The sequence below is a fragment of the Macaca nemestrina genome, chromosome 15 (genome assembly GCF_043159975.1).
Source record: "Macaca nemestrina isolate mMacNem1 chromosome 15, mMacNem.hap1, whole genome shotgun sequence".
Taxonomy (NCBI): domain Eukaryota; kingdom Metazoa; phylum Chordata; class Mammalia; order Primates; family Cercopithecidae; genus Macaca; species Macaca nemestrina.
In genome coordinates this window covers 86,745,957-86,813,697 of record NC_092139.1, presented here as the reverse complement: position 1 = coordinate 86,813,697, position 67,741 = coordinate 86,745,957, and the positions used below count along the sequence as shown (strand labels likewise).

The 67,741-nt window shown below is 60.0% G+C and overlaps 1 protein-coding gene and 1 long non-coding RNA gene across 2 annotated transcripts; one reads left to right on the top strand and one right to left on the bottom strand.

Moving 5' to 3' along the window:
- Window positions 1-15,929: 15,929 nt before the first annotated feature.
- On the top strand, window positions 15,930-43,647 carry LOC105480702 (reticulon 4 receptor). Its single transcript, XM_011739809.2, has 2 exons — window positions 15,930-16,175; window positions 41,953-43,647. Exons 1-2 carry the CDS (start codon window positions 16,154-16,156, stop codon window positions 43,350-43,352), a joined length of 1,422 nt encoding a protein of 473 aa, XP_011738111.1. The 5' UTR covers window positions 15,930-16,153; the 3' UTR covers window positions 43,353-43,647.
- Window positions 43,648-63,748: 20,101 nt separating this feature from the next.
- On the bottom strand, window positions 63,749-64,974 carry LOC139358940 (uncharacterized). Its single transcript, XR_011614421.1, has 3 exons — window positions 64,808-64,974; window positions 64,668-64,716; window positions 63,749-64,174 (listed from the first exon to the last, which is right to left on the bottom strand). It is a non-coding gene; the product is annotated as an uncharacterized lncRNA (long non-coding RNA).
- Between the last annotated feature and the right edge of the window lie 2,767 nt (window positions 64,975-67,741).

Below are 67,741 nucleotides of genomic sequence, written 5' to 3'. Positions count from 1 at the left end.
GAGCTGGCAGAACCACAAGCTCTCTCCTAAGACCTAGCATCAATTCAAAAGCTTGCCTTCCTCTCCAGGGCTCAGGACTGACACCTGCCCAGGGCATCCATGCACGAAAGGGCCCCTGCGCCAAGCACCTGTCTAGCAAATGACAGCCCAACTCAGCAAATGCCCACACCTGCCCGAGGGTCCCCAGGACATGGGCTGCCTGGTCCTGCTGACTGAAGGCTCCGGCACCCGCATGAGGGTGGGGTTGTCTGACTCCGGCACCTGCCCCAGGAGCAACCCCTGCGGATGAGGGCTGCTGGCCAGGCAGACACCCCACTGAACTGGCTTCGTCTCACTCTTCCCTGAAGCAGTGTTTTCAAGGACAGAGGCAATGTGAAACAAAAGAGTTGACTGATTAAAGAAGCACCCTCCTACCACTAACAAAAGATGGGCCAGAGCCAGCACTGTATGCCACAGCACGCAGAACAAAGGCGTTGTGCCCTGTCCCAGGCTGGCCGTGTGTCCCCTCCAGGCCCGTCACTGGGCTTCCTGACTGCCTCATCTCCACTGTCCCTGGTAGCTGCCCTCATTGCACCCTCTTCCATGGTGCCCTCTGAATGAGGCCACCGAGGGGACATGGATGACTCCAGCTGGCATGGCCTTGCCCATCCCTCAAGGCTGCAGCACAGTGGCCACCCTCTCCTCACTGCTGGGAATGTTCTGGAGCTGAGTTGGTGAAGGGAGGGTGGAGAAGAGGCCCCAAGCCCTCCGCACACCCACCCCTGGCAGCAGTTAGCAGCGGCTGGGGAGAGAAGGGTGTGAGCTCTTGCAGATATGGCACCCCAGGGTATCCTGTGCCAGGGGACACTGGGCATGCAGGGGCTGTCGGGGCACAGCAGGCTCTGTGGAGCATTGAGGGTGCCCTGACAGCACGTGTAGGGGAGCAGGGTCCCAGTCTCGGCACCATCCGGTCAGATGGGCCTGGCCTGAGTTCCGACTGCCTCTCCCAGCTCTTTGACCCCAGACGTCACGGCTTTCTGGCCTCTGGAATGGAGTTGGGGAGGGATGAAAGCCTCACCAGGGGTGGAGCAGGACCCACAGAGTCCCGTGGAAGTGCATGGCAGCTGTGAGCCTTTCATTCTGAGTATCTGAGACCCCAGGAGGGGCTGGGCGCTCGTCTGGGCTGAAGTCCCGCAGGGAGGGGCGGCGGCCGCAGCCAGGATGCACCATTCATTGCCGTTGACGAGGTCTGGGAAGAGAGGTGGTTTGGGGGCCATTATCTGGGGTCCCTGGGCTGGAGGGTCCCGTCTTTGGAACGGAGGGGCCGAGAGAATGGGCTCTAAGCCGGCTGCCCAGGCCCCTCCTGCTGTGTGCGGCTCTGTGCTGAGTGCATGGCCCCCAACCCCCCGGCATGTTTGGTGGCTTCTCCCCTCCCCTCTCTGCTGCACGGTCCCCTGGAGCTCTCCCTTCCCCACTGTGGGGCTGAGTTAAAGAAAAAACTGATTCCAGCAGACGAGGGGAGGAACAGGCCTGCTGGAGGCAAGGTGGGCGTGGGGGGAGTTTGTCTCCCCCGATGCGCAGGCAGTGGCTGGGGGACCGTCTTTGGTGGGGGGATGAAAGCTCAGACTCTGGCCTGTGGGTCCCAGCTCTAGGCTTCCCAACCCCCAGGCTCCCCAAAAGGTCTGTAGTGTCCTGGGCACCCAGGCCCTGATCTCGGGTGGAGGGGGCACAGTGCCTCCCACAAGCGGCTCTGCCCAGCCTCAGGGCTCCTCACACACACCCAGGGCCTCTGGAGTGGGCAACTCCTGCATCCTCCGCTTCCCTCAGCTCAAAACCAGGGCAGGTTTGAAATGCGTGTGCAGCTCCTCGTAGACGCGGGTTTGGAATTTCCAACGCGGTGCCTCCAATTTCACAAAATATTGCCCCACGTTAGACACTCTCAAGGAAAGGAAATGGGGGCTGGGAGAGACCAGGGCCTGTGGGAGGTGGGGCTGGGGGCAGCAACCTTGGGACCCTTTCCCCGCTCCTTTCAGTCTGGCTCAGATATTTTTTAGATGAAATAAAATCGGATTCAGTGGTGGTTTCTGCACTGCCCCCAGGGCCTGGGGTCAGAATTCCCCCGCTAGGGCACAATAGGTGCCATTTCCCGTGTTTGGGGGCTCAGGGAACAGGGTGTGAGCCATGAGGGGAGGGGCTTGGGAAGGTGGGGATGGGCCGCTGGAGGCTGTGGGCCAGCATCCTGGTGTGGCAGCCTCCACCACGGCAGGCGGGTCCCTTGATGCCCAAGGCCCAGGACCCCAGTCCAAGGTGAGGAGCTGGGTCTCTGGGGAGGCCAGGCTACCTATAGTGGACCAGCTGTACCCTGGAGCCCTGTGCTAATGCCCATCCTCAGATGCTCCCAGCTCCAGCTTGCCTCAGGGCCTTGGCACTTGGGGCCCCTCCCGGCCTCCTGTCCCGTGAGGCCTTCAGAGCCTGTGGAAGCAGCGCCACCTGAGTTCCAGCTCTGCGGAGTCTGCTTTGGGCCGCATTTCCTCACTGCAGGCCCAGCTGGCTTTCAGCTGGTATCTGCCCGGGTGCCTGCGTCACAGAGACTGGGGTATGGAGGATGGCAGGCTCCCAGGGACCCTCTGGGGCCGCTCTCCAGGTTGGGTGCATGCTGGACACTCACTCCATTCTGCCCTCCATTTGCCCATGCTCCGTCCACCCAGCCAGGCCCGGAGGGTCAGGGGTGTGTGGGTGGGTGCTGCTCAGAAGCCCTGGCTATGGGGCAGGGGGCCCAGCCTTAAGACTGCGGCCTGGCCCTGAGCGTGGGCGCAGCCTGGCTCCCCGACTCTCCCTCCCCATAAATAAAAGATTCCCTCCTTCCAGCTTGCGCAGCCGCCGCCTGCTCGCCGGCCCGGCCCTTTGTGCCCACGCGTTGCCATGGAGATGGGCGATTCAAAGGCCTGGCACTTCAAGGCTTCCCTCCTCTCCTGGCGGGCCGGGGCGGGGGTAGCCGGGATGGTTGCCCGAGCCCCAGTGGGTGCCGCCTCCTCTCTCCGTCCAGCAAAATGCCAGATCCTGCCAGGGCTAGGGCAGCCACCAATTCTTACTCTGGTGTGGGTGGCTGACTCTGGCCCCTACCCTGAAAACAGATGCGCTTTTACAGGGACCTTCTTCAAAGTTTGATAGAATAAGGGAAACTGAGGCACAGCTGGTCCCTTGCCCACCGTAGGGAACACAGAGCCGACTCCCTGTCTCATGCACCATTCTCACAGTGGGCTGCTTCCGGCTGTGGCCAGGGTCACCAGGCTCCAGGACGTGGCCCTGGGGAGAGGCTGCCCTTCCTCCATCCCAGCACGGACGGCCCGGGGCTGGAAGCCGGGATTTGGGGTGAGCTGCATGGGAATGACTAATCCATCCACAAAGCCGTCCCCTCCGCACTCTGCACGCCATGTGGGTTGGAGCTATCTCTGAGTCACCGTCGAGATGATGAGAATGTCGCAGGGTCTTTGAGGCTCTTCCGCTCCCCCCAATCCTGTTTCCCATTCACTTTCTATCTCCCCACAATCTGCCCTTTAATCATCTCCTGAGACTCATGCAACTAGCAGAATCGACGGCAGCACTTTCTGGTTCAGCCACTGCCTCCCACCTACCCCACTGTGACAGCCACTTGGCATTTGTTGCCTGCTCGCTGTGGCAGTCAGGCAAGTCTGGGACCCCTTCCAGCCTCAGTTTCCTCTCCTGTGTAATGGAAGCAGTCGTCCACTCTTAACAAATGTCCAGAGATGTCTGGGGGCCAGGTCTCTGTGCTGGGCCTGGGAACAAGACACCTGATTTTGGGCAGAGATTCTGTCCCCCTTGCTCCACCCCATGAACTCTGGTGAGGTGACCGCTCACAGAGTTACTTCCCGGCCCCAAGTGGCTGGCCCATCAGGGACTTCCCGGGAGTCACAGGTTGCAGGGAAGGAAGCCAGGGAGAGGTGGCAGAGCCAGCTGCACCCCAAGGCTGTCTCCAAGGGGCCCACCCTTGGCCTCCATCCACCCCTCCCTGGCCCGGACCCCTGTCCTGCCTCAGCAGCCCAGCCCACAGCAGCTGTCCCCTCACAGGCTGCAGAGATGGTGGCCCTGGTCCCAGCCATGGAGCAGGCAAGGCACGTGGACATAAAGAAATATGGTTGTGCTGTGGCCAGGCCATGGAGGAAGCTCGGGGGACCTTGATGTCTAGCATTAAGACCTCCTGGGAGTGGGTTGTCCCTTCTGGAAGGGTGCTGGGGACAGCCGTGTGGCCCTTTTCAGTGGAAGGATCCCACGTCCCCAGGCAGTGCCATCACATCCCCTGATAAGCCCTGAAGCCCAGGCATGAGGATGCAGCTGGCCCGGTCCCGGTGGGGAAGGGAGAAGTGCAGCAGCTGGGTTCTGGCTCGCCAAGCGCTGATCGCCAGTGTCCTGGGTCAGAAAGCAGGAGGCTTTTGTGCACACGTGGGCCTCGGGACTGGGTCAGGGCTCAGGCTCCCCAGACAGGAGAAAGTGCACGCAGGCCCACCGGCTCCCCAGCTGAGGCCGAGTCCTTGCCTTCCGTGCTCGGAGCCCTGTCTTAGGTGCTTGGTGCTCTTCTCTGCGTCCTGGGTTTCCCGCCGGCCTGCCCCGCCCCAGGACTTTGGGGAGGCTGGGACTGACCACGATCCCCCAGGAACAAGGCAGAAGATTGATAGAACTGGGCCCTGCCTGCTCTCTCAGCCCCCAGCGCCCCCAGAGGTGAGCTCCAGATGTCACCAGGGCTAATTTGGGAGCCCCTGCCCCGTAGAGGAAACCCCCTGCGCCAGGCAGAGCCCCGCTTGGCCCCTGCTTCAGTTGAGGGCTGTGACCCACGCTGCCACCTCCCCTGCCCTGCAGCGGAGCTAGATGATGGCTGCTCTGTCAAGGGGGCCACTCGGCCAGGACTAGTTCAGGGGATAGTTCCGGGCTTTGACCCTGGCCTGTCTGACCTGCAGGCTGAGCATCCCCCACCACACTGTTTTCTACAGGGTGGACGGGAAAGGAGGCCAGAGACCGGGAGACCCAGCCACAGCCATGCAGGAGAGGGCTGGTCAGGGCTGAGGCTGCTGCCCCTGGCCTGAGAGCAACAGCGCCATGCCCCTCCATCTGCCATCTGCACCCAGGGTCACCTCCAGCCCACAGGGCAAGGGGGCCAGGGCCGGGTCCTGAGTGCAGGGGTGTCCTTGGCAGGGTGAGAGTCAGCCTAACTCAGACTCCACTGCCACACTTGCAGTGAGACTGACAGGTGGAATAAACCCACCAGGCCCCCCGCCACCAGGAAGAGCGCTTCAGAGTGGCCCAGGCCCGGCCCTGTCCCTGAGAGAGGGGTGCTGCTGGTGTGCCCTGAGCAGGGGCTGGGCTGGGCCCTACTGCTTGGTTCTGTCTATCTCGGATTTTTGCTAACAAGCCCGTCTTTTTTCTTTTTTTTAATAAACTTTTTAACTTTAGAACAGTTTTATTTTTGCTGAAAAATTGAGAAGACGGTACCGAGAGATCCCATCGACCACACACCAGTTTCGCCGTTGTGAGCCTCTCGCATTGGTAGGTTATTGCTGCTGAGCCAAAAGCGGCCACTGTTACCAGCCATCGTCCTGCACTGCGCATGTTTCCTTCGTCCTTACCCATGTCCTTTTCTCCATACCAGGATCTGACTTTGGTCATCGAAATTGCCAAAAACAAGGGGACACAGGAGTGTGTTTGGCCAGGTGGGCCACCTGTTGCTTCTGCCACCAGACGTTCATCCCAGCTCCCCACGCACTCGGGGGACTTCTCAAAGGGTCTCACGTGTTGGGTGCCAGAGACACCCTCGTGGGCCTCGGATTCCTCCTCTGTGATGAAGGCCGGGGCTGCTGGTTCCTCCACACCATGCTCGGCCCCCAGCAGACAGGCAACAGGGCCTTGTCCCACTGTAGCTGTGGTCAGGTGGTCCGGGCCTGGACGGTCCTACAGGGAGCCAAGGCCCCCACCTCGAGGTCTCCCTGCCCAAGACACCAGTGGGGTTGGGGTGGGCCAAAGGCCCGTTCCTCCAGGGGCCATAGGAGGGGCTTCTTAATCTGAGGGTGAGAGGGTTTGGGAAGTGACACCCCAACTCCCACCCCGATTCTCACCCTCCACTTCTTGCCCCATAAACTATTACCATGACTGCCCACCTCCACTTCTCACCCCCACCTCTCACCCCTACCTCTCACCCCCACCTCTCACCCCTACCTCTCACCCCCACCTCTCACCCCTACCTCTCACCCCTACCTCTCACCCCTACCTCTCACCCTCACCTCTCACCCCTACCTCTCACCCCCACCTCTCACCCCTACCTCTCACCCCCACCTCTCACCCCTACTTCTCACCCCCACCTCTCACCCCTACCTCTCACCCCCAGCACTCACCTCTACCTCTCACCCCCACCCCTCACTCTTACCTCTCAGCCCCACCTCTCACCCCTACCTCTCACCCACACCTCTCACCCCTACCTCTCACCCACACCTCTCACCCCCACCTCTCACCCATACCTCTCACCTCTACCTCTCACCCCCACCTCTCACTCTTACCTCTCACCCCCACCTCTCACCCATACCTCTCACCCCCACCTCTCACCCATACCTCTCACCCCCACCTCTCACCCACCCCTCTCACCTTCCAGCTCTCACCCACCCCTCTCACCTTCCAGCTCTCACTGGCCTCTATTTCTCCCCTGTCAACCTCTTCCTGCCCCGTGCTCAGCCTCCACTGAAAAGGTGGCCTTTTCCCCAGATAGCTGGGCAGGGGCTGGGCCGGACAGATTGCTGGCAGGGGAGGCACACTTGCTCTTCTTTGGTGAGAGTGGCTCTTGCCTCCTATGATCCTGGAGCTCAGGCCTGTCCAGCGCCCCTCCTGGGAGGCAGCAGGGTGGGTGTGTTCTTGCAGATGTGGACAGCCCACCTTGGCACTCAGGGACCAGCGATCCAGCCCCTCCTCCACGCAGCCATCCTGGATCACTCCCCGCAGCTCTGGCCGACTGGCATCTCAGCACCTCCCCAGTGAATGTCCCCAGGCCCTGCAAACTCAGTCCTGTCAGTCCCCAGCCCACTCTGGAACCCCTCAGGGATGCTCCTTTCCTTGAGTCCTCCTCCTCCCATGGTCTCCATTCCCGTGGATTCTCCCTGCTGGGAAGTAGATCTCACCCCATTTCACCATCAGGGAGACTGAGGATGGGAAGGTAAAGGGACTGCCCAGAGCCATGCCTGTGGGAGGCCTGGGACTTGCTGGTGGCCTGTGATGGTTGGGCAGGGGGGTGGGGATGACTGGAGTCCCCAAGACCCCGAGGACCACACCTGGCAGTGGAGGCCTAGGGTGAGGGGCTGGGGCCGAGCAGAGCCTCTGTGCTGCCACTGTTGAATGTGACACTGCTCCTGAGAAGCAAGACAAGAGACAAGCAGGCCTCTGCTAACGGGGCGCTAACAAAGACAAGAAGGGTGAGCAGGCATCAGGAGCGCGTGGGGACTCGCGGCGGGACGGCCATGAGAACTCGGCCCACGGCCATGTCAGTGGTGGCAAGGAGAGGATGGATGCCAGCTGTTTTTTATTTTATTTTATATTTTATTATTTTGTTTTATTTTATTATTTTTCTAGAGGGTCTTGCTCTGTTGCCCAGGCTGAAGTGCAGTGGCACAATCATGGCTCACTGCAGCCTCGAACTCCTGGGCTAACGTGATCCTCCCGCCTCAGCCTCCCAAGTAGCCGAGACTACAGGCCTGCACCACCACAGCCAGATAATTTTGTTTTAATTTTTGTAGAGACTGGGACTCACTCTATCCCCCAGGCTAGTCCCGAACTTCTAGCCTCAAGGGATTCTCCCCGCTCCGCCTCCCAAAATGCTGGGATCACAGGTGTGAGTCACTACACTCAGCCTGTTTTATTTTAAAATAATTTTTAAATTTTATTTTAATTTTTATTTTAAAAATGGGTATCCTCTCCGTCCACCCCATCTCCAGCGACCTGATACCCCCCAGCTGTACCTGCAGGTGGTCCCCCTCCTTGCCCCCACTAGATATACCTGTGAGTACCTCACCCTGGCCCCACCAGACCTGCAGGCATCTCCCTGCCCTCCAACAGCCAGACCTCTGGGAGCCCCTAAGCAGCCCCCATAGGGAATCCCCACCCTGATGACGGCTGCCGTCCCTGTGGGTGAGGGGGCAGCATCTCCCTGCAGCTTAGATCTGCATGTTTCTCATTCTGAGTGAAGGTCAGCAGGGGTGATGGGAGTTTCCTTTTATGCCTTTGCCCATTTTTCTCTTGGGCTGCTGCTCTTTTTCTTACTGATTCGTGTTGAGAACCAAAAACGGCCCTTTGTGAGCTGAGTTGCCGATATTTTTACACTTTGTTGGTTTTCATTTTATGGTGGTTTTTCTCTCCGTGCATCTGCCTTTTATTTTCATGAGGCTGAATATACCCGTCTTTTACTTTATGGCTTCTGGGTTTTGTATAATTCTTAGAGTGACTCAAGATTGATTTTTTGCATTCCATGCTTTCTTCTAGGAGTTTTATGGTTTCATTTTTACTTTTTAAATCTTAGTTCCACTTGGAACTTGTTTTAGCGTCGAGGAGTGAGGTAGGAACCCAAATGTTTCCTCCATATGTCAATTCCGTTGTCTGAAGGCCAAGTGTTGATTATATATGTGGGATTATTTGTTGAGGATTCCATCTCTCCTCTTGGATTTGACCTGCCTCTTCTCATATTTGCATTTGAGCCTCTTTCTGGACTCTTTCCCATCACGTGACTGTCCAGGGTCTGTGTTAATTATCATGGTCTTAGAATATGAGGTATTTCAGGATGCGACATGGCCCGTCTCTCTCCGTATGCTCATTCTTTCTTTTTTTTTTTTTTTTTTTTTTTTTTTTTTTTTTTTTTTGAGACGGAGTCTTGCTTTGTCGCCCAGGCTGGAGCGCAGTGACCAGATCTCGGCTCACTGCAAGCTCCGCCTCCCGGGTTCCCGCCATTCTCCTGCCTCAGCCTCCCGAGTAGCTGGGACTACAGGCGCCCGCCACCTCGCCCGGCTAGTTTTTTGTATTTTTTAGTAGAGACGGGGTTTCACCGTGTTAGCCAGGATGGTCTCGATCTCCTGACCTCGTGATCCACCCGTCTCGGCCTCCCAAAGTGCTGGGATTACAGGCTTGAGCCACCGCGCCCGGCCTATGCTCATTCTTTCATGTGAACTTCAGAATTGCTCTGCATGGGCCTCCTGATTCATTCAAGGAACAAGCAGTCAGGCTTCGACCAGGCCAGAGAATGGGCTGCGGGTCCCAGCAGGGGGCTTTCATCTGGGTTCCATCCCCTTGGCCTGTGCCCCGGGGCCTGGCTCCTCGGGACTCAGCCAGTCCTGCTGGTGGAGTGCGCAGGCATGACGCTGAGTGCTGGACTCTGTTTCCAGGCGAGGCCTTGGGGTGGAGGGGTGTCCCAAGGGAGTGGCTGAGGCAGAGGACCCTCTTTCTGGACGTCCTCACTTGCCCATGGGAAGGGAGGTGGTCCTGGCTGAGCCACAAGGCCCTGCACACATGCACCTTGGCAGAGCCAGTCAGAGGTCTGATGACCAGAGCACCTAGGTGGCAAGGGCAGGCAGGAGTGTCCAGGAGGGAGCCAAGCTGTGGCTGCTCTGCTGAGCCATCCGTTCCAGCAGGCAGCAGGCAGCAGGCAGCGGACTGAGAATGCTCAGCTGAGAACTCGAGCCTGGGCATGAACTGAAACCTACCCCTTAAGCGGGCCTGCTAAGAGTGGCAGCTGGGAGCTGGAGACCGAGGACCCAGGCAGCGCCCAGCAACCCATGTGGCCTGTTCTCAGCCACACCCCCAGGGCCCCAGGCTTGGCTCCCACCATGGCCGGCCTCCAGGGAGCCCCTCACCTGGCTGGTGGGCCAGTGGGGTGGGGGCATTGAGTAGAGGGTGGGTGGGGCCGGCAGACCCCAGATGTCCAGACACAGGCTAGGAGAAGCGCCTCCGAGGCTGGCAGCAAACCCCGGCCAGCCTGGACCGTCAGCAGGAATCCTGGCTAAAAATACCCCAGTCTCAGAGGCCCGCCGGCTGCTGCAGCCTCCTCAGAGCCCCCTCCTCATGCTGGGCACCGCCCATGTGCCCCTCCACCTCCCTTGTAGGCGACAAGGCCTGCAGGACACAGAAGAAAACTCAGGCCCTGCGCCAGTGAGTCCCAGCCCCAGGCCCCGGCCTCCAGGACTGTCCACAGAGGCCCCCATCTCACTGCAAGGCCAGGGCCGGCCCCGCCCTACTCCACACCCGTGAGCCTGGGAAGTGTTCAGGGCAGGCCCCATCAGGACCAGCTCTGGCAGGGGCCCAGGCTCTGCTGGTCCCACCCTGCAAAGCTCCCTGTCCCATGGCTCTCAGAGGCAGAGCCACTGGCTGGGGACCAGAGCCCCAAGGACTTGGTCTGAGTCAGCCTGGCAGAATGTGGCGTGCTAGGTGGGCTCTTCCCAGTCACCCCTGTGGACTTCAAGTGACCACATGGTGTGGCTATGCCCTTTATCCTGGAATCACTGGCTGGGGGACTCAGGCCAAGGCCCACCTCCCTGGTGCTCAGTTTCCCCACCTGTACCCAGTGGGGATATGAGGAATGGGGGTCCAGCAGAGGTATGCGGGGTGTTACAGCCTGCCTCCCAGAGTGTTTGTTGAGTGACTAAATGACTGACGAAGTGAGCAGATGAAGGCAGTGAGGGAGGCTGTGGAGGGTGGGACTACTGAGCTCAGAGTCAGGCTGGCCCTTCTGTGTCCTTGGCAGAGCACCCGGTGGCAAGCCCTCAGCCTCTCCATCTGGAAAACGGAACAAACCTGCATGCTGCATGGATTGTGGTGGCCCAGAGTGGGGTGCTCAGGGACCCAGCGAGCTTCTGCAAGAGCAAGGCTGGGCACTGGCCAGCCGAGGCATCCCAGGGGCCATCTCACTGTGGCCCCAAGATGGGTCTGGTGGTCCACCCTGCCTTCCACTCCCGTCCACTCCTGCTGATAGCTATCGCCATGCCTTCCCTGCCTTCCCTGCCCCACTAGGAGTTCGTGGGTGTTTTCAGTGGGTACCCCTCCCCCCCGACCCGGTTTTGACTGCCCGCTGGGCTCCTGGTGTGAACAGCGGCTCCCAATTTAGCTGTCACTGCCAGGTGGGTGGCTCTAGAAGGATCTGCACTCCCTGCAGGGGCGGGGGAGGGGCGTGAAGCCACAGCGGATGCCTTGGGCACAGCCCAGGGACCCCCGCCTTCCGGAGCTCTGCCCCTGCACCAGATTTGGGCCTCCAGGGACCAGAAGCTTCCTACTCCCTAGCCCCACCCGCCGGCCTCCCCAGAGAGAGGCCACCAACTCAGTTGTGCCCACTGAGAGAAGACCCTGAGCCCATCTGCTGGCAAACACAAGTGGCCTAAGCTCATCTCAAGGTCCAGGAGCCCTGGGGACTCACTCACCCCTTCCTCTGGGCACCAGGAAGAGTGGCGGACCAGGGGTCCAGGTGCCAGCCCTGCGTGTCTCACTTGGCGGAGTGCCTGTTCATCTCCTTTCAGGCTCCCATCCTGGAGATGGGCCACAACGGATCCAGTCCAGGGCTGGGGGAGGCAGAAGTAAGGGCCATCACTGTGCAATGCACACGTCCCATTGACGGTCACCAGCAGCCTCCGGGTGGTGAGAGATGCGCATGGCCCGTCGGGCAGCCTGACCACAATCCAGGATGCCATTCTGTGGGAGGAGGCCCTTGCTAGTACAGAAGTCAGAGGCATTCGGAGATGGGCAGGCCCAGTGGGACTCTTGGGGCCACTGCCAGGGTTTGGCTGTCGGTCCCTTCCTTGTACCAGCCCCCTTTGCTGCTGCATGTGGCTTTGATGAATAAGAGATGAGGAAGCAGATTAATTATGGCTTAATAGGCACCAAAGTTGGGCAGAGGGACTCCTAGGGACGGGAGTCCTCAGGGTGCAGAGCTGACGGGGGAAGGCCAGGACACCCTCTGCAGCCCCGGGGATGGGGGATGGTGAGAGGCTTGTGGAGGAGGCAGAGTCTGTGGACAAAGAGAGGGCAGAGAGGGGCTGCCAAGATGTGGGTCCACCTAAGCTCCCCAGACCTCCTTCTCCCGTCTGGAAAATGGGTGGTGGTAGTAGTGTCTACACTGCAGGACTGAATGGGATGACTCACTCAGCAGGCCTGGCACAGAGTCCTCTCAGGCCTTGGGCATGCAGCCGCCCTCCGTGGTGAGAGCAGATGGCAGGCTGGCGCCCCCCAGCTCCCTGGCACCGGGACCACATCCCCAGCCGCCCACTCAGAGTGCAGGGAAGGGTCGGTCACACTGACACACTTGGGCAGCAGGCATGCGCTTTCCGCATGACCTTCGCGCTTCCTTCCCGGTCTCTCCTTGCATTGGCCTGGAGTGGCCCAGAATGTGTGGAGCAAAGACACAGTTTCCTTGCTGCCCCATCCCTCCCCAGGAGGCATCGAGGGCCTGGATGTCCATGAGTACCGCACAGGCATGCCAAGCAAAGCCGTGGCACGCCTGTCTCTCCAGGCGGGAGATGAGCCTCCCGAAGCCCTGGGAAGCAGTGACCTTCCAAGGAGGGTGAACCATGTCCCTGTCAACCCAAGACAGGCCACCGCAAAAGGTCCCCTCACCTCAAGCTGGCTTCTATGGGCAGGCCTGGAGTTTTGAGTGAAAACCCTGCATGATCCTCTCAGGGGACAGGAGGGATGAACAAAGGAGGGACGGTGACCAGCTGACCAGGCCCTGAGGCATTAGCCTCTGCCTCTTCCACATGCTGTGCCAAGCTCAGAGAGGCCAAGGGGCTGGGCCGAGGTCACACAGCTGGGCAGGGCCCTCATGACTGGCACACTGGTGATGGAGGCCGAGCCCTCCATCGGCCTCCATCGATGGGGTGGGAGGTGAGGCAGCCCCTGGCCTCACTGGAGTGGGGGTGGTGGACTGGGCAAGCTGGCAAAGTATGTGCCCTACAGGGTGGGTGTGGGGTAGGGAGTGATTCAGGCAGATGCCTGTGTGGCCCTGTTGGCCCAGTCCAGGCAAGGTGTGACAGGTCTGCACGGCTCTGAGGGCACAGCTGTCTGCAGTCTCCAGCTCACTCCTGATCCCCAGGGCCACGTGTCCAGAAAGCCTGGGAGCTTGGATCAGCTGGGCACAGATGGCCTGTCCTCCCAGCATCCCTGCTGGGGCTTCCTAGGAACTGATTGGTGTAGACTCTGGGCAGCAGATGGCCAGGCTCTGCCCACAGGGTCCGTGGCTCCTCCCACGAGGTCACCCCATAGGACTGGCTGTGCCCCTTGACCAGGGGCTCCAGCCCCTGTCAAGCCCTCCCCTCTAGCCCCTCACCAGCCTTCAGCTGCTCTCCCTCTCTTGCCCGTTGGGTCCTGAGGGGTGATGGCTCCGCGGTCACCTGCCCAGAGAGTACACCACTCCCCATACTGCCTCCTACCTGGCTACACCCTGAAAAATGTGGCTTACCAAACCCTCCCACGTGCGTAGCCCGACAAGCGGGCTGTGCCTTGCTGGTAGCAGACCGACCGACTGCCTAGCCCTGCTCAACTCTGCCTCTGCACCCGCATAACTCCCTATCAGCGTTGGCCGACACCTAACCATCCCAGCCAGCACCCAGGAGTGGGCCCAGCTTCCAGTGGGGAGGGCGCTGGCCAAGGTGCTGGCCGAGGAGGCGGACACAGGAAACCAGCCCGTCCCCCAATGCTCCCTCTGCGGCCTCGGCTCTGCTCCCACTGCACAGACCTGTGGGGAGGTGGAGGCCCAGGCCCCAGCCTAGAGCAACCAAAACAGCCAGGCTTGGTGGCTGGAGAGGGTTCCGGTGCCAGAAGCCTCCAGAGCAGCCCCAGCTCCCCATTTCCCCCCATGCCCATTCCATGCCCCAGAATGGTCACTTCAGCTGCTGCAGGAGGGGCAGGAGGGGCTTTAAACCTATGGGAGGGGGCGGGGTCACAATCTTCAGCTGTAGTGGGCCACTCTGGGTCACTGATAACTGAAGTGACGCCTGCGTAGTAAGCACGGAAGTGTCCTTTCAAAGCCTCTCTGCAAGCACAGAGCAGCCCAAGACTGGAGCCTGGTCCACCCCAGGGCTGTCCTCAGACTGATGGCCAGTGCCACGTGACTCATCTAGGGTCTGATCCATCCCTGTGGTGAGAGCTCAGTTCCTGGTCCGGCGGCTGCTGTGTGCAGGGACCCTGGAGGAAGAATGCTTGTGTGGGGATCGGGCCTCAGCCTCCCACTGGCTCTGTGAGCTTCGCCTGAGGTTCCCCATCTGTGCAATGGGTGACGATGTCTTGGTGTGGCTCTGGGAGGACCCATTGATCCACCTCAGGGGCTGAGCTGGTGGCACTAAGCAGCCAGTACCCCCTGGGGAGGTGGCAGTGTGTGCACAACCCACCCCTTCAGGAGACCAGGGGGCAGAGTGGCTGGGGGTATCTGGGCCCCACCTCACCTTCTGTGTGGCTGGGAATGGCATGCACTCCACAATGCCCTGGCAAGCCTAGGCTGGGACAAGGACGATAGGGTTAAAGCAGGCCAAGGTGATGAGGGGCACAGAGCGGCAGCCAGAGGCATGTGGGCAGTGCAGCCTCCACACCAGGCAGAGGGCCCACCCAGCATGGCTCCGCCCAGCAAAGCTGCCTGCCACTGGGCTCAGATGGGAGCACTGGGGCTCTGGGAGGTCCTCACTTCCTCTGGACAAGTCAGGCAGGTCGCCAGCCCTGCGCCCTGCTCATCTTCCTCAGGGCCACCTCCATGGCCAGGGGTGGGCAGAGAGCACAGGGCTGCCCAGTCACCAGGTCTCTCTGCTTCCTATCAGTGGACCTGGGCTCTGAGGGGGGCCATCAAGGCATCAGGCTGGCCCACTCCGTCCTTGAGTCAGAGTCCTACAGACTGACACTAGGCTGGCCTGCAAGACCCTCATCTGCATGGTCCTCTCATGCAGGGTGGGTCTGGGGAGGACCCAGCCGGCCTGAGCTGACTCCCAGCACTCCTCCAGGTGCAGGGGCAGCCTGGCAGTTGTCTGAAGACCCCGGGATGCGCTTAGGAGCTCATCAGTGAGGCCCAGTGGGTGCCTCGAGCAGAAGACAGAGAAGGGACACCTGCACCCCTGTGTGGTGTGTGCAGGGGCGTCACTGGATTCTCTGGCCCCATGCCCCACCCCGCCCGTGGGGGGCTGGCTTGGTAAAGTGGGGGATACTAAGCAGGTGGCCTCGGAGAGCGCTTCTGGGTTTGGGGCCCCCATTCTGCAGGAGGGAAGAGGGGGGACCCCTGCAGGGTTACGGGTAACATCAGGCCTGGGTCCCCACTCTGGAATATGCAGAGAGGGCCACAAAGGCCCAGAAGGGCCCCCAGAACTCTCTTAAGCCTTGAGCCTATTTCTTACTGAAAAATGGGGGCGATCGTGCTCCAGCAAGGGGCTTCTGTGCAGGGGGCTGGGGATTCACGGGTTTCGTGAGGCCAGGAAGGGATTGGGTCAGGCAGAGGCCATCCCCAGGCCTCGGTACAAAGCCTTTGCCCGCTTGGGGACCGGGCCAGCCTAGGCCGCCACACCCTCCGGCCCGCGCCCCCGGCCCGCTCCGGCCCAGGCAGCCATCCCCTCGGCCGCCTGCAGGGGCCGCCGCCTCTTCAGGAATGCGCCGCCTTTGTCTGGGGCCGCGCGGCGCCGGTGCACCGGGCGGCCTGAGCGCCTCCTGCGGCCCGGCCTGCTAGCCCCGGCCCGCCGCGCCGCCCACGCCCCCACCCCGGCCCGCGCTCCCCAGCCCCCGTACGGGCCAGCGCCAGAGCTCAGGTGAGCGCCCCGCCCGCCGCGAGGCCCCGCCCCGGCCCGCCCCCGCCCCGCCCCGGCCGGCGGGGGAATCGGGCGGATTCCTCGCGCGTCAAACCACCTGATCCCATAAAACATTCATCCTCCCGGCGGCCCGCTCTGCGAGCGCCCCGCCAGTCCGCGCCGCCGCCGCCCTAGTCCTGCGCGCCCTGCGCGCCCCGCGCGCCCGCGGCCCGAGCCCAGCCCGAGCCCGGCGGAGCGGAGCGCGCCGAGCCTTGTCCCGCGGCCGGGCCGGGGCCGGGCCGGAGCGGCGGCGCCTGGATGCGGACCCGGCCGCGGGGAGACGGGCGCCCGCCCCGAAGCGACTTTCAGTCCCCGACGCGCCCCGCCCAACCCCTACGATGAAGAGGGCATCCGCTGGAGGTGAGTGTCCGCGCGGCACACGAGCCCGGCCGGCGGCGGGGCGTGGAGGGGGATGGCTCGCCCCCTCCCCGGAGCCGCAGGGCCCGTCCGGGGCTGCCGAGGCGGGGGCAGCGTAGCTGGGCGGCAGGGAAGGCCACCGCAGTGCCGTGCGAGGCTGGGGCCGCTGGCGCCCCGGCCCTGGGAGGGCGGAGCCGGAGGCAGCAGGAAAAGTTGCCGCTTCCCGGGAAAGTTGACGGTGACAGCAGGGCCGAGGGTGGCGGTCCGGGGGTCCCCGATGCTGGGCCAGGTCCGGGACTGGGGCCGCGGGCTGGAAGGGCGGGGTCCGGCCGCGGAGCGCCCCGGCCACCAAGGGGTTAACGAGCGGGTTTTGCAGAAACGTGGGTACCGAGGGTGGGTGGGGGTGTTGGGCCGCCTCCACCCCCGCCTCACGGACTGGGCTCAGAACCTCCCGTTTCTCCGAGGTCAGGCCGCAGTGGGATGAATGGAGGCGTTGGCAGCAGTAGAGGGCGTGGGGGACAGGGTTGTCCCAGCACTGCCTCCAGGGCAGGCGGTGAGAGGAGGCAGCAACGCCCGCCATTCGCAGCCCCAGGGACATTGAGAGGCTTGGCTGGGGGAGTCAGGGGTGGTGGGGCAATCAACAATTCCTCCCTAGCAGCCCCCGTGGGACTCCTTCCCCCAGTTGGGTGTGAGGTCCCGCAGTGGGGGCAAGGGAAGGTGGGCTTCATGTGAGTTGGGCATGCCCTGCCTGGAGGGTGCTCCCCAGGTGCCCACCCAGGCTGCCCTGCTGATGTCCATGGTGCCGCAGGCTGCACACACGTTTCCTTGCACGTGCACGTGTCTACACGGACTGCACACTTGCACACCTCTGGTGCACATGCATGCCAACGCCGCCCCAGTGTGCACATGCACAAACACTGGGTGCACACACGGACTCTGAGGGCGCATATCTGTGTCCTCGCCCCCGCCTGCACGCCCACGGCCACACATGCATGCACGCGGCATGCCTGCTGTGGTCTCCACGGGTGGCACATGCTGGGGCCCCTTTCGCAAGACCCACTCCTGCACCCATATGCTCATGTGTTGAGTGGGGAGGCCAGGCCCACAGACAGGGGCAAGACACCCTTCGCCCCACCTCTTCCTGCCTGCTTCTGTGTCCTAGGGGTCTCCCCCTCAGGTGTGTGTGTGCGCGCGTGTGTGTGACTTGGTATGCGTCTGCACGTGTGTCTGTGCGCGTGATCATGTGTGCCTGTGGGCACACAGGCATATGTCTCTTTGCCTCCGGGGTGTGGGTGCCCTTTGTGTGCCCAGATGGGCTGTGGCCTAATCTGGAGCAGAGGCCCTGGAATGTGTGTTGGGGGCTCATTGAATGTCCCCAGCCCAGGATGTGAGGGACAGGGTCTGCCAGCCGCTCCCACCCACCAGGGCTGAGGCAGTGAAAGACGATGATGGGCTGGAACCTGCCTGGGCAGGGACGACCCATTTCAGGGCGTGAGGTCAACACTGACCAACAGGCCAGACTGTGGGCACCCTTGGTGGCCACTGCAGCTTGGCTGACTGGAGCACGTGACCCAGAGTGACTGCAGAGAGGCCCTGCCTCCAGTGCCTCAGTTTCTCCATGGTGAGGACCTTCTTGGTGAGGGGTTCCAGGGTGGGCTCCCCTACCTCTGGTGTTGTGTAGGGTGCTGAGCAGATGGATGCCATGCTGCATGATGGGCAAGGGTGGCCCACTGGCACTGTGGCAAGGGCCCTAGGCTGGGGCTCAGAGTGGCAGGCCACACCTCCTGCTCCCCTGGCCACACCAGTGACTTGTCTGTAGAGTGGGGACCCGCAGGGTATCTCGTAGGTTGTATGAGGGTGAAACATACTAGCAGAGGGGCAGCTGAAGCAGTGGAGCCGGCCAGTCTCTTTTTCTAAGCCTCAGTCTTCTCATCTATAAAGGGGGTTCTGTTCCCTGTTCTGCTCCACTGAGGTGAGGAGGAAGTGAGCTCCCATGCCAGGGGTGGGAATGGGTGGCCATCCGCACCTAGACCCCACTGGGCCGAGTGGCACGTGCAGGGCCTGCCGTGGCAGAACCATGACCTGGATTTGGGTCCTGGCTCAGCCACCTGCTGGTGGTGTGACCTTGGGTGTGACAGGTCACCTCTCTGCCTCAGTCTTCCTCACCTGCAACATGGGCCAGTCGTCAGGGATTATCGGGGCACTTCCAGGCTGAGGCTGGGCGGAATTGGCCCAGCTTTCCCCGTGGAGTTCTGACTCCGGTGCCTCTGCCTGCAGAATGCCCAGAACACCTCCCCACACCCCCACCCAGCAGAGTCCTCCCGGGACCTGTGCGTGCCGGCTGGGCCCTCACCCCATCCATTTGCAGAAGGGACAATAAAAGCCCCTAGTCAGGCAACTCAGGTCACAGGTGGGTGGAGGGGGACAAGGCAGGGATGCTGCCCAGCTTGGGAGACACCCCTGCAGTACCTTCACTCCCTCCCTGCCCTCCCCCTGTTCCTCACCTGGGGGGCTGTGTTTCCCTATGTCGGGGTCCTTCCACTGGGACTGGCAGAAATGTAGGTTTGCCTGGAGCGAGAAGCAGGGGAGAGGCTGAGGGAGGGCCTGGCCCAGCAGGTCTCCGAAAGCCAGAGGGCTTGTGGAGGGTCTATGGAGGACACCCGCACAGGGGCTGGGGCCTTGGAAGGTGGGGAAGGTCCTGCTGTCCCGGGAGGCTGGGGACTGGCCCACAGCCTGTGGAGGGGCCTGGGTTTGTTTGCTGTTGCTGTGAGTGACAGGCGGGCTGTGAGGACCAGGGCATGTAGGACAATGCCCTCCTCCTCCCTCCACCCAGAGACAGTGCAGCCTCGCAGCACAGCCCCCTCCTCGTCCCTGCCCCAGCCTTGAATTCATGCTTTGTGGCACAGACGGCCCTGTGCAGCCGGTGCAGCACCAGGAGGGTCCAGCTGGTGAGGACAGGACGGGCAGGAGGCAGAGGAGCCCTCCTGCTATCCTGGGCCTGTGGCCCGGAACCTCTCACCGGGAGCCTCGGTCTGTGCGCCTGGGAAAGGGGTCAAGAGCAGGAAGCACACGGGGAGTTGCAGGATGACCTGGAAACGAACAAATGCGTGTGTGAGCCAGGCGCCCCGCCCGGCCCTGGCACAGGGTTAGTAAGGGCTCCTGATACTTGGCTACTGTCTGATCAGTGAGGTTCATGCTGTCCCGCCCCGATTCTGGTGAGCCTGACCTCTGACCCCCAGGCTGGCCTACCTGACCCTCTGCAGCCACCCAGGGCCTGGGCCTCGGGGTCCGAAGGAGCTGGCCTGGCTGCCTGCTGCCCCTGCACCTATGCAGATGCCCTCTCTGCACCTCTCAGTGTCCCTGCTCTGCGGCCTGGCTGCACCCAGGCCAAGGTCACAGGCACCCTCAAAGCCAAATCCCAGACACTGCATTTGCCACAACCAGCCGTTCACCTTCTCATTTGTTCATTCGTTCGTTTGTTCCTGGCCTGTCAGATTCTCTTCCGAGCCAGGCAAATCAAGGGGTGTGATCCTTGGCATCATGCATCTCTAGCATTGAATGCTTTAAAGGATAGGAGGTCACAGAGTGGTCCGGGGAAGCCCGATCAGAGTGACGGACATGCTGCCCCACCCCACAAATCTCCCTGCACTGTCCCTGGGGCCCAGCTGGGTCCCCCCACACCAGGTGTTCTGTGCTGCCGTTTCTTCTTTTATCGCTGTATTTTAAACACTTTGCACATCGGGAACTATTCTTGTGCATCATGGGTTTTCTGGTGTGTGTGGAATCCCTTCCTGAGAATGCACCATCATTTATTTATCCAAACCTGCGCTGGCCTCCTGCACTGCCTGCGGCCGTGGAGCTGGGCGCCGGGAGATGTAGCCTGCACACCCACCCCAACATGTCCTCAGCTGGCACCCACCAGGTCCGGGGGCTGGTCACGTGCCCCTCCCCTGACGCTTGGGCTGATTTCAGGGAACTCGGCAGCAGGGCCAGATCCCACCCCTCCTAACCCGCTGAGGCCTTTGACAACCGAGGGCCAGCCGGGCGGGTGATGGTGAGTGAGTAGAGTCTGTTTCCAGCCATCGGCTCTCTGGGCGGCCATTTGTGCAGTGGGTGCCTTGGGGCTGCCTCTCCCCTGCCTCTTTCACACAGCCTCTGGTCTTGCCCACTATGGCCTGTGGGGCCTCTTCTGTGGGGCAGTGGGGCATGGAGTGGTGCTGGCACCGTCCCACAGCTGTGTCCTGTCTGATGGAGGCGGCCCACGGCAGCCAGACCCAGGAGGTGAAGAAAGGCAGGGCTGTTGGCACACCTCGAGAGTGGCCTTAGGAGGTGCTGAGTGGGCACAGGCCAGGGTCCCCATGTAGGTCTACACAGGCCTGGCAGGCGGTAAGCCCCATTCAGGGCGCTGGCACATGAAGCCAGGCTGATCTGGAAGTGGGGCGTCGGGCGCTGACCCAGCCTCACTCAGAGCAGCCTGCCCTGGGCCCCCGGGTGCTTCTCCGCTCTCCAGTCGGCACCCTGGCATTCTGAGCCGGCTGTCACAGGGCACGGTCCGTGGAGTTGAAGTTCTTTGGAGTGTTGATGGGTGTCACATAAGGACTTTGTGGTCAAATGTGGGATGTGCTGGATTAAATGGTGCTGATGGTGCTCCTTTCCCGCAGGGCGTCTTGGGCCCTGTTTTGAAGGGGGGTGAGCGGCACCTTCTCTGAGGGGCACCCCTGTGCGATGCACCTCAGGGCCTGGTGTGCCCAGGAACCTGTTCTGGGAAACAGTGGTTGAGGTGCCTCAGAGGACCAGAGAAGGAGACCTGTGGGCCTCCAGCAAGGGCCCCGGAATGGATGGACCCTGCCACACAAACCCTGCACCCACGGGGCGCCCAGTGGGTGGAGGGACCACTGCTTCTCCCAGCAATTTGAGGCGATGTGCAAATTTAACCTTTGGATTTATGACTCTATTTCTTTGCAGCAAATGTCACGGGAAATGTCAGGCCAAGGCTGAGGCTGGGTGAGGGGCCTGTCGAGGAAGGGGGTAGGGCTAGGCAGGCTGGAGTGCTGCAGAGGGGCTCAGGCCAGGGTGGGCTCCAGGCCCCTCACCTCCTCCTGGGAGCCTTCCTGGGTTGTCCCTTCCTTGCCTGGATCCCCGACTGTCACAACCTTGCTGAGATGTTGCCTTCATTTGCCTTCTGCCAGGGCCCAGATGAGGCCAGCTCAGGGACATGCCAGAAGTCCCCCATTCCCCAAGGCTGGGCAGCCGTGGGATCAGCTTGTGCAGTGTCAGCTTGCTGTGTGACCTTGGGCAGCTCCACCCTTCCTGGTCACCGTAGGCCTCATCTGCAGTCCACGGCTGGTAGCCAGAGGTGGTGTTCCCAGCTCAGGGCCCTCAAGAGTGGGGAAACGCCTGGAGTCCTCGATGTGTGGGGTGTGGGGCTCTGGAGGAAGTGGGCGGGGGCTGAGTGCAGGGCTGGGGTTGTGGAGGGCTGGTCCTTGGTGGTCCCAGGGCCTAGGGCAGCCCCTGCACACAACAGGTGCTCAGTAAAGACCGAAAGGCAGTGCATGGATGTGGAAGGTGGAGGTGGATTCCAGCTGGGAGTCCACAGTCCCCAGTTACGCGCCCCCTCCTCCACTGCTACATGCCAGATGTCATTCCAAGGCCCCAGCCTGGCCTGTCACCAGCTCTGCCCTGCCTCCCAGGCCCAGGCGGGTCAGGGAACGGTGACTGCCTCCTCCCTGCCGTGTGCCAGGTCTGTGCACTGGAGCAGGGGTTCAGGCTCCCTCGTGCCCCGGCAGTTCCGCATCTCTCCGGCACACACAGCTCCCCCCACTGCACACCTTGAACCTCCAGATCCAGCCCATCTGCTAGTGTCACATCCTCCATACCCAACGTCCAAGCCCGGAGTCCCAGCCTCTTCCCTCTCCCCAAAGGCAAAATCAGTGTCAAACTTGTACCCCATCTTCTGGTCCATCCCCTTCACTCCTCACTGAGGGCCAGCCTCAGACCTGGCCTCCGTCCCCGGCCTGTGGCCACAGCTGGCCCCAGCTCCCTGCCTATCATCTTGTTCCCCACCCAGGGATTCAACTGCTTCCCTAAGACATGTTTCCAGCCAGGCGCTGCCTGCCTAAACTCCCCCATGGCTGCCCCTAGATGAAGCTTTGGCCCCTTCGTTCTCAGGGCCTGGGCTAGAGAGGGTCTCACGTAGGAACCTTCTTTTCCATCCTCACCAGGGAAACCCCTGTCCCTAGATCCCAGTGCCTGGCACCTGTGTCTGCCTTCGCCTTTCCACCTGAAGAGCCCAGGCCTAGCTTGAGGATGCAGAAAGCCATGAAGAGTGGGACAGCCACACTGGCAGGGAGGGAGGGCCCAGGTGCCGGTGAGGAGGATCATTTGCACCTTCGTGGGCAGTGCCTGGTGCCCATCTGTCCCTGGGTCAGCTCCGGGAGACCCCAGGGTTGGTGGCCCTCAAGGCTGGCTGTTAGGTGCAGATCAGTTGGCCCAGATGGCTGCACAAGGGTCGCTCTGTTTCCCCCGGGGAGCCCCTACCCTCTGAGCCTCCCTGTCCACATGTGGCTATTGTGAAACTGGAGCGGTGGTGAGTGAGCTCTGCCCACAGGGCCCAACCATCGTGGAAGCTTGATTTGGGCAAGCTGCAGGCTCCTGGTGTACCTGCTCCAGGGACCCCCTTCGTCCAGGCCAGGCACTTGCACACCGCTTCGTGGCCTGGGCTAAACTAGCTGTGGAAATCGAGACTGGTGATTGGGGCCTTGTGGGAAGGGGTGGCCGGGCCCTCACCTCCTGGGGGCCTCCCAGATTTTCAGCCCTTTGTTACCTGTCCTGTCCTGCTCTGGGGGGATGCAGGCTGGACTCTGGCCGGCCCGTGTGGCCAGTGGGGATGGGCATGTGGGCTCCACTGTACTGCCTGGAGCAGGAGCCTCTGCTGAACCCTGGTGGGTACAGAGAAGGAACTGCTCTCTGGGGCCACCCCTCCCCATCAGTCCTTCTGCTGTGAGGGTCCTAATAGGACATCCTGAGAGACACATTAGTTCATGCCAGGGGAGCCCAAGTGACAGTGGGGCTGAGAGGCCATGATGGGGTAGGAGTGGGGTGCACAGGCTCCAGGCAGGGCTAGCAGCTGTGGAGTCCAGAGGGGAGGCTGGGTGCATGTGGAGAATCTCAGTGAGGAGCCAGCAGCGCGGTTTGGGTTCCAATGGGAGCTCTGCTGCAGGACCTCTGCGCTGACTCGGAGGGAAGCATGGGGTCCTCTGCCTTTGTTGTGTGGAGGCTTCTGTCCCACCCTTCACTTGTGCTGGCCTCGAAGTGCAGTTGGAGAGGATGCCTCGTCCCTGCCTGTTCCTTGGGCAGAGTCCTCAGTGATGGCAGGGCAGGGTGGGACTGGGTATTGGGAGGGTGGGCCACCTGACCCCAGGCATGGCCTCTATCCCAGAAGCCCATTCAACCCACTTGGGGAACCCACTCGCCCAGGCCTGGCCAGCTACCAGCACAGCTGTTGAGGGAGGGCTGAGGAGCCGGCCAGAGGTCACGCCGGATGTGCCGTGCTGGTGCTCCTGGCCCCACCTGCCTCCACACATGCCACCAGGAACCTGGGAGTCGGCCCTGGTGCCCCCTCCTTTGTGGAGCCCAACCAAGTTCCCTCCCACACACTCTCCACTTGAGTCTCCGCTTCCCTCCCAGCTCTCCCTGGACATCCAGGCCCCCTTGTCAGGGAGCATGGAGCTGGCCAGTCATGCCCTACCCAGCCCCAGGGCTCCTCAGGGCCTCCCAAGGGGTGGGGCTGTATGAGGTAGTAGCCCATGAGCCTAGCAGGGATTGGCTTCTCGAGGTTCCCTTCGGGGCTACAGATGAGCCCCCTAGGGCCATGTGATGCAGAAGCAGGACTGCCACAGTCCCCTCAGCTGGGTGCATCCCGTGCCCCACCTGCTGGGACCATGGGGGACTGTGGACTTGAGTGTGGCCTGCCAGGTGAACCCCAAGTATCCCCTGGGGAGGGTTCTCCCCTCCTCATCCTTGGTGCAGTTTCAGGCACCAAGATACACTCCCAGGGGCCCTGGGCCAGTCCCTGATGCAGGGGAGGCCCCCCGGGGTCACTTGCTTCTCCCTTCATTCTCTTAGCAAATTCTTCCTGGCATCAGTTCCAAGACAGTCCCGTGCTGGGCGGCAGGGACCTTGAGATTCTTGACATGCTCTACCCCCAAGCCCCTCAGATTTCAGGGAGACATGCTGAAGCCCACAAGGTCGCTAGGAGTGCCGGCGGTGGGGGGGGTTGAGGACTCTGAGCCCCCCACATTGAGCACTCATGGAGGCCACACTGGCCCCAGGTCTGAAAGAGGAACTGGAGCTGCTGGCCTGCAGACTGAGGAGGCTCCAGTGTCCCCTAGCAGAAGCCCAGTGACTGCAGGACAGTCCACTGCCCGTGTGAGATGCTTAGAGGGTTCTGGTTTGGGGGAGGGCAGGTGAAGAACTTGTGGGTCCAGAGGGGAGTGGAGGGAGGGGCAGAGACTGCAGAGGTGGACCACAGGGCGAGCTCTCCTTGGCCCCAGCGGGAGGCTGCCGCGACTCTGGTGCTCCCTCAGCCTGACACGTGGCCCCTGCACACCCAGCTGCGTCCAGGCTGTCTTTCATCTCCCTGCCTCGGCCCCAATTTATGTCAGGCAGAGGCTGACACAGGGACAGGTGTGACAAGTGTCTAGCTTCCTATTTGAAAATTGGCAAAAGAAAAACTCTCCCCATAAAAATATTCTATCTACATACCTCCCGGATGTCACTGCGAGGACCCGTCACAGCTGAGACAGATGGCGGCCCTAATGGACTCCATTCTTCACCCGCTGCCGGAGCGGAGGCCGGTCCCCTGGCGTGGCCTGAGGCGGACGATGGGTGATGGGTGGGGCACCAACCTCCCTTTGTGCCCTCCCCTATGCCATGGCCTGCCCGCAACCCCGAGCTGCCCACCAGGGCCTTTGTCATAGCCAGGGACGCCAGGGGCAGGTGACTTGGACACCTGAGGCCACAGTGATCCAGTGCCTCCCTCCTGGCTGAGAGACAGTGCACATTTGACCCCCAGCCTTGGCATATGTCAGGACCACCCCCACCCCCGCTGGCTGAGGTATCACTTCCTCCAGGAAGCCACCCCAACCACCCCACCTGAAGGTGCCGCTACTGTCCCCTGCAGGCAGAGCGCTCCAGGAGGCAGGGTACTCAGGATCCCCTGGCCCCCAGATCACAGGGAGCTTGATGTTGCAGGACAGTCTCCATCACTGCCTCCGGGTCTCGAGGTGATGAGGGCCCTGGGAGCCGGGGGAGTAACAGGTTACTCTCCAGTGAATTGAGGGGAGGGAAGGGCTGCAGTCCTGCACAGCCCCCTGTGGCTCACTTTCTGCCTGGGGGTGTCCACCGTGTTCGTCATCCTCACTTGCATGGGGCTACCCCAGGCCCAGGGTGAGGTCGAGACCCACCCAGCCTGTCACTTATGCTCAGCCAAGCCTGAGTACCCCATGGACAGGAGCTTATGGGCTATTACTCCCAGCTGGGCTCCCATGGTGGCCCCATTGGGTCTGAGGATGGACACCTTGGCAAGGTAGATGAGGAAGGGATTGGGAAGGGGTGGCAGGGTTGGGGCTGGGGGAGAAGAGCCCCCCAGAGGGAGTGTGTCTGGGAATAGAGCAGGGCATTCTGGAGGGGGAGCTCCTTGAGCAAAAGCCAGTAGGGGCGATGGCCTTGGAGCAACAGAGCCCCAGGCGGTGCTGGCTTCAGGCCTGGGGTCAGAGCCAGGTAGGATGCCAGCAGAGCACTTCCTAGCTGCAACTTGGCCTTGGAGCCAAGGGCTTTCTCCTCTGCGGGATGGGGATGGTGGTCCCCCCGGGGGTGATGTGAGAAGGTCCTCCAGGGAGAGGCCAGGTGCAGGCTGCCCTATTCTTGGTGGGTGGATCAGGCATTTCCTGTGCACCCACCATGAGCTATGTGCCACCTCCACCCCCCGCCATGAGGTGGGCCTTATTATCTCCATTTCCAACTGAGGGAACCAGTTCTGAGAGGTTGGGGGGCCTGCCTGAGACCTCCCCAGGCAGAGCCAGGGCCCCGAGCCCTGACCTGTTTCCAGGACTGCCCTGCAGGGCCAATCACAATGGGCAGGGACCCTGGGGTGTGGGAGCTCATGGAGGGGGCTCCTGCCACCTGCAAGACAGACTCACCCCCCCTTCCACCTGGCCCAGTGTCAGCATGAGACCAAACAGAGCAAACGAAAAACACCCTTAGCCGGGCGTGGTGGCTCACACCTGTAATCCCAGCACTTTGGGAGGCCGAGAAGGGCGGATCACGAGGTCAGGAGATCGAGACCATCCTAGCTAACACGGTGAAACCCCGTCTCTACTGAAAATGCAAAAATTAGCTGGGCACGATGGTGCACACCTGCAGTCCCAACTACTCTGGAGGCTGAGGCAGGAGAATCACTTGAACCCAGGAGGCAGAGGTTGCAGTGAGCCGAGATTGTGCCATTGCACTCCAGCTTGGGCAAGAAGAGTGAGACTCCGTCTCAAAAAAATAAAAAAAGAAAAGAAAAAAAGAAAAAGAAAAACACCCTTGATTTTATTTTACAAGATCATGTTCATTGTAGAAAATTGTGGAAAAATACACCAAAGTTTTAAGAAGGAAGTTGTAGTAGTCTGATCAGGCTGCCATGACAAAATATGATAGACAAGGTGCACTAAACAACAGAAGCGCATTTCCTGACAGTTCTGGAGGCTGGAAGTCTGAGATCAGGGTGCCAGCATGGGCTGGTTCTGGTGGGAGTTCCCTTCCTGGCTTGCAGATAGTCACTTCCTCACTGTGCCCTCACGTGGTGGGGGATGGAAGGGTGGAGAGAGAGGAGGGCATGTGCTCTCTGGGGTCTCTTTCTCTTCCAGGCCACTAATGCCATGGTGAGGGCCCCAGCCTCGTGACCTTATCTAACCCTAATCACCTCCGAAAGGCCCTGCCTCCAAATACCATCACACTGGGGATTAGGGCTTCAACATGTGATTCTGGGGGAGACACAGACATTGAGTTGTAACCGAAGTAAAGCTATCCGTGTTGCTACTTAGTGACCGCGCCCTTGGCATTGGGGTACTGAAGCCATGCCCCCACCCCAGGAGCATCCATTGCCTCATGGGCTGTGGGCCAAGGCTCTCTCCCAGGGCTGAACATCCTGGGGAATGCTGTTTCCATAGCTGCACAAAGCCTGCCACTTGCCCTTAGTGATGAGCATTTAGTGCATTCACATGACAAACATTTATGGAGCACCTCCTGTATGCGGGTCACCAGCCCCTGTGGAGCCTGAAGCTCAGGGTGCCTCAACCAACAGAAACAAGCCACACAGAGGCCTGCTAAGTGGACCAGTGAGGTGTGGAGTGGAATGGGCACCCTGGCAGTGGGTGGAAGGTGGAGGGGTGTGAAGGAGACCCTGGGAGTGGGCCCACAGAAGTGCCTCATCCAGACCCAGCCCTCCCATTTCTCAGATGAGAAACCCAGGCAGGAGCCACAGGTGGTGCCTGAGTAGGGTCATGTGACTGGGCCTGGAAGTGACTGGGCCTCCAGGCCTGCTGCAGCCATGATGGGGGTTGGAGAAGCAGCCAGTGGAGGAGCGGGATGGGGCATGGCTTCCTGCACTCCTGGCCTGGGAGGGAGGCACTGGCTGGCTGGCTGGCTTCCCGGTGGGTTGCAAGGTTTTAAATATGCATTAACAGAAGAGGTGCTGAGCCCTGGCTCAGGGGCTGCCCTGAACAGGCTGAGTCCCCAGACCCTACTCTGTGAGGCTGGGGGAGGAAGGAAAGGGGATGGGGGCAGGGCTGTTGTAAAATCATCAGGACAGTTTTAGGAGAATGGCTTACGCCTTTGCAGGTTTGAGAAGCCACCCGTGGGGTGACCCGGGCAGGCCAGGAGACCAGCTGGCTGCTGGGGTGTCCTCTGTGGGATGAAAGGTCAGGCTGCCCAGTCTTTGGGGCTTACATGGGGGGAAAAGTGCAGTATGGCCTGTGCATGGCCCCCCGACCCCTGATGACCCTGTGGTGATGCCCAGTGTGGCTTTGGGGGACCCCTCTGTGCCCTGGGCTCTGTGGGGTGGGTCCCAGACAGAGATGCTGAGGAAATAAGGCTGGACTGCCCGGTCTCCCGGAGGGCAGCTGACCCCCTTCCCCTGGCCCTGCGCAGTGGGGCAGCGCATCAGCCTCAGGAAGTAGCTGAAATACACTGACCTCGTTTTCCAAGAGGCAGCGGCACCTGGGCCTCCCCCCATCGTGGGTGAGAAGCCGACAACAGTTTCCATCCCAAATTGATTTCAAATACGGAAGAGTTATCACACACAATCATATAGGAATAATTTATCACTTGTTAATAAAAGAGCAATTACTTATTCACGTCGCCGCTGTGTGCGTGCATCGGTTTGGTTGCGGAGACGCATTGGGGGCTCTCATAGCAGCTGAGAGAAGCCCGTGTGCACTCAGCCAAGGTCAGGAAGGAGGATCGGGGGCTGCGCACCCACCCCAGTGCTGAGTGACCCCTGCCGGGTGTTGACCGCACACCCCTACCCTCTGCTCCTGAGGGGCCCCAGCCTGGAGTGGGGGGCTCAGATCTGGGACAAGGAGGGGACAGGAGCAGGCAGGGGTAAGGGGAATCCAGGGATGGGGCTTCATCACAGTGTGAGGGCTGGGCTGGGTGGGCAGGCAGGAACTCTGAGGCTGGGCGAGGGGAGCAGCTGCCTGGCCTGCAGGGAAGGCCCAAGCACAGAGTTGGGCTTTTAGGCCAGAAGCTGCCCCTTTGGGTGTGTGGATTGCAGAGTCTCTGGGGCCGAGAGCCCATAGTGTCCTGGGAGACCTAGATGCATCCTTAGCCACTCGGCTGAGCAGGGGACCGAAAAGCGGCATGTGGATCCTCCCTGGCCAGCTGCCAGCTGCCCCGGGCTGTGTATCCAGGTGTTCTTGGGCTCTCACCGTTCCTCTCTCCTCCTGCACCTTGGAGACACCTGCTTCTAACCCACATTTGTCTCCACCTTCTGGAAGATACACTTTCTTTTTTTCTTTTTATTTATCTCTGTTTTCTGAGATTTTAGTGCCAAATACGCAGTTGTTTTTAAAAACGATAACATTCGGTCAACAACATATTGCACAGAGTTAACACCTGCAGCTGGCCTCAGAGGCTGGTCTGGAGAATGGGCTCAAGCTGCCCCTGCCCCGCGTCGTCCTGGGAGGCAGCCACTGTTGCCTCTGTTCCCTGGCTTTGCCGGTGGTTGCCACCACATTTCCTCAGCTTCTATCCAGTTCTGTCTCCTCCAGCACACTCCCCGGCACAGCTGTCTCGCTGCCATCAGTTAAATTCACAGCCAGTGTTTCCCAACCCAGGTCACATAAATGTTGTTCGCAATCCTGCCATGGGGTGGATGACCTTCCTTCTCTTCCATGGCCTTTTGTTTTTCTTGGGGCTTACAGTTGATGTTTTTTCTGCGTTCACCACCCTCATGGGCTTACTCTTCCCCACATCAGGACTTCTATCGGGGTCTCATTTTTCCCATGGGTAAAGATTCACCCCAAGCACTTGTCCTGCTGCCCCATAACTTCCCTTCACCGCCTGTTGAGATTTCAGTTAATGCTTCCTGGGTCCCACGTTTTCCTCTTTCTGGGTTTGCACTTCATTTTGGCTGAAGCACAAGCCTGACTAACTCTGTAAAGAAGATATAGTGAAGAATCATTCCGGAAGTCTTCCTGTATTTACCAGTATGTTCAAGCTGGATTGTCTCGGTCCAGAATTCTATGTTGAAATTAGTTTCCCCTCAGAGCTATGAAGCTGTTGCAGTGTTGTTGTTTCCTGGCATCTAGTGTGCTGTGAAGACAGCCAATACCACAGTGCATCTTCTTTTGTGTGTGTGTGTGTTTTCTTTTTTTTGTTTTTTGTTTTTTTTGGGGAAAGAGTCTCACTCTGTCACCCAGGCTGGAGTGCAGTGGCATGATCCTGGCTCACTGCAGCCTCAAACTTCTGGGCTCAAGCAATCCTTCCACCTCAGCCTCCCAAGTAGCTGGGATTACAGGCATGCATCACCGCACCCGGCTAATTTTGTAGTTTTTTGTAGAGACAGGGTCTCACTGTGTTGCGCAGGCTGGTCTCAAACTCCTGGCCTCAAGCAGTCCTCCCACCTCAGTCTCCCAAAGTGCTGGGATTACCGGCGTGCACTGCTGCACGTGGCTTCATGTTGCATCTGTGTGACCAGCTTCTCCTCCTGGAGCTTCAGGCCTCTCTTGACTGCTGGGGGCCTGAAAGTGCACTGTGAATGCCCAGTGGAGGACTGGGTACTCAGCTTTGGAAAGTTTTCTGGTATTATTTCTTTGCTAACTTTTCTCAGTTTTTTGTTTTCTCTTCTGGAACTCCCCTTAGATGTTCAACCCCCCTATATTTGTCTCCCAAATCTCATTCATGTTTCTTTCTCCTTTGTTTTTCTTTCTGGAAGATTTCTTTGACCTTGTTTTCTAACACTTGTATTGATTTTTTTTTTATTTTAGTGATTCTATTTTTAATTTCCAGGCACTCTTTCTTTTTGTCTGATGCCTCCTTGCTCATAGCACCCTGTTCTTGTTTTAAATCCCCGTCTATGCCTAGGAAGACACAAATGAGATGTTTCTGCTAATTTTTATCTTTTTCCCATACTGTCAGCTTCCTCCAGCATCGTTCTCCCTCTTTTTCTGCATTGATGTGTTTTCCAGATGCCTGGTGGTCACTGGTTTTCTGGTCACTTTTATGAGGGAAGCTGGTTGACTGCTCTGTTGAGATGGAGCTTTTCTTCTGCCCATCGGTCCTGGGTGCCCCTGGATCCCTTTCTCTGGGTGTTTCTCCAGGGGAGCAGCCTGCCACTGTGCTCCCCACTCCTCACTCTGCATCACCCTCATTTCAGTGGGTTTCTGGAGGGAAGGAACACGTGTCTGTCATGCAGATCCCTGTGTCTAATACATGGTGGGTGAGCAGGGGAGGGGGACCATCAGTGTTGCATGAGAAGCCACAGCAACTCGACTCTGAGCACAGGCTGGGTCTCTCATGAGATGAGTCAGGCTGTACCAGGCCTCAGGCCTGTCCTCGAGCCTCGTTTCTCTGCTGAGGCTGAGATGGGCAGAAGCAGCAAGGAAGTGGCTCCAGGTGGGTTTGTAGCACAGCCTGGCTGCTGCCCCCTCCTCCAGCCCAGATGCAGCCAGGCTCCTGCCTGCCATATCTCCTCGATAAAGCAGGCCTACTGCCAGGTCAGGCCAGAGTGGCCTTGCAAGACCACTGGAGCAGAGGGGTCCTTGTGGCTCTGGGACACTGTGAGCTGTACCTTGCCTCCATGGGCTCCTCACCTGAGATGAGGCTGACCCAGGTCAGATAGGCAGGCCTCTGGGGAGGCAGGATGCTGGGTGGGGGGCTGGGTGGGGTTTCTTTGGGGTCCTGTGGGGGTGGTGGGTGCTCTCATTGTCCTCACATCACTGGTGTGGGGACAGATTTGGAGGGGGCTGGCTGTTTCTCTGCCCACTCTGTGAGGGGGTGCAGAGGCTGCATCTGAGCCCAGGGCTGCAAGACTCCAGGGCCCACCCTCAGCCATCCCTGGGAAGGCAGCCTCCTGGCCTGAGGTTGAGGTGCTATGGGGAACTAGGGAGCCCAGAGTGGCTGCCCCTCCCTGCTGTGTCATCCCTGGGGCTCAGGGTCTGCGCTGGTCACCTGGGGATGATCATGGTGATAAGGATAGTGGTGATGAGGATGGGGGTGGGCAGGGATCTTGGAGCCCAGATTGTGTGCCCTGTCTCCTGGCCTCGCAAGATGGCCAGCAAGACACTTGCCTCAGTCAGTGCCTCATCTGAGGAGTGGGGTTGACAGTCACCCCCTCACTGTACTACGGGAGGATGCAGTACAGGGATGTCCTGAAACCTCCAGGAATGAGGAAAGGCTGCACCTTGGGCTGTCCCAGGGAGGCAAGGGACCCTCATTCCTTACTCCCTGTCCCTTGTCCTCTTCCCCTCCCCATCCTTGAGCCAGGGCATCTGCCCAGGGATATCTGCTATCCACCCAGTACTGACCCACTGATCACCTGGGGCTTCCTATCCTTGTGTGAGATCAGCCCCAGGCTGCCCTCTATCTAAGGGCCTTACACAGAACTGGTGTGATGATAGTGGTGATGACAGTGATGATGATGAAGATGATGATGGTGACAAGGATGTGGATGCTGATGGTGATGCTGGTGATGAGGATGAGGATAGTGATGAGGATGAGGATGATGGTGATGGTGACAAGGATAAGGAGGGTGATGTAGGTGATGAGGATGCTGATGGTGGTGATGGTGACAAGGATGAGGATGGTGATGATAGTGATGATGCTGATGGTGATGAGGATGAAGAGGGTGATGATGGTGACAAGGATGAGGATGGTGATGAGGATGGTGATGGTGATGATGGTGATGACGATGAGGTTGGTGATGCTGATGATGGTGATGATAGTGATGAGGATAAGGATGATGGTGATGATGGTGATGAGGATGCTGATGATGGTGATTGGGATGATGATGGTGATGAGGTGACAAGGATGAGGATGGTGATGGTGATGATAGTGATGAGGATGCTGATGGTGATGATGAGGATGATGATGGGAAGGCTGAGGATGAGGATGATGATGATGGTTATAGTGATGGTGATGAGGATAAGGATGATGGTGACGATGGTGATGATGATAGTGATGGTAATGGTGGTGATGAGGATGATGGTGATGTTGATGAGGATGGTGATGATGATAGTGATGGTGATAGTGATGATGGTGATGAGGATGGTGATGCTTGTGATGTGATGATGGTGGTGAGGATGGTGAGGGTGGTGATGGTGATGAGGATGGTGATGATGATAGTGATGGTGATAGTGATGGTGATGATGGTGTTGAGGATGGTGATGATGGTGATGGTGATAGTGATGGTGATGATGGTGTTGAGGATGGTGATGATGATAGTGATGATGATAGTGATGGTGATGATGGTAATGGTGATGATGGTGTTGAGGATGGTGATGATGATAGTGATGGTGATAGTGATGGTGATGATGGTGTTGAGGATGGTGATGATGAGGATGGTGATGATGATAGTGATGGTGATGATGGTAATGGTGATGATGGTGTTGAGGATGGTGATTATGGTGATGAGGATGGTGATGATGATAGTGATGGTGATCATGGTGATGAGGATGGTGATGATGGTGATGAGGATGGTGATGATGATAGTGGTGATGATAGTGATGATGGTGATGGTGATGAGGATGGTAATGGTGATGGTGATGATGGTGATGATGATGATGGTGGTGATAGTGGTGAGGATGGTAATGAGGATGGTGATGATGATAGGATGGTGATGGTGATGATAAGTATGTTTACAATGATGATAACAAGGACAGAAAATGCCTCCACAGCCTAGTTTTCCTTCACAATCTTGGCCATGGGTCTGCAGGAGCAACCAGGCCTGAGGCCGTGGAGGGTGGTCCAGGGCATCCTGTTTGCAAGGAGGAACTGCACTCCCTTTCCTCTCTTGTTTCCTGGACCAAGTGTTCTCATCTTTAATATTTCTTTGTTCTTAACCGTGAAGATCCCTTTAGCAGAGGCTGGAATCCTGATATCCTGGGAAGTACATTGACATGGATCTGCCCCAGTCACCTCTTTCCAGGTCCTGTCCACCGAGGGAGGCAGCTTGATGTTAATGGGTCATAAACCACCTTGGTGTGACCTGGCCAGAGTCCCTGATACAAGGTGCAGGGAGGAGCCTTGGCCCAGCCTCTGCAGGGTTCCAGGGTGGGTGGACTGGCATGGAGAGGCCCTGTCCCCAGAGAACCCCTACCTCAGTTAAACCACTGTCCTGCTCAAAACTACCTGCACTGGATTTATCTCCTCTGAAGTGCCACCCGAGTCCTTTCCTCCCAAGTCGGACTGTGTCATTTCCTCTGCTGTTCCCCTCTCTTTACAACCATTCTGTTCTCTTTGTGTGTGTGTGTGTGTGTGTGTGTGTGTAATCCCAGCTACTCAGGAGGCTGTGTGAGCCACCCCTCCCAACTTATTTGTGTTAAGTTGTCCTATTTTATGCATGTTTGACTGTGAGCGTCCTGACAGCCTCTTTACAAAAATGATGTTTTTATTTTGACCTGCAGAGTATTTCGGTATTTCTGAGTCTCTTTCTTGCCTAGAACCCCTCACCCTAGGCCTCCATGAGATGCTGAGCTTGCCCAGGTCTCCGCAGAGCTGAGCCTGCACTGAGGTTGCTAGGCTCTTTTCACCTGGCTATGTGACTTCAGCAGGACCGTGATCTTCTCTGACCCTTGGTTTCCTTTTCATTAGGTGGGGGTCTGAGTGAACTGCTGGGGCCATTGTGAGGGTTAAGGTGGCAGCACCCACACTCAGCTTGCTCACAAACCAGGTTGGCAAACTGTTGATGTGAATGGTGTGATACTAAATAATTCCAGCTTTGTGGGCCACACAGTGTGTCATAACAACTCAGCTCTGCTGTTGTCGCGGGAAAGCAGCCATGGACAATGCGTGAACACATAGGTGTGGCTGGCCGCCAATAACACATCCTTTACAGAAGCAGCAGCCAGCCCTTGGGCCAGTTTGCCAGGTGCCAGTAGAACAGGAGGCCAAAGTCCGTCGGCTCTGACAAGGGTTCCACTCCGGCCCCCGGACACGGAGCTCTGGCCTCAGCTGGGGGAATTCCAATGGGAGCATCCCAGGCTGAGGAGGATCCTCTGCCGCCTCTTGGACTCCTCATCCCCTGGGGAGCGCTGGATCCCACTGGCCCTGCCTGGCTGGGCTTCTCTGTGGTCTTACCAGGCACTGCTCCTGTGCCATGGGCCAGCTGCTGCCCCCAGCTTAGTTTGTAACGTGAAGGGCTGGGCGGTCCCTGGGATGGCTCCAATGGGAGCCTGTCCAGCTGCTCTCCTGCTGACTGAGGCTGATCCAAGGCTGCTGAGAACGAGCCGGCAAGAGCCTCAGGACCCACACGTGTCTTTTCACAGCAGAATAAATTCTGCTCGGGCAGAGGCCGCTCGCCTGCCTGGTTGATCATGTTTTACAAGTGCTGAGGGCGAGAGAACGCATGGGCATGTGCCCACCCGTCTTCCTCCGCTGCAGGGGTGTGCAGACCCTCCAGCCGGGCCCTGGCTCCTGGGAGGGGCTCACATCCCAGCAACCCTCTACTGCTCAGTGGACTCTGCCTGAGCCCTGACCAGCCTGGGGGCTCTTATTGTGTGTTTCCAGCATGCGTGCCTATTGTGTGCACCCCCGGGGGTCCCCATTGCATGCACTGAGTCTGTGCTCCTGGCTCGTGCACCCTGAGCATGTGCTCTTGTACTTCCTCCTGCCCTGTCAAGGCCAACACTCTGGGCTCACAGGCAGTGGTCAGCCTTGTGCGTGCAGCAGATTCAGGGCCCTGGGGGAGTGTGGGAGGCCTGGGGCTTAGGTCTGGATGCTAGCCCATGGGAATGGAGGGCTAGGCACCAGGTACTGGGCAGGGTCAGGCAGGCAGATGGGCCTGGGAGGCAGGTGTATGGCAATGCTGGGCCCAGGCCTGGCTCAGGGTGCACCCCCAGGGTGGGAGCATGCCAGCTACTGGCCACTTCCTCATTAGTGTCCTCTGGGGACTCAGCTCGCTGTGGCTGCTGGATTGAATTAGCTGAGGGACCAAGATGAGCCCTTGGTGGAGACAGAATTCTCCAGATAATTAGGCAGCGGGTGTTTGTTGGCTCCTGATGGAGCGTGGAGGAGCAGGGTGGGCTCTAACCTCCTGTGGGGCAAGGGGATACTGGCTGTGCCCTGGGCTGGACGAGGCTTCCACTGGGCAGAGCCCCCAGGGACCCCCAGTGTGGGGCTCACTGGGGTGGGAGCCGAGGAGGGTGCACCTCCAGTAAGGGGTGTGTGGGCTGGATGGGGCAAGGTTCTGGAGCCCTCCACACAGGCAGCCCAGCCTTGACCAAACATGAATCCTTGAGGCCTAGGTGCCAGGCCAAGGATCCTGTCCACTAGGAGCTCTGCCAAGACCCTTTGGCTGGCAGTGGGCTCCTGGGCTCCTGCCAACATCCTCATGCTGCCTGGGGCCAGCTCAGGCCTCTGTGGCTCCTAACCCTCCCATAGGGCACCTGTCGTGCAGCAGGGTGGCCACCCGTGGTCAGCTGGCCCTGGACCGTGAGTGCCTGGAACCTGGCTCCTCAGCCTGGTCTTGTGTGGGCAGCACTCCGCACAGCACCTACGACAGGGGCCACTTCACACCTTGCCCAGGGACAGACGGAGGGCCAAGGGAGTAGATGATCTTGCACATTGTGGCCCACATTGATGTGTCCTTGGGGTGAGGGTGCCATCCAGGGCTGCCAGCTCTCACCTGGCCAGGCCATCCTCTGCTAACTTCAGGGTCTGTGACTTGAAAGGTGTATCCTCTCAGGGTGCCCTGCTGGCTGGAAACAGGACTGTGGAGCTCAGGTTAGAAGCGGGGGTGGCTAAGCCTTTACTGCCCAGCAAGACCTTTTAACACCCCTGGGGCCATGAGGCTGGGAGGCCCGCTAGCCCCCGGGGCTGTGGCTTCTCCTGCTTTACTTGTTATTATTTGTCTGACAATATATTTAATTATAAGATTTTGTGTACTTTCAGGCACGTTTCTTGTAAGTAGCCTATGACTGCATTTGACCTTTGATGGTGTTTGCTATTGATTATACCCACACCAGTTCTCATGTTCCTCATCTGTAAAATGGGTCAATAAACTTGACACCCCCTCCAAGAGAATTTGCTGGACTGAAGGGTCTAGCCCGTGGCCTGGCTGCTGGCCCTGGACCCACCCACATCTCGTTGTCTCTGGTGAGCCCAGCAACACAGGGCAGGGACAAGCCCTACTGGCCAGGGCAAGGCGTGGAGCCAAAGGGGCTGAGGGAGCACCAGGCACACTCAGGAGGCCAGTCCCGAAGGCTCCCACACTGGGCCTCAGTTTCCTCCACAGCATGTAGCTAGCTAGGCCTGGAGCTGCTTCAGTCTGGGCCCAGTGCCCTCTCACCATGGCAGGTGTCCTTGCCTGGTATTGACCTCACCTGCCTACCCCGCCATCGCAGCCAAGATTAACAAGGAGCAGGGGCCAGGGCCAGGGCAACAGGGGCTGGTACCCACTTCCCTAGGATATTCAGGACCCCTCAAAGGCAGACTGCCCCCACCAGGAGCTGCTGCCAACCTCCTGCCCCAGCACCCGGAGCCCTGGAAGGGCACAGGAAACGCCATGGGAATTCTGGCTGCCCCTGCACGTGTCTGTGGGCCTGAGGATGGATGGCGGGTGGGTGTGCATGTGAGAAGCAAGCGAGGATTGGGGGACAGATGGGTGGGGGGCGGGGGGAGTGAGTCAGTGGTGGAGGGCCAGGAGTGGGGAGCAGGCGTGGGAGGGGTGCCGTGACCCTCTGTGGTGTGGGGATGACACAGGCCCGCCACCCCCGCCCAGAGCTATTTCTGGCCTTGGTGCACTGAGCTGTGGCCTCCTGTTCTGCCTCATAACTGTGGTCTGTGACGTGACCGCCTCACGGGGACATGGCTGGTGTCCGAGAGGATCCTGAGCTGACTGCTGTCCCAGCTGTGCTACAGCTGGCCCCACCCCCAGCCCCAGCCCTCTGCAGCCTCTTACCCCAGCCCTGGGAAGCAGCAGCTCAGAACCTCCCTGGAGATTCCCCTCCCAGCCACCCTTGGCACAGGAGCATGCTGCCTGCCCCTCTGCACGTGGCCTGCAGCCCAGCCCCTCCGTACCCTCCCCCATTACTAGCCAGGCCCCCAGCCTTCATGCTTGGGCAGGACATGCCACATGGTCCCTCTGGGCAGCACTGTAACTGTCTCCCTTGGCCACCTCTCTGCCTGGGTAGTCTGGGGTGGGAGCAGGGCAGGGCTTCACCACTCACTGCCTCAGTTTCCTAATCTGTAAATGTATTGCTGACTCACATCTTTTTATAGCAGGTGATGGGACCCTCCGGTGATCACAGCCCGGGGCGGCATCGGGGCCTGAGGGCGCCGAGCTGTGTGCGATGAAAGCCGGTGCTCGGGGCCTCCACAGCTACCTGCCCTGCGCTGCCTCCTGGCCTCGCTGGGCAGAGGCAGAGGCATCCCTGTGGGACCTCAGCCCAGGCTTGGCAGGGCACAGAGGTGGGCGGGGCCCCAGGAACAGTTGGGGTCAGGGACAACATGAAGAAGGCCATCACTGCTCGGCTTGGCTTAGCTACCTGGGCTGCTGGGGTGAGCTGCTGACCTCAGCGGCCGCCTGCCTGCCCATCAGCTGGGCGCATCCCCAGAACACCTCCCACCGCCACCTCCCCATCCCCTTTCTCCACCCCTCACCTCTGCTCCTGCCCTCCTCATCCTCCTCCCTCTGCCTCCTCCCACTTCCTCCCCCCTCCCCCTCCCTCCTCATCCCTCCTTCGGTGAATGTGAACAGCCCTCCACTCAGCGGAGCCGATGGTGCAGGTGCCCACCTGGGCCGCCTGTTGCTCCCGTCAGGGGACGCGTCCTGGACTGTTTGCTGCCCAGCCTCCTGGGCCTTCAGCCTGGTAATCCTGGGTCCTGCCCTGCCCAGTCTGGCTGCTACAGGGAGAGGCCCCGGGTCAGTATCCGGTCACTGTCCCCCCGGGAAAGCTCAGAGCCTTCCAGGCAGGAGAGCCAGCCCTCCCCAGACCGTGGCTCTGGAGCCAGGCCTGGGCTGAGACAGGAGCTCCCAGCTTTGACCCAGCCCTGACAGCCAGCAGGGCCATCCTCCGGGGGGGGGGTCCCAGGAGGAGACCCTGGAGGAAAGAAGAGATGCAAATTGGCCTGGGAGGGTGGGAGAGGCACAGATGTGCCAGTTTGTGTGCAGCTTGGAGACGGAGGAGAGCCTGCTGGGGCCCTCACAGGCTCAGGTGGCCACAGGGCCGTCCTGGGTGGGGACGGTGGACAGGCACACTCTCCATGGTTTCTCTGTGAGAGCTGGGGCCGTGGCAGGGCTGGTTGCTCACCCCATATACAGGGGGCAGGAAGGACAGAGCTCATACTGGATGATCTGTGAGAATTGGGACCAGGGTGAGACTGGGTGAACGTGGAAAGTGGGGTGATGGCAGGCAGGGAGGCCAGGCTGTCTCCAGAAGGACAGTGGAGTATCCTGTTAGAGTTGGCCGGGCAGATAGAAGACAGAGAAAGGCAGATAGAGGGCCAGAGAGACCCTGTGGCCTTGAGGCTGCAGAGCCCAGGGGACAGGTCAGGGGCCACGGGCCAGGGAGGTCTTTTGGGGTTGTGAGGGGCTGCAGTCCACCATGGGGACAGGGAGGAGGCCAGTGAGTCACAGGTCTGGCCCCCTGGGGTGGGGTCAGAGGACGCCCTCCCACCACCTGGCTGGGTCTCCCTCACCCCGGAACCCCGGCTGTGAAGACAAACCCATGCTGCAAAGTTGGGTTTGATTATCTCATAAAAAGATGCCCCCTCCTGCTCGCTCAGCAGAGGGGTTGCCATGGAGACCAGCGGGCAGGCCCCAAGGGGGGCCGGGCTGGAGCCAATTACCATGGCTGCAGCGAGGAGAGAGCCCACCTCACCCGACTCTCAGAAGTTGGTTTACGAAAAGCAGTTGTTTCAGCAGGAACCGAGCCGTGTCTTTGCGCCCAATACCCACTTCCTGGCAGAACTGAGCGCCACGTGGCCACTCCCCAGTGTCCTCCCATGTCTCCCCTGACCCCGCACCACCGTGTGGCTCAGTTCTGGCTCCTCACTGGGGCCATGTTTAGAGTGGACACAGCAGCTTCAGGAGGGAGGAGATCCCTGAGCACAGGGCTCGGTTCACGGGGAGTAAGCTGAGCCCCGACCATAGCCAGACTCTCAGCCCACAGCTTCGGGCCTGGAGCCACAGGACGGTGGTGGGATGGTGGCGTGGCTCAGTGGTGATGTGGCAGGTGTGGCCACCATGGGTGGCTAGTCTTGGTGGGTGCAGTCAGTCACACCGTATGGTTGGTGACAAGGCTCAATTGGTGACCCCCACAGTTGGTGGTGTGGTGTGGTTGGTAATGTGAGTCCTGACCCTGCCCCCAGAGCACCTGGGGCCTCCACCCCACCTGGCCCCAGGACAGGAAGTGACATTTACATAGCACAGTTTTCTCTCTGGTGACAGCAGGTGAGACAGCAATGGGGAGCTGGCATGGTCAGGCCCCACCTTCCTAGGAAGAGTGTATAGGAAGAGAGCAGAGAGAGTGTCTGCAATTTAAAGAGAACCCAAGGCCAGGTGCTTTCCTCACCCAGTCTACCCAGGGAGGGGCCTCTGGACCCCCATCCCTGGGCTGCCATTTCCCTGGTAGCCAACAAATGGCCCTGGGGCTGGGAGTGTGGCAGAGGAGTCCCCCAGGCTGTGGGGAAGGGGGTCTCAGGACCTGTGAACCTGAGTCTGGGAGGACGCACATGCCCAGCGATCACTGTGCGTTCTGGGCTTGCTGGGCTCTGTGCTTGGGGCATGTGCACTGTCTGCCCAAGTAGACAGGACCCAGTGGGGCAGGGGCCCCATGCGGGTGGGAGGGCCCCAGGGTCACAGTTCTGGGTTGGGGAAGCTGGCCTGTGGTCCGCTCATTCCTCCTGCCTGGCTCCAACCCCAGCACTTAGCTGGCCTCCTGTCTGCAGAATCCTGCTCTTAGCCAGCTGCCGAGGAAGGTGTTAGCTGTCAATGCAGGTGTTAGCTGATAACTCAAGTGTTGGCTGATAAGCTATAACCCTCCCAGGGGGATTCACATTTTAATAGACTCACTCCTGAAGGCGGAAAGAATTTTCAGCATTCGAAAGGGGTGGGGGCTCAATGGTGGAATGAGAGGCAGGAGAGCTTACTCCGGAGTGGGTGACCCCGCTGGTGAGACCAGCTCTGGATGTGGCACCCCAGCAGGTACTACTGCCCATGCAGGGCCTTGGTGAAGCCCCGGGTGTATCTGGCCCTGTAATGGAGGAGGGGTTGCAGGCCCCTGGGGCTGGGGGAGAACCCACTGGGAGGCTGTCCTTGCTGATGGCATCTGGGTGGGAGGGGTGCAGGCAGCTGGCACTGCAGGGGTTGGCTGGGGAGGAGTGAACTCCTCCCAGGGAGGAGATGGAGCAGAGAATGAGGCCAGGGGGCGGAGGCTTCAGGAGGGGGTTCCTGCCAAGTCAGGAAGTGCTTGAAAGGAGGATGTGTGGAGGAGGGAGCAGCCTGCCTGGGTGGTTGTGGGACGTGACTCCTCCTCCCGAGCCCTGGACACACTCGCCCTCTACCCCCACCCTTGGGCATCCAGGAGCTTGTTTCTGAGATAGCAGAGGTACCCAGAGGGGCCCCAGCCCTGCTGCAGTGTTTCCTAGGCCCTGTGGGTGGAACCCCCACTGGGACCCCCGGAGACTCGTGCAGTGCGGGCTCTGTGTTCACCGGAGTCCTGAGGAGGTGCCTGCAGTTGCCAGCGCCCATTCCAGGAGGCCTTCAAGTGAGTTCCCCTGGTGACCCAGTGGGCTGCTCCCGGGTGTGTGGGCACCGGATGTGTGGTATGGGGAGTCTGCAGATGTGGCTTCCAGGGTGGAGTGTGTGGCTCCAAGGCATGTTCTAGCCCAGCGTCGTCCATGAGGCCTGTGAAGCAGGGATCCCAACACCTCGATTCCCGGAGTGATGGCCACATCTTGGACCTAGCCCCAGGCCTTCCTGAGACCCAATCCCCAGGGCCCACCTGGCTCTAGCAAAACCTCCAACTTCTCCAGTACCCCTGCCCTGCCTGCTAACCACTCTGTCTTCTGCCCGCAGGGAGCCGGCTGCTGGCATGGGTGCTGTGGCTGCAGGCCTGGCGGGTGGCAGCCCCGTGCCCAGGCGCCTGTGTATGCTACAATGAGCCCAAGGTGACAACAAGCTGCCCCCAGCAGGGCCTTCAGGCTGTGCCCGCGGGCATACCTGCCTCCAGCCAGCGCATCTTCCTGCACGGCAACCGCATCTCACATGTGCCAGCTGCCAGCTTCCGTGCCTGCCGCAACCTCACCATCCTGTGGCTGCACTCAAATGTGCTGGCCCGAATTGACGCGGCCGCCTTCGCTGGCCTGGCCCTCCTGGAGCAGCTGGACCTCAGTGACAATGCACAGCTCCGGTCTGTGGACCCTGCCACCTTCCACGGCCTGGGCCGCCTGCACACGCTGCACCTGGACCGCTGCGGCCTGCAGGAGCTGGGTCCAGGCCTGTTCCGCGGCCTGGCTGCCCTGCAGTACCTCTACCTGCAGGACAACGCACTGCAGGCGCTGCCTGATGACACCTTCCGCGACCTGGGCAACCTCACACACCTCTTCCTGCACGGCAACCGCATCTCCAGCGTGCCCGAGCGCGCCTTCCGCGGCCTGCACAGCCTCGACCGTCTCCTGCTGCACCAGAACCGCGTGGCCCACGTGCATCCACACGCCTTTCGTGACCTTGGCCGCCTCATGACACTCTATCTGTTTGCCAACAATCTATCAGCGCTGCCCGCCGAGGCCCTGGCACCCCTGCGTGCCCTGCAGTACCTGAGGCTCAACGACAACCCCTGGGTGTGTGACTGCCGGGCACGCCCACTCTGGGCCTGGCTGCAGAAGTTCCGCGGCTCCTCCTCCGAGGTGCCCTGCAGCCTCCCTCAACGCCTGGCTGGTCGTGACCTGAAACGCCTAGCTGCCAATGACCTGCAGGGCTGCGCTGTGGCCACCGGCCGTTACCATCCCATCTGGACTGGCAGGGCCACCGACGAGGAGCTGCTGGGGCTTCCCAAGTGCTGCCAGCCAGACGCCGCTGACAAGGCCTCGGTACTAGAGCCTGGGAGACCGGCTTCAGCAGGCAATGCGCTGAAGGGACGCGTGCCGCCTGGTGACAGCCCCCCAGGCAACGGCTCTGGCCCACGGCACATCAATGACTCCCCCTTTGGGACTCTGCCTGGCTCTGCTGAGCCGCCGCTCACCGCAGTGCGGCCCGAGGGCTCTGAGCCACCAGGGTTCCCCACCTCAGGCCCTCGCCGGAGGCCAGGCTGTTCCCGAAAGAACCGCACCCGCAGCCACTGCCGTCTGGGCCAGGCAGGCAGCGGGGGTGGCGGGACTGGTGACTCAGAGGGCTCAGGTGCCCTGCCCAGCCTCGCCTGCAGCCTCGCCCCCCTGGGCCTGGCACTGGTGCTCTGGACAGTGCTGGGGCCCTGCTGACCCCCAGCGGACACAAGAGCGTGCTCAGCAGCCAGGTGTTTGTACATACGGGGTCTCTCTCCACGCCGCCAGCCAGCCGGGTGGCCGACCCGTGGGGCAGGCCAGGCCAGGCCCTCCCTGACGGACGCCTCCCGCCCGCCACCCCCATCTCCACCCCATCATGTTTACAGGGTTCGGCGGCAGCGTTTGTTCCAGAACGCCGCCTCCCACCCAGATCGCGGTATATAGAGATATGCATTTTATTTTACTTGTGTAAAAATATCGGACGACGTGGAATAAAGAGCTCTTTTCTTAAGCTGTGGCCTCTCGGGCTAGGGTGCTGTGGGCGATGAGAAGCAGGGGTGGGCGCTGGACGGGCAGCCTCTCCCCCATCACAAGGCCCCAGAAGAAGGGGAGATGCCTGGCACCACGGGTGGGACAGCCTGGGACAGTTCCAACGTCAGGTGCCCCTGCCCCCCCAGCCGCACAGATGGAGCGTGCTTGGTGGCTGACGTCACTGAGCCTGGCTGATGGAGCACATGCCAGGTCCATGGGTCTGGACATAGCAGCCCCTGCAGGGACATTTGCTCTGGGGCCCTCCACCCCAGTCAGCCTGCCCGGGCAGCCCCCAGGAGGAGGCTGAGGATGAGGGACCCTGTTCCTACCCCTGGCAGGTGGCAGGAGAGGAAGGCCCTTAAGGACAGTTGGGCGGGTCGGGCCTGGCCTCACGGCCCAGTGGGGGCTTCATGCACCCTTACACCACTGCCGGTGGTCACACTAGACCCCACATGCATGTGCCCGGGGCACCCCCACTTACACCATACCCACACCCCAAACACAAGCCCTGGTGGGTCTGCATGTCCCTACACCCATGTATGCATACACGCATGCACACACAGCAGGGCAGGGAACACATATCCACACACAGGCACACACCACGGACTCGAGAGCAGCACACGCATCCAGGCAAAAATATGCACAGGCAGAAATATGCACAGGCACGCTTTCCCACGGCCTGGGCCGAAGAGGACTCAGAAACAAAAGGGAAGGGCCACGTGGCCAGGAAGCCTTCCCAGGAGAGGGCCCCCTCCCCACCAGGGCAGTGGCTGGGGAGGGGGAGAGGGAGAAAAACAGTGGCGTGGGGGAGGGTGTGGGGGAGCATTGCTGGTGGAGCCAGATGGTCGTGGGGGCGGCCGGGGCTCCAAAAGCCTGGGGGGAGGAGAAGCAGGGAGAAGAAGGGGGGAGGACGCGCCTAGCAGCCAAGGCCCCAGCTCCTCCGCCAGCTTCTCTGTGCCTGTGCTGCGGCCCAAGGCGGGAGCTCAAACCTCTCCCATCAAGCACAGGGCAGAGTCAGGATGCGGTGGTCCTGTCTGACCCTTACCCTCCTCAGGATCATCCCACATGCACTGTCTCTTCTGAGAGACCCTGTGCCTGTGCCCATAGGTGCTGAGACCCCCATGTGGCTGCCCACACCTCCACCTGCAGTTTGCCCCTTTGCTCACCTGAGCAAAGTAGCCAGTAGCTACTGGGGCCAGTAGCCTTGCCCCGGAGCTGGGGGCAGCTCAGGCAGGGCAGCCCTGCGGGGCTGGGGTGCTGTTTGCCCAGGGCTACCTCTGCAGCCCCTCTGGGCCCAGGAGACCCTTGGCAGCCCCAGCAGAGGCCTGTCTGTGGACAGCCTGGTGTCAAGATGTTGCACAGTCTCTGCCCTGTGCCTGGAGCTCCACCATCAGCACCTCTGGCACCCCCAGTCTCTGCAACCCCACAACCAGACCCAGGAGTCTGCCAGGCTGTGCCTGGGCACTGGCATGGGCAAGGTTTTATTAATCCAGTTTTTTTTACCAAGTGGCCCCTGTCATGCCTGAGAAGATACGGCCAAACTGCTGGATCTGGGGTAGGGCTCTCAGCTGAGGCTGGGAGCTCCTTGCAGTCAGAGCCAGGAAACCGAAGTCACTCATTTCCAAAGAGCCTTGAGCCCCAGCTGAGTGACCCACCTGCAGTGGATGCTGGCGCCCTCAGTGGCTTGTGGAAGGACAGCAGGTCCTGCCTCAGCTTGTACACCTCCTAGGACAAGGAGTTCATTACCTCTGCTGGGCCCACTCCTCACTAAGAAGCAGGCACCTGTCACCCTCAGGCCACCTTTGGGGCTGTCACCACCAGCTGTCCTCAGGGCTCTGCACCCTCCCCTCCAGGCCACAGTGGGGGCCTGTGCAGTGGCAGGGGTGGGGAGTTGGGCACAGTCCGACCAGGCCTGAGGAGGGGGTGAGAGGATCCGGAAGGAAGTGGACGAGTTTTAAGTTGGACTCAGTAGGATGCACGGACACTCCCATGGGGTGGAGGCGGCAGGCAGGGCTCCCAGGCGTCCGCCCTAAGCAGCCGGCACGGGGCGCGCGTCCCTGAGGTGGGGGCGCCGAGAGGAGCGGCCGCTTTGTCGAGGCCCAGAAGACATCTGGGCGGGGGTGTCGTGTGGGCTGTGCAGGCTGAGCTCAGCAGAGGGGCCCGGCTGGAGGACACATTTGGGAGTCGTGAGCACTTGGGTGATATTTACAGCCCAGGAAGAGATGAGCTCACCGGCCGGCCGCTGCTGACGAGGGGCCGGGAGGGGGTGGGGCATTGGACCAGGGCCCAGGGACTCAGCTCCTTCCTGTGCCCACCCTGGCGCTCCCCAGCTCTGCCTGACCAGCCCTGGCCGGCTGGGCCCCTGAGGTCAGGTGCTGGACCAGGCAGGGGTTGGGGGTGTGGCAGCTGGTGCCCAGCGTTGATCTCCCAGACCCCAGAGCAGGTGCAGGAAGCTAATTAAAGCTGCGTGAATCAGCCTTGAGTGTATCAAACCCTGGCCCCCCACCCCATGCAGGCTGCTGATCTACCACAGACTCTCCTGGCCCCGTCCAAAGATGCCTGGCCAGCCCCAGGGCGCCCTGTGGACCAAATCCTTCACAGTTCATGGGCCTGTCCCTGTGTCACAGGCCCAGCCAGGGCGGCACCACCCAGCACAATTGGTGGAGGTGACAGCTGGGGCTGGGCTCACTGTGGCTGCAGCCGTCCTGGGTGGGGGATAGGGGCAAGCAACCCTCAGATGCTGGGCCCAGGCTGGGCTGCTCCCGGGGATCCCTCTCAGCCACCCTGACTCCACCCCTGGAGCCCTGGGGGCTGAGCTGCACCACAGCTGCCCTGTACAGCTGTCTGCCCAAGGCTGCAGGGGGGGCCCTTTCCTTGGATGGGAGTGCCTGCCCCCTGTTTATTTGGCTGCCCAGGGCTTTGCATAGTAATTGGGAGAATTATTTTTTAATCCTTAAATTAGTTCTGAAATAATAGAAGCTGCTGAATGTTCAGCAGCCAATGGTAAACTAACGTCCAGCGAGACCGAGAACATGCTGGAAGCAAGTTGAGAGGGAGGCAAGTGTTTGTGGAGGGGCTGGCCACTGTGGTGGCAGCGGGGGTGGGGGCTCCTCACTGCCAGGCTGCCTACAGCTGGCAGCCTCCCTGGGGAGGAGTGGGCACCTCACACTCACATCCCTGCTGGAAGACACTGCTAATGTCCCCAAGGCACAGATGAGGAAACGGAGGCCCAGAGGCATGAAGCGACGTGTGGGGCAGGATTGGACCCAAGGCCACGCGGGAGCAGACCCTTCGCTGCCAACTGTGTCTGTGCCCCAGAGTGCTGCGCTGCTTCTCCGTCCCAGTGCCCGGGAACATCACAAGACCCTGGGTGTCAATTCCCTCCACTATGCCAGTCGGCCTAGGGATGTCACTCAGGGGTGGCACACTGAGCTGTGGCGGGCTTGTGACTGAGGCAGCTCTGTGTCTGGTCATCTGACCTTCGGGCCGCCTCCGGCCACAGTGAGGAAGCCCAGCCCTCAACTCAATTTCCCCCAAGGTGCCCGCCTGGTGGCCACCCTCATGCCCAGATTTCTCACTGGTGGCTTTGGCCTTAGTCCTGCCTGGACCCCAGCTGACTCCTTTTCCCACCCTGCTCCGGGTGAGGCCACTCCAGAGCCCTGCCCTGCAGCCCAGCTCCTGTGTATACCACAGCCTGGGCTTGGCAGGGCTCCCCACGTGAGGCCCGGGTGGGAAAAGTGCAATGACCACTGTCAGCAAAGGGTGTATCTCAGCCCACCCCCCGGGGCACAGCAGCTCAAGGACCCCATTGTGCCAAGGCCTTGGAGAGTGGCTGTGATGGGCGTGAGCCCAGTGGCCCCCAGAGCCCCACTCCTGTTGGGAGGGTGCATGTGTCAGGGCCCAGGGCTCCCCAGCAGCTGGCCTGACCCCAAAGTGCCAACCCTAGGTCTGGAGGCGGAGCTCCATGGAGGAGGCCGTGGGACTTCCCTGGTTGGTCAGGCTTCTCCAGGGCTGGGGCCTGGCGCTATTGTCTTTTCCTAGGGGAGGTGGGGCTCTGCCAGGGCACACCTCTCCAGAAGCCTCTTCCAGGTAGGTCGCACTCCCCACCCGCCCCTATGCTGCAGGGAAGTCCTGATCCCAGGGGCAGGGGACCCTTGCCAGGCCAAGCCTGGAGTTCTGAGCCAGTGGGTGGAGGAGCAGCCTATGGCTCCCAATCCCCAGCCCCCAGCCCCGGAACTCCTTAGGATCTTCTTCTTGGTCCTTCCGCTTTGCTCAGTATTCAGTTCTGACCCCACTCCCTTCTCCAAGAAGCTCTCGCTGATCCTCCAGGCTGGTTCTCACCCAGCCAGGTGGTCATGGAGTGGATCCATAGTGCCCAGACTCACACGGCCAGAGCCAGGGGCAGGTCACTACCCCTCGATAGCCCTCTGCTTTTGTGCCTGTTTTGAGGAATGAGTAAACCCTCATGGGAGAAGAGGTCCCTGCTTGGGTCCAGCCCTAGAGGAGCTCACAGAGAGCCATGATGGCTGAGGCCTCCAGCAGAAGGGCCAGACAGGGTGCTTCTGCTTCTGCCACACAGTCCCAAGGCTGAGGCGAGGCTGCCCCTCTCTCCAACTGTCCCCACCCACAACCTGTCTTCTTGGATTCAGACCACAGGACCAAGCTCGAACCTGGTTCCCCAGGCCCCAGAAAACCAAGGGAGCCTCCCAAGGCCACACAGTAAGCAGTGGAACCAGGCTGGGCTGGGCTGGCTGCCTGAGCCCGCCTCATGCCCTGTGGGCCCCCCAGAGCTGGCCTAGGGACTCCTGACCCTGACCTCAGTGGAGGAGCACCCAGCCTGACATTCTGAGAGTCACACAGGCAGCACTTTCTTGGCACCAACAGCAGATTGCATGTGGGGTCAGCAGAGGCCTGCTGACTAGGGGGCAGGGCCAGGCTCACAGCCACCAGAGCACAGGAAAGGGTGCCAAGCTAGGCAGGAGTCCTGCCCTCCCAGCCTGTACTGTGGCTGGGCTCAATGGAGGGTCCCTCTCTCTCTGACCAGTTGGCCATGCATTTATTAGGCACCTGCTGTGTGCTGGCGAAACAGGAAAGGTCCCCTTGTTCCCTTCACAGGACATGCAATGGGGATGTGGCTTGCTTCAGTGCTCTGCTGCTCAGATCTCTAGGTGAACATACAGACGGGCAGGCTGTGGAGCTCCAACCCCACGGCAGTGTCTAGGGGTGAATGTTTACAGCCGAAGCCCCAGTGAGCCTGTGTTACAGGGTGCTCTTTTAGTTTTGCTGTTTTAGTTTAGTTCTCTATAGACGGCTTCTGTTACTCAGTTCAATTAAACCCCAGTCAGAGCCCTGCCTCATTGCAAGGACAGAGGGCTTTCTGCATCCCAAGGTTCTCACCTTGGTGTAAGAATTGGACCGCACGTGGGCTCGGAGAATGAGTGTGAGGTTTTATTAGGTGGAGGTAGCAAATGGGGGAAGCCAGAAGGGGACAGAGTGGGAAGGTTTTCCCCTGGAGTCGGGCCTGGGCTCTCCTCTGGCTGCCCCAGCCAAACTCCAGGTCATTCTGCTGCTGGTTGGTAGCCTGCCGGCATGCCGGTGCCCATCAGTGCGTTCCTCTCGACGTCCAGCCGGCTGAGTGCTCCTCTGCTAATCCGCTCCTCTCCACGTCCAGCAGCTTGTGTGTGCCTGCTAGGGTCTGGGGAGGTTTTATAGGCATGGGATGGGGGTGTGGCAGGTCAGAGTGCTCTTGGGAAATGCAAAAATGTCTGTCCTCCCTAGGTCTGTGGGATGGAGCCCCAGCCAGGGACCACACCCTCCTCTACCCAGCACTTCCCCTTTTCCCTATCATTTAAAGGGACCAAGCTCTTCCCTTCCCAGCACTCCCGTATCACCGCAAGGAACCCATGGGCCTCCTTCCTGGAGGTTGCTGCTGAAGCTGCAGGCATCACCTGGGAGAGAGAGGGCCTTGCCTGGGCCTGGGCTGCTGTCAGGCCACGTGGATGCGGGGAGGCCATGTTTTGGAAGCCTGAGGGAGGAGCCGCACGTTGTCCCTGCACATGGCCCAGCCTCAGACACTAGCCAAAGTGAGGGGCAGAGAATGGCCCCTTTTGCAGACGCAGTGCACCCGGCCCGGCCCGCAACGAGCCTCTCCTGCAGGGGCAGCCTCCACGGGAAGGGCCAATTAAACCCACCACCGACTGGCCCAACCAACACCGGGGAACAGGAGGCCTCCGATTTGTCTTCACAAAGGGCTGTGCAGAGATTTATGGGCAATAAATGAACATCCATCTCGAGGCAGGCAGAGGAGCGGTGGCAGGGCCGGCAGGGCGGGGGCAGCCCCCTCTGATCGCAGCACGGAAGCCGCATTAATGACGCTTACCAAGGAGAGACAAGGCTGAGGCTGGCAGGGCCACTCACCAAGGAAGGAGAAAAATAAATGTGAACAATTAGGGAATGATGAAGACCTTGCAGGGAGAACACCTCGATACACACCTCGAGGCCAGCCTGGCAGGGTCTGGGGACGCCGAGCCAGGGACCTGGAGGGGTAGGGTAGCGGGCAGCCTGCAGGAGGGGCACGGAGACAGCCTGGTGCTGCTGCACAATTATTTTTGAAAAAAGACGGGGCAGAGAGAAAGAGTGGAGGTGGGGCGGGGGACTGCAGCCTCCAGGGGTACCGGGGGTTTCTGGGAGGCAGTCGCTGCTACCTTCAGGGGGAGCAGGAGGGTCTTGAGACCTTGGGAGCCGGGGTCCCAGCCTCCGAAGCCCTCCCTGAGGTCCCTTAGCCAACAGGGGTGGAGGAGTCACAGCCCTACCCCTCTAGGCTCCCCTGCGGCCACTCCAGCCTCCAGCCCCACCCCTCCACCTCAGCTTCGGGTCTGAGCACCCGCCCTGTCCATCCATCCCTGTATGCCTCTCCGTTCACCCACTGCTTCAACAGACCATCCCCTGCTCCTCTCAACAGGCCCCGCTCTGCAGGGGAACCACGGACAGAGGCCCTCCCATCCCCAGGTCAGGATCATCTGGGACCCCCGCTGTGGCTGAGGACCCCTCCAGATCTGCAGAGGGACAAACTGGCCCTGAGGCCACAGCCAAGCCTGACTTGGGTGGGGATCCAACCTGGGGCCGTCCTGCTGCTGCCCCCCACTCCCTGACATCCTGTCATGCTCAGGAAATCTGGTGGCACCAACTCCCCAGATCCCTCCTGGCCCCACCTCTGGGCCTGGTCGGGGGATCTGGAGGATGGCATCAGCCCTGCCTGCCTGCTGTGGGCTTGCGGGTAGCTGTGCCTAGGGGCATGGGGGAACGAAACTGCACCCCAAGCTCACTCTCCACTTTCAGGTTACCCTAAACACCAAGTCTGTGCAGATTTTCCCACCCCATGAGACTTATTCTGTAAAAGCTGGTCTCAGTTAACACAGTCAAACAGAAGAACCCACACTACACTCTGGAAATAGGACACCCTCGCCAGGATGAGGGGGTGCCCGGCACTATCCCCAAGGCAGCCACAGGCCTCAGCGGGCACTGGGGAATTGGTGCAGACCCTGCCCAGAGCCCTCCCCTCCTCGAGGGATGAGACAGTGGGGCCCTCACCCACCAACTCCCCACATGGCAGACATTTCTAGGCACTTCTAGGCTAGCCAAGGGGGACAGAGCAGCTCCCCAGAGGCGCAGGCGCGGCCTGCCGACAGTAGAGCTCGGGGTCTGCACTCCAGGTCCCCACGCCCATCAGTGCCCACCCAGTTCAGCAGGGATAGCAGCATTCCCTGCCCAGCCACTCCCACAACACCACCCAGGTTGGGGGCAGGCGCCCAGTGCCTGGTGACAGCAGTGCCACCAGGCCTGCGGGTGGGGGTCACCGTGTCATCACTACAGATGAAGAGAGGGAGGCCAAGGAGTGGCATATGGATGCAGCCTATCCATGGGGGTGCTCGCTCTGCACCCAGAGCTGCCTCCTGCCCGGGACGCCCTGGACAGGGCCCCGTCACAGTGCTGAGTCACAGATGCCAGCAGAAGGCTGGACAGAAGCAACTCGGGAGCCTGAGGACGGGGAACACAGCCTGCCAAGTTTCCCCAGGTTTCCAGGGAACAGTGAGAGGGCCAGGCCAGGCCACAAGAACTAGGGCCCTTATGCCCAGAACCAAGCAAGACGTGGGAGAAGTGGGATCCCCTGTGAGTCCAGGGTCCCAGCTGACCCCAGTCCCTCCCTGGGCCTACTGGAGTGTCCCTGCAGAGACTGGCTGGGCCAGCGGCCTGAAGGCCAAAGTAGGTGGGACCATCCTCGCCGAAGCCGGCCTCAGTTCTCAAGGCCATGCTGTGGAGCCAGTGCCATCTGGACCCCCTGGGTCAAGCAAAGGGTGTGTGCTAACCAAAGGCAGGCCCTCAAGGATGCCAAAGGCCCGCGAATGCCCAGTGGACCGTGAAACCTGCCGACAAACCCTGCGGGTTTTGGGGCCACAGGGAGGGAGGGTGACTGCCCTTCAGGAGCCAAAGGATTTCACTGGAAGCCACTCTTTTGGCAAAAGCAGCCAAGTGATAACCAGGCCTTCACCTGTGTCTTAGGCTGAGCCACAGTGGACCAGGAAACTGCAGGGAAGGCCACAGGGAGCCACCTTCCAGGGTTGGCGAAGGGCCCAGCCCCTTAGTCCCATCCTTCCACTGACCCGTGCCCACCTCCAGGGCGGGGGAGGAATGAGGGCCACGCTGGCAGCTGCCTGCTGGATGGAGCCTCAGTGACCTCGTCAGCCGCTGAAGGTGTTCCAGGAGGAGAGGTACATGGTCCTACACCCAACCTTCTCCACCCAAGACCCAGCCTGAGACCAGGAACAGCGTCTGCCATCCTGAGTTCACAGGACCCGCCGGAGCCAGAGCTGGGCCACTGAGGGCAGCCAGCTCAGCTGAGGGGCAGTGCCTCCTAGGACGTCCTGGTTGCTGAGACTGGGCCACCTGCCATGCTGGCCATTGTCTGTCTCAGTTGGGGTATGTCTGTCTCCTGTGGCCCCTAGGGCTGGGCCCCGCTGTCCCACTGGGTACAAGGAGGGACCTGGGGCTGCCAAAGAAAGAAAAGCTGGGCGGGCAGTAGGGGGCCTGGGAAGTATATTGGGGGGCTGGAGGAGCTGCAAGTGTCACAGGCCAGGAGTGCACACCAGGGTCCCAGCGCCTGCAGCCCCTCACCTTGCACCCTGCATGCCACAGAATACCCAGGCAGAGCCAAGTATGACACCCTCCAGTCCAGGGACTCTCCCTGCCTCAGAGAGAGGCTGAGTCACACTGGCCCCACAGAGAGCCAGGCTGTGGCGTCTGAGGTCTTCTCCTGCTGTGGGCATCACAGCTGCATACCCTGATAGCCACTCAGTTCCTGAGAATCCCTGGAAGGAGGGACTCGCTTCTCCCCACCCACTGGCTGGGCAGGAAGGCAGGGATAGCCTGTGTGCAGAGGGAAGAGTCTGTGCGGGGGCCCTGAGGACCACTCACCTGGAGCCTGACCCTTTTGGGGGGTGTGGTGCTGAGCCATCAGGAGGCCAAAGGAGGGGTGGGAGTGACCCTGGACACCTGTGGAAAGACAGGGCCTCGTGGTCCACCCCACCTGGCTCTGGGCCCCGGGTCCCCTGGCCGCCATGGGCTGCCACCTCATTGCAGTGCCTTCCCTGCTCCGCCTGCTCTCCAGCTCTCCATGCATCAAGCTGGAAACAGAGCAGGAGCGCAGGAATGTGGGATTTCACTTGCAAAATCGGGGCAAAGCAGTACTAATAAGGCCAGGCTTACAAGGCTGGGGGTGGGGCTGAATCCAGGCCCTGAGGGTGGGAGAATGACTGGGGTCTGGTGGGCAGGGGTGCCGGTGGAGGAGGGAGGGCTTAGGGGACCCTGGGTCTGTCATCCTGCCCCTGCCACGCTCAGGGCTGGGGAACTCCATACCTGCCAATCCCAGAGCCCTAGGTAGGTAAAGCCAGGACCGGGGCACCAGCCCATGGTGTGTGGCACCCCCACCCTTCCCTGAGCCCTTGTGGGGAGGGGACTGGGCAGGAGGGGACTGTCCCCTCCCACACACAATGTGGTCTCTCTCCCACAGCCCTCCTGCCCCAGCCGGACACCCTCTGCAGTGGCCAGAGTGCGAGTGGTCCTCAGTCCCGAGCCAAGTGTCTCACCCTGCTCCTCTGTCCCTCCCCTCCCTGGCTGACTGGCCTCCAGCCTCCAGACCCTCCATGGGGACTCAGGGGCTGACAGGGTGGCCCAGTAGAGCCCGGGTGCTGAGCCGGGCTGTGAGATGGGTGGCCAAGGTGACATGGAGGGAAAGCGTGCTGAGGGGTGCGGGTGGTGCTTTCGTGGACTCACTCCCCTGCCGATCCTCCAGCCCCAAGCCCAGGCCTGGGGAAGCTGGGCCCAGGAGAGGTTGTTGATCCCAGGGCCAGGGAGGTCCGCACTGTCTAGTCTCTTTTCACCAGGCCCTGCTGCCTGCTGCCAGGAACCATCCTCAAGACAGGGTTTAGACCCTGGGAGCTGGGCAGGGCACTGGGTGGGTAGGTCTCCCTCCCCAACCTCACCTACCTGACTCAGGGTTTCCAGACAGCTCTAACAGGGGGAGGGACCCAGGACCCTGGTGCCCCCTCCAAACAGGGCAGGCACCCAGAGTGGGGGCTGCAGCTCCTCACCCCGCACACTTTGACTAAAATGAAAACAGCGTGTCCCTGTACCTAGGGTCTGTGACTCGGGGGACCCTGGCCTGGCCTGGGGCGTCATGTGCAGTGTCCTGCTGGAGAGGTGCCCAGGCCCATGCCCCACCAGAGTTGTGTGGCCCCCACCCGCTCCCCACCTGTGTGCTGCTCCCTGAGACTCCAAGGTGGGTCCTGGCCGCCGGCGGGCACCTCTGGTGGGCTCTGATGCCCAGGCTAGCTCTGCAGGGTCAGGAGTCTGGCAGGCTTGGCCCCACACAGGCCCCAGGGGAGAAAGGCACCCTCCCCAGCCTCACAGCACCATCCCCACAGTTCTGCACAGTCCAGGTGCTGGGCTGCTGTCAAAGGCCCTGTGATCATGGCGGGCTGGCTGGGCCCCGGGGCTCCCTCTGCACTCCCTACACCTGCCCTGCCCCAACAAGCCCCTCCTAATTGGGCTTTCTCCCTGACAGAGCGCCATAGCCTCTCTTTTCTGTTCTGTTGACGTCGGCACAATCTTTGCTCACTGAAGCCTGGCGGGAGTGGAGAGGCCAGTGCAGCCGAAATAGCTCTCAGCCCCTGGAGCCCGCAGCCGGAGCAGAGAGTATTCCCGGGGGTGGGGACGGCTTCCCCTGCTCAGGCCACCCCTTGGTTCAGGATCCAGACAGCTCCCACAAAACTTAGGGAGCCTGGTGTCCAGCTCAGGGCCCAACAGCATGGGGCCAAGACAAAATGTGCCGGTAGGCCGGGCGCGGTGGCTCAAGCCTGTAATCCCAGCACTTTGGGAGGCCGAGACGGGCGGATCACGAGGTCAGGAGATCGAGACCATCCTGGCTAACACGGTGAAACCCCGTCTCTACTAAAAAATACAAAAAACTAGCCGGGCGAGGTGGCGGGCGCCTGTAGTCCCAGCTACCCGGGAGGCTGAGGCAGGAGAATGGCGTAAACCCGGGAGGCGGAGCTTGCAGTGAGCTGAGAGCCGGCCACTGCACTCCAGCCTGGGCGACAGAGCGAGAGTCCGTCTCAAAAAAAACAAAAAACAAAAACAAAAACGAAACGAAACAAAACAAAACAAAACAAAATGTGCCGGCACCAGCCTGGGCAGTCAGACTCAGAGGGACCCAAGAGCCAGCATCACCTCACTCGCCACGCAGCCACCGGCGAGCTGGGGAGCCACGGGGGCCTGAGGCTCAAGGGTGCCTTTTCCCCCCACGGACTACCTCCTCCGCAGGATCTCTTGGTTCTTGTTAAAAATGCGAGTCCAGGCCCCTTTGTTAGAGGGTGGGTTGGCAAGGGTTTTTTGTTTTTGATTTTGTTTTTGTTTTGCGGGGGGCGGGGAAGGTGTTGTCTTGGGCTGAGCCAGTGCCCTGGGTGACTCCTGTGATTGGGTACATTTAGGACACAGACCCCAAGATGCTGCCCCTCAAACAGAGAGAATTCAGCAAGAATGACCAGGAATGAGTGTTGTGATTTTTTTGACTGGGGAAACTACGGATAGGGTCCCAGATGGGAGCACAAGGCTGACGGGGGATGGGGCAGGGCCGCTGTACTGGCCACCTGCCGCTGGTGGCCCTGGGGGTCCCATCACCTCCCCATGCCTCAGTTGCCTCTTCTGTAACAGGGGGCAATGGTGAGAATCACAGCAATGCTAGCAAAGGCAAGAGCCCTGGGGCTGAGGGACTCAGCTATGCCAAAGTCCAGACCGTCCCAGTGGCACCCAGACCCACTCCTCCTCAGCCTGGCCAGCAGCTTATGGCATGAACTTGCTAAGAAACATGCACAGCACAGCACTGCAAGCTGGGCCCAGGAAGGGGCAACCCAGGAGCCATGCATGGACTCCCATGCACCCACACATGTGCACAGGACAATGGGGGGCGATCTGAGCACAGCCCCCACCTGTCACCCAGCTGGTTATCTGTCAGGGCTGGGATGTCAGCAGACATTTCTTTTGGGTTCATGTCTCTGTAGCTCCCTCCCCCAGCCTGTGTCCCCTGGTCTGGGGTCTTGGGTGTGCCTGCTGGATCCTCAACTAAGGCTCCTCATACATGGGCCCCCCTCGTCACCAGGCAGCCCATGCCAGCCAGACACATTGCCAGCCAACGACCCTCACTGGGGTGCAGCTCCTGAGGCAGCACTGTGTGGTGAGACCCCAGCTCCTGGGACTTGAGCTTCCATCATGGGCACTGAGCTGCCCCAGTGGGCTTCCCCTGACATGCCAGCCCAAGGAAGCCCCCTGGTGCCCACACTGGCATTTTCTGGCACCTCCAGGGGCTCGCTGGTGCTCACCTCACAGCCCTCCCATCTGCGGAGAGCCAGCCTGGCTGATCCCAAGCAGCAAATGGTGCTGCTGCCAGGAAGGCTGCCCCCAGGCTTAGGCGGGGTCTGCAGTCTTGGTCTTCTCCCCGGGCAGCAGCTGACCTGGCTGTGGACCCCTGCACCCAGTGCAACAACCGGGGGTGTGGGAGAGAGTGGCCTGGGGGGTCTGTTCTGAGAAGGGCCCGGAAGCCAGAGATCCCATAACCCAGCCCCACTCAGGGCTCACCCAGGCTCTTGAGTGCTGCATGCTGTGTTATTCACCAGCCGCTCGGCATTACAATTCAAAGCTGCTGCTGAAACTTGGGCAGATCCCAGCTGCAAAGGGCAGTTCCTTCCTCGAGCTGCAGAATGTGGCTGGAGGGGCTGGCTCAGCCCGGGGTGAGCGTTCACACTGTGGCTGAGTCCAGAGATGAGTAGGTGGGAGGGTGCAGGAAGACCCCCAAGGACCCCCAAAGGCCCCGGAGTCCCATGGGGGAGAGGTTGGAGACAAGGCCCTGGTCCAGCACCAGGCCCTACAGGGCTGTTGGGCGGCAGTGCCAGGGCCAGCTGGGTTTTGCCTGAGTCCTGGCAGGGGCATCCGTGACGTGGTCGTCGGGCAGTGGTCCGGCAGTGGTCATTGGGAACATTCCCTGGGTGTCTTGGGGGTGTCAAAGAGACCAGATGTGCCCTGAGTCTCTCGTGCCATTGCACAGGAGGACACCAGATCAGGTAAGGAGCTTCGGCCCAGCCTGGCTTGGCTTCTGCATCCTCCCCAGAGAGGGATGCCCCACCTGTGCCCCCAGCTTTTGCTTGGCTGCATGTTGGGCCTTGAGGCCCCAAGCATCCAGGGGCTCTGGGTCTCTTGCCCCAAAGTCCAGGCTCAGTGTCCTTCCAGAGGACCCTCCTCCCCCAAGACCCCACAATGACTCAGGCCAGGACCGTGAGATGCCTTGGCGGCCTGCGAGGGAACAACTGACTTCTCAGACACAGTACCAGGAGCTGGACCTGGGGGTCTCCCCAGGGCGCCTCTGACTGATGTCCCTGTTCCACCTAGATTGCTGTGGCCTTGAAGCGCCCCTCAGGAAGTCTTTGTGTGCCCCCCATCCTGGACAGAATCAGCCCGTCTATCCCTGCCCTGTCACAGGGGCCCTCTCTCCAGCCTCGGAACCCCCCCTAGGGATCCTGGACCTCTGAGGGTACAGATTCCAGAGGGACAAGAAGCTGCCCCATCTGGCTACCCCTACCCACACAGGGTCCCCTGCCAGGCAGGTGGGAACCAGCAGGTGGCTTTGAACCTCAGCAGTGTCCCAAGGTGGCAGGTGCCCTGCCCCTGCACTGGCCTCCAGGCTTTGGCATGCATGGGTTCCACCCTTGACAGCCCCTCACTCTGCACTCAGAAACCAGTTCAGGGCTGCCAGGGGCTTGCAGGAACCCAGAGTGTGCCCAGCCCAGGCCTCTCGGTCCTCCGTCCTGGGCTATTGTCAAACCCAGCCAGTGTCTGTTAAGCGCCTACTGTATATGCATACAGTTGAGGGGGAATATTGCTCGGCCCCCACATTGCACACTTGTCTGGTCTAGAGAGTTGAACCAGTTTAGGGGCATTGGGGCCCATACACCAGGGCATCGCCACACCCACTGGGCTTTGCCCTTGCTAGCTGCCTCCATCCTGCCCCCAGCTATGCATGCTCTCCAGGCCCTGGACAGCCCTCCCTGCCAGCCTTCTCGGAAGACCTCGCTGACCTCCCCACCGCACTCCACGCCTCCCACAGTGGTCCTCCCTCCTGACCCCCTCGCACCACCATGCCACCTCATATCAGCCTCGGGGCCGCCCGCCCTTGCACTCTCCCAGGGCAGCACACAGGACAGCAGCTGAGGGGATGTGGAGTGGCCAGGAACATCACAGCCCGGCCCCCAGTGTCTGCTCTGCCCATCCTGACCCGAAGCCTGGGATGACCCCTCCTCACCGGAAGGCAAAGGAGGGCTGGATTGGCAGAATCCGTCACCCAGGGGGCAGCTCCCACACGCTGACTGTACACAGCTCTTAGCTTTTTGAAGAGCAAAATAAATTGTTTTAACAGCAGAGCAGTTACCCTTCTCTGCGCTGCAAGCTGAGGGCCTGGGAGTTCCTGCACCCTGCTAGCTGCCCCTCAGCCTAGGCCTGGCTCCAGATATCTGTGGATGCCCATATGCCTGAGGCCGAGTCAGCTTGGAGACCTGGGACCAGCCTGTCCAGCATCCCTGGACTCAGATGCCTCCTCCAGGGAGTGATGAATCTGATCCAGGCCTGGCCTGGGGTCCCCAACACCCTCACAGGGGCCAACCAGACCTGGAGTGCTCCTACCCCCACTCCAATGAGAACACAGGGCGGCCCTGCACCTCCAGCCTCCTTCCCCATCTTCACGTGTCCACTCCCCGCACTGCTGCTGTGCTGGGGGACCTGGGGACATGCGGGGGTTGCAGGGGCCTAGGCATTCCCAGCCAGGCCCAGCCTCAGGGATCACATGGCACAGCCCCGCACCCCATGGCCCCTGCTTGGGATGCTCCCTGCAGGTCCCGGGAACCACTGCAAGGTAGGGGCGGGGCCTCAGAGCCCTTCCCCAGAGCTGGGGGCTAGCAGCCACCTTTTGGCTTTGGAGAAGGTAAGCCAGGCCTGTCTACCAGGGACTAATTATTTCTGCAGCAGCCGCTTTGCCTGCCCGGTGCCCCCACTGTCCTCACCGCAGGCCCCACAGCTTGTTCTGAGTGTGCTTGTGTGTGTGCACGTGTGTGTCTATGAGCATGCTGCCTTGTGTATGTGTGCTGCACATGTGTGTGTAAGTATGCTGTCCAGGTGTGCCTGTGTGTGCTGCCCACACGGGTGTGTGTATGTGAGCATACTGCCCAGGTATGCACATATGTACACGAGTGAATATGCTGCCCATGTGTGCATGTATGTGTGTGAGCATACTTCCCATGTGCATGCATATGTGCATGTGTGTGAGAATGTGTGGCCCACGTGTGCATGTGTATCTCTGTGCTGCCCATGTGCACATGTATGCATGTGTGTGAGCATGCTGCCCATGTGTGCCTGTGTGTGTGTGGGCATGCTGCCCGTGTGTGTGTGTGTGTGTGTGTGGGCGTGCTGCCCATTTATGCATGTGTGTGTGTGACCATGCTGCCCATGCGTGCCTGTGTGTGAGCGTGCTGCCCATGTGTGCCTTTGTGTGTGAGCGTGCTGCCCATGTGTCCCTGTGTGTGTGTCAGCGTGCTGCCCATATGTGCGTATGTGAGCGTGCTGCCCATGTGTGCATGTGTGTGTGCTGCCCATGTGTGCATGTGTGTGTAAGCATGCTGCACATGTGTGCGTGTGTGCTGCTCATGGGTGCATATGTGTGAGCACACTGCTCATGTGCATGTGTGTTGCCCATGTTGTTGCATGTGTGCATGTGTGTGAACGTGTTGCTCATGTGTGCGTGTGTGTGAGCATGCTGCCCATGTGTGCATGTGTGAGCATGCTACTTATGTGTACATGTGTGTGCTGCCCATGTCGTGCGTGTGTGTGTGTGCTGCCCATATGCACGTGTGTGTGAGCGTGCTGCCCATGTGAGCACGTGTGTGTGTGAGAGAGCATGCTGCCATATGGGCATGTATGTCTGTGTCTGTCTACCTGCTGTGCCATGGTGTGTGCCCTCCTGGGCTCGCCTGTCCCTTCATCTCCAAGATGCCCTCTGGTCCCTGGCTCTCCCCCGTGCCCAGTTCCTTCCTCTCCCCCACCCAGGGTCCCCACCCCGCTCCTCAGTCCAGCCAGTGCCAACGGGGAATCAGGAACCAGAGTGTGTACCTCTCTCGGCCTGGCTGTGTGACTGGGAGCTGAAGAGCCCTCTCTGGGCCCACTGCCGCTGCACTGTCTCCCAAGTGAGGTCACTTGTGCACCTGACACAGGCTGAGCTCAGCAATTGTGTCCCTGCTGCTCCAGCCCTGGAAGGGGCCCTGAGGATAGGCCCAGGGTCAGAGGCAGGCTCTAGGCTGGACAGCTGCCCACACCACAGGGCGGGCCCAGCACCCATGCCAGACAAAGAGCCATCAAAGGGAGCCACAGAGTGACAGGTGAGAAGAGAACGCCCCAGGTTTGGAAGGTTTGGGTCCCCTCAGCCCCTGCCCCCACAAACGAAAACCATCCCTGGGCCTGACCGCCACTCAGCTCCTGTGCCCAGCCGGCGCTGTGGCCTCGGTGAAGACAGGAAATCCATACCAGGCTGAGGGATGCTTCCAGCGAGGTCAGGCCCACTGGTGGGAGAGGCCAGTGGGGGTGGCGGGGCGGCAGGCCCGACTGCCTCCCCTCGCGGGCTCCCAGGCTTAAATCAGGCAGGGATGTCCAGGCCAGGTCCCATCAGGCCTTCTGAGTACACCAAGCCGGGCCGCCGCAGGGCCAGGTCCCTCCAGGCTCTGTCCAGCTTTGCCAGGTCTCCAGCACACAAACCCTGAGCCTGGGGCCCAGCTGGAGCCCTGGCAGCCCAGTTCCTCGCACATGGGCAGCGGGGATGCAGGTTCCACTCCACATCCCAGGAGCCAGCACAGGGGCCAGGATATGAGAGCCCTTGCTAACCAGGATGGAGCCGCCCAGCAGAGATGGAGACTCACCCTCAGGCCCCTCCTTGCAGCCTCTTCCCCCTCCCCCATCTGCCCTAGGGGCTGCTGGAGCTTCAAAGGCCCCTGCTGGGGTTCCACTTCACCACCTCAGGGCACAGCTCATCTCCCGCCCAGGAGCTGTCGCCCTGGATACCACCTGCACCCACGGCAGCTCAGAGAGGCTTCCTCTGGGTCTTCCAGACTCCCTGGCCAGGCAGACAACTGGTGAGATCAGCACCCCCTCTCCCCAGGAGACCAGCTGGCCAGCTCAGGGGCATTTGTGGATAAATAAATGAATGAATGAACAAAAGAACAAATGCTCCAGGACTCCCCACAGAGCTAGGGTTGCCCCAGGTGACTGCAGGAGGAGGAGCTTCCGGGCCCTGAGGATAGGGAGCCCAGTCTACAGGGCTCTGGACCCAGCTTTGTTCGTGGTTCCTATCAGCGCCGAGGATCAGCTACAGGACAGAGATGTCCAGTGTGGGCTCGGGTGCCCAAGGCCTGGCGCCAGCCTCCCTGATGCACACAGCTGGGCAGGGTGTGCCATATGGTCTGCTGGAGATGTGGAGGCAGAGGGAGTGGAGGTTCCTGCCACTCCTTCCCAAGTTGCTCCCATCTGCCCCTGACTGCCTGGCAGGCAGGCCCTTTCTGGTGTGGCACCACCACACGGCTGGTCCTGGCTGATGGGGCACGACACACTAGGTTCCCGCAAGGCCTGCATGCTCCGTCTCTCCCTCTGTCTGGGATCCAGCAGCATCTGAGGGAGTGGCTGGGTCATCAAATGACTTACAACAGGGCCTCAGCCACCCACCCTGTGGGGGTTTGCCAGACCTCTGGCCTGGGTGTCCAGACATGTAGTGCTGTCCTCTGGCGCTGGCCAGGGTGGCCTCTGTCCCCATTTCTCTCCTCCAAGAGGTGGCTCTGCTACCCAGTCAGCCCCTCCTGCTGCCCCCTCCCTCCTCCAAGTCAGACACCAAGCCATTCCCCAGGCCTGACTAAGGAGGGGTGCGGACTGCCCCCTGCACCTGCCTGGTGACCAGTGCCCACTGTGCATTCCCCCAGCCAATCGAGTCTGGCACACCCTGAGTGCTCCCTAAATAGCCATGGAGGATATCACAGTCACCCCCATTTTATTCAGGGGTCACCAGCTCCCTGCCCTTAAGGCCAGGCTTTCCCTGAGCCCTAAACCTTATTTGGAGTGGTGGGGGCCACGCCTGCAATGCCATGTTTTCATTAGCAAGAGATGAATAATTAATGCCACAGCGCCTTTGAGAACTGTTTTGGTTTTTATTTTAAACATTTTTTTCTATGTATAGAAACAGCACTTCCGTTAGGCACCAAATTTATTTTTTAATAAACGTGGCAGCTATTTATTCAATCCCTGGTGCTCCCTGGAGTAGCTGGCACAAGGGTGAAGAGAACTTGCCAGGGCTCCATTGGCAGTCTCCCCCATGTGCCCGCCCAGCCCCCGCTGTGCATGGCCAGGGTGGAGGACACAGGGCAAAGGGCAGAGGTCAGTGAGCGAGGCCCAGCCAGAGGTCAGAGCTGCAGTGCAGTTGCACAGTGGCGAAGCCCTGTGGCACACTGGGACGCTGCCTGGGTCCTCAAGCTTCCCAGCCTGGAATGGGGTGACAGTGCAGGAGGCCCCAGGTCTGTCCATGCTGCCCAGGTATTCTAGGCAGAGGGTGGGAGCTCCCCTCAGAGAGACGCCAGGAGGCACAGAGAACCCAGCAGGGCCACACGTCCCAGGAAGGCAGACTGAGCCAGCCATGAAGTACAAGGCCAAGCTCCGCACCACCCACCAGGCCCACCTCTCTTTGTGCACAGAGCCTGGGACCTGAACTGAGGCCCAGATAATTCATGGGCTCTGTAATTCTCCAGGTCGAGAGGCAGCCAGTCTTGATTTCTTGGCTCTTCAATTCCATCCACAAATCCCATTACTTGGTGCTTTCTCAGAAATTAAGTCGGAAACAATTTTATCTTTAAATTACAAGTCGAGGAGACTTTGCACAGTAGAAGACAAACAGTATGTTGACACTCTCCAAATGCACCTTCCCTGGCCAACTGAAACGGCACCTGAGCCCTCTGGCCCATCCACAGCCAGGGCCCAGGGAGTGGACATCCCGGCTCCATGCCCACCTGGCACTGCTCAGCTGTGTCTGCCTGGCTTGGACACAATGCTAAACAAAAGAATTAGGATGTAGACATTTCTTTTTGCAAAGAGTCATCATTAATTTTTTAAAGTGTGCAATATTGTTCTCAACAAAACACAGGAAAAATGAGTTGTCTGTTCCTAATAAATATTTTCTAGATTAAGTATTTGTAATGCTATCAATTATTTATCTCCATATATGGAGTAGGCATAATTTGTAATAAAATGCAGAAAGGGTTTTAATTTTTCCACACAATATATGAAATTGAGTTTCTGACTAATACAGGAATAAATTGACTCTAATCCCTTCCTGTCACGGCATACGGTATTGTTTTAGGTATAAATCTCTTATTTTATAGATGTTTTCCAAAAATTAATCTACGATGTTTAAGGATCGGTGTAAATCTCTGTAATGGGGCGTTCTGGTGGGTTCGCATTTATAAGGCCTATCGTTTGCACACGTAGCCCCCGAATCATCAGCTGCACACGCCAAATCACGCCAGGGCTCCATAAACACTTACACATGCTCATCATTCACAAAATCGATGCTGCTTGGGCTCTAATGAGGTGGTGTACGACCCAGGAGGAGCCATGTCTACTCCACCCTGCAGGCCTGGAGTTCCGTGCGGCTCTGGATGGCTCCAGGCTCAGGGCTTGGCCACTGACACGCAGAGGCACAGCCAGGCTTTGGTGCAGCTGAAGGAGCAGGTCTGGCCCCGGTTGCATAGCCCAGAGTCTTGGGGAGGGAGGCAGAGCAGGGTCATTGTGCTGAAACATGAGCAGGGCCTGGGTTGGCCAGCATGTGTCTAACCAGGGCCATCGAGAGAATGCAAGGTTAGCAAGAGAGCTGAGGCCCAGCCAGCCCTTCCTGCTGCCCCTCGCTCCTCCAGGTCAGTCCCCAACCCATTCCCCAGGCCTGACTGTGGAAGGGTGCGGACTGGCCCCCTGTGCCTCCTGGTGACCAGTGTCCACTGTGCACTCTCCCAGGCCAGCCAAACCTGGCACACACTGGGTATTCCCTAAATAGCCATGGAGGGTATTGTGGCATGGAAAGCTGTCGATTCCAGAAACCTCCTGGACATAGGGCTGGGAGCTCATCTGCAGAAGCTGCCTGAATCCAGTAGCCACGTCCTGGACACTGGGGATAGGTGCCTGGGAGTAGGGGAGATGGGGCTTTGTCTCAAGGAGATGTGACATCAGGTGGGGACTACCCCAGGCTTGGCTCAACCAAGCCAGGAAGGCTTCCTGGAGGAGGTGGTACAGTGTAGACTGGAGCACCCATTCATGCCACCGACTCACCATGTGACCCCAGTGAGTCTTCCCCTGCTTGGGGCCTCAATTTCTCCACCTGGAATCAAAGAACCCAGGTTTGAGTCCCCATGAAGTTGTGGATCAGCCACAGGGCTAAGCAGAGCACTTTCATATCAGAGCCAGCTCACCTGCAAAGTAGGACTGACAGTTCTTCAGGGGGCAGCAGGTAAGGCTGAAGGCTAGCCCTCTCTCCTGGAGACAGACCTGCTCCAGGCAGCAGGGGAAGGCTCTGACCCTGGCTGGGCCAATCACAATACCTCATTCTCTTGGCCACAGTGATTGGACAGAGGGAATGTCATGTGACCTGAGTCAGGCCAATCAAGGCGCTTCCCTGGACTTTTTCCAAGCCAAAGCAGGAAGTGGAGTCCCTTCCTCTCTGGAAAGGCTTTGGAGGTATAAGCCTGTCCATAATCCCTGTGACCCCAAGGCCATCCTGGAAGCCCATGGGGTGGTCCCCAGCCTCTGCCCCTCCTGGGCTGAGGAGTCCTCAGTTGGCCCCTTGTGCAGCCCACAGCACTGAGCAGGGCGCCAGTCCTGAAACACCTCCCTGGGCTGTGGGGGACTTGCACCAGAACCTGGGTGCTCTCAGACCCATGAGAGGGCGTGCCTATGGAACTAATGTGAATGTTCTCATACCTCAGCGTTACCTTTTTTACTGGGTGATGAGGTGGAGGAGGTGCGGATTCCTGGGGCTTGACTTAATCCAAATGCTGACTGAGATGTCTCTTACAGAGTCTGCAGTGCTAGGGAGCAGCAAGTATCATTTCATGGCAAATGCTTGATAATTGGAGAACCAGAGATTAAAGTGTGTTTTTGAAAACTGAGAAGCGAGCCCTCAGAATTAAAAGCAGGACATCCACTTTACCACCCACCGCCGCATAACATAGAAAGCCAAAGCGCCATGCAGCAGAAAGGTATAAAACAGAGGGGTGAAATAGGCCAGTCACAAAAGGACAAATACTGAATGATCCCACTTAGACACGCTGTAGTCAAATCCATGGAGACAGAAAGTAGACAGTGGTTGCCAGGGGCTGGGGAGGGTGGGGGTCTGTTATTTAATGGGTACAGAGTTTCAGTTTGGGAAGATGAAAAACTTCTGTGGATGGATGGGGGTGATGGTTGCACAACAATGTGAGTGTACCTAATGCCACTGAACTGCTCACTTAGAAATGATTAGAGTGATCAATTTCATATCATGGATATTTTACCATAATTAGAGAAAAAAAGAATATCCCCCCAAAAATATTAGAAGTCTATATGCCATTACATTTTTTAAAATCTAGAAAAAGAATTGTCTTTGTTTCACCCAAGGTTTACTATGCAGGATCACATACTGAGTGAACGTCTTGAATATACAATCTTTAACTCAATAAATGGGTCGTTTTAGTTAAAAGAAAAAAACAAAACATGAGGGAAAGAAAATGAGTGTAAAATGGGACACATAAAACCGGACGACCAAAGCAAGACCGGGCATATGTCGTGCTGTGATGAAAAGGTTTCAAGTCGCCCTTCTAGAAAGAAGGTGCCCTGGGACGGGTCAAAGCAATGAAATGCTGCCAGCAGCTTCACTGGAGCCGGGAAGGAGCTCCAGGCAGAGCTCCGGGGGAGGGAGGCGCAAGGACAAGCATGCACTTACAATGCTGAGTGGCCTTTCCACCGTGCAGCTTGCACTGGGCTCTGGGACACAGAGGCTAATGGGACAGATGGGATATTCCCAGGAGGACAGAGATAGGAGGCAAGAAGCTAGAGCCACAGAGGAAAATGCTGACATCAGAGAGGTCCTGATAGATGGCCCCGCCGGGAGGGGATGGCTTCTCTCCCAGGGCGAGCAGCCCCCAGACCCACCCAAGAGTCAGGGCCTGTGGACGTGGTGAGAGTGGACTACCCCCCTGCAGTCTGGGCACACCCAGGGGTCATGGGCAGCTGGGGAGCCCAAGGAACCTGGGAGGAATGGGCCCCCCCAGTGTATCATGTCTGGTGGGAGAGGGTTACATATTTTTGGCACACATTCTTTTACTTTTAAAGTTTCTCCAAATAAAAATTATAATAAAAAGATGAAAGAACCAGAAACCATGTGACAGCAGGCCAGATAGCAGCCAGGAGAGACCGGGGTCCAGCTGGTGACAGGCAGCAGGGGTTGAGGGGAAACATGGGGTTCCCCTGCAGACGGGGAGACTGGGCTGTCACACCTGCTGGGTGCACTGCCATCCACCCTGCTGTGGGCCTTCCCGGCAGGAGCAGTATTAACTATGCTTTTTTTTTCTCTGTATTTCTGATGCTGTGACATCTTGGGGCCTATTTACCTAGAGGGAGGTGGGGGGAAAAGCAGAGAAGCCGGCTTGACCCAGGCCTGGAGTCACAGAGCAGCATCTGAGGGGCCATGTGGGCCAACTCCTGGAGCAGCACCAAGACCCAAGGCCCAGAGCCTGACGCTGGCCTCACTGTGCTTATCAGTGCCTTGGGGGCTCTGCTCCTGGGCATTGGCTGGGCACTATCCTGCTCATCGCAGCCAGGCCCACCCACAGATACTTGTGGCATCTGGTCCCTGGCCTCTGTCCCTCCTGGGCTTAGGGGCCCTTAGTTGGCCCCTTGTGCAGCCTGCAGCACTTAGCAGGACACCAGGCAGGTCCCTATAGGCTGACAAGCCTCCTCAGACTCTCCTGCAGCCTGGGCAGCGGGTGCCCACTGCACTAGGAGGGAGACTCCGCATGCCCAGGGCACAAGATGGGGTTCAAATCCCTGACTCAGTTTCCAAATCTCATGCCCTGTGGGCTCCCTGCTTCCTTGGGAGACTCTCCATTTGAATTCTGGAAGGGCCTGAGCCCCGGCACACCACAGGGCCCCATCCAGCCTTCCTGCCCCGCCCCACTGTGTATGTGCCCGGGAATGGGCGTGTGTGCACATACGTGTGCGTCCATGCACATGTGAGCATGTGTGTGCCCATGTGCATGTGCCCAAATGTATTAATGTCCAAACTATGGTAGCTGTCCCCAAAATGGGCATCCAAGAATTCTGTCCCTGTATCCTCTCATGGCATTACGTGATGGGACTATGTACTGAGA

What these genes read in the sequence shown, in the direction of transcription:
- LOC105480702 (XM_011739809.2), top strand. Translation starts at nt 16,154, where the DNA reads ATGAAGAGGGCATCCGCTGGAG. An exon ending in GAAGAGGGCATCCGCTGGAG is followed by an intron (nt 16,176 to 41,952) that starts GTGAGTGTCCGC and finishes TTCTGCCCGCAG; the next exon opens with GGAGCCGGCTGCTGGCATGG.